At 36.6% G+C, this 61,038-nt stretch overlaps 2 protein-coding genes across 2 annotated transcripts; both read right to left on the bottom strand.

Annotated features, from left to right (window-relative positions):
* Positions 1–2,055: 2,055 nt before the first annotated feature.
* Positions 2,056–29,389, bottom strand: LOC140136404 (uncharacterized). Its single transcript, XM_072158129.1, has 8 exons — positions 28,228–29,389; positions 14,656–15,918; positions 12,178–12,228; positions 11,693–11,743; positions 8,031–8,216; positions 7,767–7,884; positions 6,651–6,821; positions 2,056–3,364 (listed from the first exon to the last, which is right to left on the bottom strand). The coding sequence occupies exons 1-8, from the start codon at positions 29,387–29,389 to the stop codon at positions 3,160–3,162; spliced, it is 3,207 nt and encodes a 1,068-aa protein (XP_072014230.1). The 3' UTR covers positions 2,056–3,159.
* A 15,989-nt stretch (positions 29,390–45,378) lies between these two features.
* Positions 45,379–57,653, bottom strand: LOC140135967 (IgGFc-binding protein-like). The gene is made up of 5 exons (XM_072157664.1): positions 57,557–57,653; positions 48,595–49,881; positions 47,022–47,219; positions 46,290–46,398; positions 45,379–45,912 (listed from the first exon to the last, which is right to left on the bottom strand). Exons 1-5 carry the CDS (start codon positions 57,603–57,605, stop codon positions 45,708–45,710), a joined length of 1,848 nt encoding a protein of 615 aa, XP_072013765.1. The 5' UTR covers positions 57,606–57,653; the 3' UTR covers positions 45,379–45,707.
* Positions 57,654–61,038: the final 3,385 nt, after the last annotated feature.

The raw sequence follows: 61,038 nt of genomic DNA, 5'->3' as shown, positions 1-61,038 counted from the left end.
TTCATGCTGTAGCCAAGATTTAACAGTATAATCATGAGTAATTTCAACTTCCTGAAACAGAGATATGATGGTGACGGTAGAACTTTTTAAATGACCCTCATATTTTCTATATCTTGGGTGTACCGCATCTTTTATCACGCCAACCCGGACACTTGCATCAGTCTATAAGATCAGACTTGCGTACAGTATATTTTATCACGTCTACCCAGACACCTTTATCAGTCTATAAAATCAGTCTTATGTAAAATGTGTTTTTTTATTAAATTTACCTCTACAATTACAATCAGACTTATGTACAACATATTTATGACTTCTACCCGGACACTTCTATCAGCCTATAAGATCAGACTTACGTACAATATATTTTATCACTTCTACCCAGACACTGCTATCAGTATAAGATCAGACTTATGTACAGTATCTTTTATCACTTCCACCCAGACCCTTATATCAGCCCATAAGATCAGACTTACGTACAGTATATTTTATCACTTCTACCCAGACACTGCTATCAGTATAAGATCAGACTTAAGTACAGTATCTTTTATCACTTCCACCCAGACCCTTCTATGAGCTTATAAAATATCTTTATCACTTCTACACAGACACTTCTATCAGGCTATATGATCAGATTTGTGTACACTTGTATCAGACCAGACTTACGTACAATATAATTTATCATTTCTACCAGGACACTTCTATCAACCTATAAGTTCAGTCTTACGTACAGTATCTTTTATTACTTTTATCCGGACAGTTGGACACTGCTATCAGGCTATAAGATCTGATTATGTAAAATATTTTTATCAATTTTACCTGGACACTGCTATCAGCCATATATACAATATTTGTTATCATTTCTACCAGGACACTTCTATAAGCCTAGAAGATCAGACTATGTACAATATTTTTATCAAAATTAACATAGCAGAGATTCCTTACAAAATGAGCACTTTTTGAGAAAAGTACGAAATTTAACCTTTCATACCTATTGCTGTTCGACCACCAAAACAACTTAAATAGCCTAAAATTCTAAATCAACAAAAACTGCATTATCTTTTATGCTATAAGTAATAAAGGATCAAAAATTTGATATTTTATTTTCAATTTGTATCACAATTGTGGATATTTTAAGGTAAAAAGTAGTACAAGGTCCTTATTAAAATTTGCGAAAGTAGTGAATAGTTTGTGTCTTTAGAACATAAACATACAGTTTTCATCTATTTGGAAAGTTAAGGTAAGTTGTTATGGCGGACGAAAAAAATGGCATTGAAAATCAAATTTGGCGCTTTTCTCCAAAACTGATCATTTTGTCAGAAATCTGTTGTGCTAGTTGGATTCCTTGCATTATTATTAGAAAATGTATGCTTTTATATGCTATGTATCTTTATTACTTTGACAGATACAATACAAAACAATGTCCAACATTCCCCAGTTAGAGTGACCCTTCCCGTCCTTAACAAGACAGATGTTTTGAGACCATTTTCATCAACATCAGATATGATTACGGTACATGTAATATTATTGGAATCGGTTCGGTAAAAAATCAGCAAATTTTTGAAAAAAACTGAAACCTGAGTAAATTTTGACGTTGGAATTCTCAGATTGCTAAAGATTACCAATGGGTAGTGGTCGCCAGCTAGATCCTTATTCTATACACCCTAGACGTTAACATAAAACCAAAGAACTAGTCATACCCAGCATAGGCGTAGATCCTGGGGGGATGGGGGATTTATCCCCCAATATTTTGCCAGGGGGATGCTCCATACAATCATCCCCAATGTTGACGCCTGAATATAGGTTTCTGACCAAATTTATCTCATATTTGCCCATTTTAGCCCAAAAAGTGCAAATTTTCGCGCGCTTCGCGCGCATTTATTCCATTTTGCACCATATTTCATCAGTTTAGCTTCAAAATAGCAAAATTTTTCGCGCGCTTCGCGACGCATTTGTAACATCAACTTATTCTGTCGCCAAAAGGTGCTGGATTCACTATTCTTCAAGAATTTTTTTCAACACCATCCCCCCAATGTCAAAAAGAAATCTACGCCACTGATACCCAACTTCACGGTCATGACCAAGTTCTCCTTTATATTTTGTTACAGACTACATTATCGAACAAATGCAGGCAATGCAGAGTCATTGACTTTGACTCTGTCAGGAAATAGTTTGATCGTCATGAATACCGCATACTGGTGAATCCATTATAACCATGAGCCATTGCCTTTGTATTAACGCGAGTAGCAGCCTTGGCAGAAACGCCTTGGCATCACAGAAAAGTCGCTCACGTCGCCCTCTATTGTTAGTAAAAACAAAAAGGACCGGTTTATTGTTATATGTGACTCGTCAGTATACGATGATCATGACGATACTTACGTTGGTTGTCCAGATTGAATGCGTAGTTTGGGAAACATTAGGAAAACAGACGATACGTTAGACCACGACTATTCGTTGACAATTGGCACCTCACGTCGCCAGTTCCGAATATAGAAGAGAGGATCAACTATAAACTAACCCGTGAAGTGCGTCACGCGATTGGCCGAGTACGTGTAACGATCATGGTAAACAGCTTTGCACTGCAAACAAAAATCGAATGATCGATTATCGAAAAAAAATCGTAATCGATGATCCCAGGGCGATGATCACGACGCAGGTTGTTTGCAGCGCATTGTCAACGTTGGAGGGGTTGCGAAGCAAATACATGAAACAATGTAGACCAAAAAAGGTCAACATTTAAACAAATATTAAAATTACTTGCGTGATCCTAGCATCCTCTTTATATTCACACGGAAAAATCTTATTCCTAAAATTTCAGTTGATTCCGATTTTGCGTTGGCGAGTTATGCATGATTATGTGTGTTACACTGCTCCATAGACAATGTGTTACTGAACGAATTAACCTGCAAGAAATTTTTGTAGCCAGAGGTTTCCAGTGAAAAGTGGGGGGATGATGCTGTGGATCACGAAATCCCCTTTTAAGATCTACATTTTGTGTGAAATGTTCAAAACAGGACTCAAAAGGTCCACTTTATGTATACAAACCAATTTTTCCGCAGCAAAAATGTTACCTTTTGGGGTGACTTTCTTCCCCCAGTCCTCCATCTGATACACTATAAATATATACGTTATTGTACCGCCCCTAATTCACCGAAACGGTATTCATTGTACAACAGCATATAACCCTTGATAATTGTGGGGTGATCTTTCTGTCTCATTATCAGGATTAATGCTTAGATATCCTGTATTTTCGTTTCCTTCTTCGTTGTTCGCAGTCGGAATATCCTCGTACGTTGAGTCTGATATTGATGGAACGCGTGTTATGTAATGTACTGGAAGATCTGCCTCTGTTTCGGGTGCATTGCTTCTGAGAGATGAACAAGAGAAATAAAGGTGCAATTGTTAATACGGTCCAATTTGGAGGGAATCATCATATCATATCAAACTTCAATCATCTTCCACCTTCAAGCATGTCCAGCAAATGCTGAAACTTCAATCATCTTACAACAAATGCTGAATCTGGTCTATTTGGTCTAATACCATTTGGTCTAATACCGTACCCATTTAGTCTATACGCAATTGGTCTATTACTATAAAGGTTAATTATTACTTAGTCTAATAATCATATTGTCTAATGTCCATTTAGTCTAATATTGTTTGGTCCAATAACCAATATGTCTACTAACCATACCAACTACCCTTGACAGTCACTTTTGTGGACTTCAAAAGAGCCTTCGACTCCATCAACAGGTCCGTCATGTTTCCGTGCTGCGGCATTATGGAATACCAAAGGTTGTGGTCAATGCCATCCAGGTGCTGGACTCCAATAGTGCCGTTATGGTGGATGGAAGTATCTCAGAGCCTATCAACTGGAGTGCTTCAGGGTGATGTGTTGTCACCATTCCTGTTCATTATCCTGGTAGACTACCTGGAATTGACGCTGGAATTGTTACATACCCACGTCGGTCAAGCAGTTATCCGGCTAGAATGCTGAATGACCTGGATTTTGCTGATGATATTGCCCTGTTGGAAATTTCCATAGCCCGGGCCCAGTCACAGCTTACTAGAAGTGCAACTGCAGCAGCAGATCTAGGCCTTGTCATCAGCGCACATAAAACAGAATATATCAGTTTCAGTTTCAGTTTCAGTTTATTTTCACCATACAATATTATACAAACCAAATAATGAAAGAAATCATTGGTGGGGAGACCAAAAAGAGCAGAGCTCGAAATGTATGGTCACCCTAGAAGTTACAAATGATGATAATTATAGATTACTACCTTAAATAACTACTAAAACATGACAACTACAAACAATGAACAGGACTGGGTAAGTGCAGAACAGGACCGGACAGGACATGTGCAACTAAACACTAAGGTGAAGGCAGTGATGATGGCATATAGCAAAATTCATATTAACTATAAGTTACAGGTATAAAATAAACAAACCAATTAAGTTACTGATAATATGACAACAGATATGACTTATATTTTCTTTTAAATACATACAGTGATTTGGCATTCTTTAACTCATGTAAAATTGTATTCCAAATCAGAGGACCTTGTCTTCTAATTGTATTTCTTGCTAAATCAGTGTTGAAATTATACGGACGATAAAATGCGGATATGCGGGTGGGGTAGCTGTGATAGGACCTGTTTTGAACGAAATAATCGGCAAAATTAACAGGAAGGTTATTGGAAGCATAATTGTGCATAAATGAACAAAGGGTCAATTTGTGTATGTCATAAATAGTCAGAGTATTAAATTTCTTAAATAAAGGTGGAGTATGCTCGAGCCAGTGAGAATTTGAGCAGATTCTCATAATTCTTTTTTGTTTTAGATGGATTGAGTGGAGATTGGTGTTATTTGAATCTGCCCAAATTAAATTACAATAAGATAAGTGGGGAAGCACAAGAGTATTGTATAATGAAAACAATGTTTTGGAAGGGAGAACTTCTTTAAGGCGATACAAGATACCACAATACTTAGATAAAATATTAACAACATTTGAAGTATGTTTTGACCAAGTTAAAGACTCGTCTAAGAGAACTCCAAGGAACTTTGTATGGGAAACTCTGGAGATGTTGACCCCGTCAATGAAAATATTTAAATCATTATACACACGATTGCTATACCTGTTTTTAAACATAATGTAATTTGTTTTGTCTACATTTAACGACAACTTATTAGATTTAAACCACACAGAAAGCTTATCTAATTCCTGGTTAACAATAGTTATTAAATCAGGGAGGTTAGCATGTGAAACAATAACATTTGTGTCATCTGCATAGGTTACAAAAGCAAGTTTATCACAAGAAAAAGCAATGTCATTTAGGAAAATGATAAAAAGTAAAGGGCCTAAGACTGAACCCTGGGGCACACCACATGTTATATTACGATATGATGAGTTGCATTCATCTAAACAAACATACTGAGTTCTATTGGTAAGGTAACTCTTGAACCACTCGAAGGCACTTCCTCTGATACCATAATGATGAAGTTTATCAAGAAGAATGTGATGATCAATCGTGTCGAAGGCCTTCGAGAGGTCCAAGAAGATGCCCATTGTATGTAATCTCTTATATTGTGGTACCATCAACCATGTCACAGACTTCAAGTACTTGGGTTCCATCCTTGCCAATTGAAACAAAAATCAAGCTGTTTGAGACAACTTGTGTTACTGTCCTTCTGTACGGGTGCGAGTCATGGGTAATCACCAATGACATGGAAAACAAGATCAATGCCTTTGCAACATCTTGCTACAGAGTCGTGTTAAACATCAAGCGTGTGGCTTGGATTCCAAATGAAAGCATCTACAATCTGACTACACCACTCCACTGGTTGCGAGAGTCAAGATTTATCAACTCAAATTTCTCGGCCACATACTGCGTCTTGAAGACGATGAGCATGTGAAAGAATATGCCCTTTATATTACACCACATGGGAAGAGGAAACCGAGACAGATCGCAATAGTTGGAGAAAGCTTGTAGTCGCCTGCTCCGCAGCCCCGACTGATGATGATGATGAATCAGTATAATTTGAGTTCAACTGAATGCGTTCATCATGATCAATAACATATATTAATTTATCAAAAACCGGCTATGGCATCTAACACTGTGCTCATCATGCATCACCGGGGGTGACACGGGTGTTGTATTCCAACATTAAAACAAAATATATTTTTGTCATTTGCATATGGAGTTTTGTGTAAATACTACATGTATTATAGGCCTTTTATTAATTATATACTGTTGATATCACCCGTGGCAGGAGAATCATCCTACTTGAAGACCACAACGACCCTGGACGTTATTGCGTCTATAAGCCTCACACGTGCTATTAGACTAATCGGTTAGTAGACAAATTGGTTAGTAGACTAAATTATTGTCAGACCACATGGTTTGTAGACCAAATGGGTATTAGACCTATTAGACTTAATGGTTATAGACCATATGGGTATTAGACCAAACGGTTATTGGTCTAAATGGTTTTAGACTTTTGGTTACTTAGTATTAGAATAAATGGTTATTGGACTAAATGATTATTGGACGTAGTGGATATAGACCTCGTCGCTTTAGACCAAATAGATATAAACGAAATGGGTATTAGACGAAATGGTATTAGACCAAATGGCAAATCCCCCTGAATCTTACCCTGGTGATCTTTCTGCCACATTATCAGGATCAATACTTAGATATCCTGTATTGTTGTTTCCTTCTTCGTTGTTCACATATGGTACATCTTGGTTAGTTAAGTCTGATATTGCTGGAATATGGGTTGCGTAATATACTGGAGGAGCTGCATCGGATTCGTGTGCATTGTTTCTAATAGATACATATAATGAATAGCCGCTTAATGATTATATGATCCACGTTTGTGGCATAATGCTAAAATATGACTAAAAAGGGTAATATAACAGTCCACCTTTTGAATTTGAATAATAATAAACCAGCAAAAATTGCAATATCATAACGAGATCCGTATAATTAATAATGACTTTTATTGCGATGGAATTAAAGAGATCATTTTGTTCTCCGGGACATACTGCACACCGACCTATTCTATTTAGATTCTTTATTTCAGTTGTTCATTGCTCAAAACCTATAACGTATACATCTTTAATGAAAAAAAAATGCCATTTTTATAATACTGTTAATGTTAAATATGTGCTAGGGTATTTATTGAGTGATGGGTGCAGGGCCGGATTTACCATTGGGCCAGATGGGCCCGGACCCAGGGCCCTCAAATTTTTGGGGTCCCAAAATTGCCCTGTGTATCTCCCTTTTAAGCCCCAAAACACCATGGTTTGGGCCTAAATACGGCAAATTTGAAAAATTTTGCGGGTTTCGCACGTATTGGCACATTGCATAGCAAAATTCACTTTCACCTTGGTTATAATAGTGCTAAATTGAGTTTTTTTCCCGCGCTTCGCGCGCAAATATCCTAGTAAAAGCTGTAGTCCTCCTCTAAATTGTAATGCTCCCGCGCCGCCACTGTCGATCTTATACCTAAACAAATACTACTTGAGTGCACATGCCTTCCGCATGGGGAGGTTGGGGCCCTCCAAAGTTTGGCCTGGCCCAGGGCCTCCAGAAAGGTAAATTCGGCCCTGAGTGGGTGTTCTTAGTTCTGATAGTGTAAATCAAAATTGACAAAATTGGCACAGAAGATAATGAATTAATGAATGAAAGAAAGAAAGAAAGAGTGAGTGAATGAATGAATGAATGAATGAATGAATAAATAAATAAATAAATAATGTGTAACTTTACCTTTTACAATAACGTATCAGTACTACAACAAGTATGATTACCAGTACAACACCTCCGACAGACGCTGCAGACGCGATGATTACGGTGTTCATAGAATCGTTTGTTATAGTTGTTGTTGCTATCATTTCGAAAATATAAAGATAAAGACAGCTTAATAAAAATGTATAATGTATATTTACAAAAATTTAGTACAAATAGTAAGTGAAACAAATCTGTCAGATCTTAACAGGAAATCAAATATGTATTAATTCTGATGAAGCTGACCTTCAGTTTTCAAAGAGCATCTAGGTATTTTTCCATGCCAATATCCGCTAGTTAAACAAACCAGTGTTTCATCTCCTAGAAGTTCAAATCCTTGACGACAGAACACAGTTACAGAATCTCCGAAGTTGTACAAATCTTTAATGGGAACAACTGTGCCGTTACTTATTTTGTCGAAAGAAAGACATCCTATAACAAAAAAATTAAAAAGTAAAAAGAAAAGACAAATAGACAATCGCACGATTTCCTGGTCATGTATTGTTATAGGTTAATTTGTTCTTTAAATATTTTAATTGTTTGGCAAAGCTCAAATTTCGCTTCTCTAAACGTTTATGTATCATACGAGTACTGTGATTTTCCGAAATAAATTCTATAGGCAATGTTCTCTCTTGAACATTTACATCTTAAAGAAGTAAACTTTGCCATTAAAAAAAAATACAACTTTTTAATGAAATTGTTTGATGCACCATAATCAAATCTCTAAATCTCTGTGTCTCTCTCTTGTCAGATAGCGCTCATAGGCTGATGTGGCGGTTACAAGAGTTTAGCATCAACCCCTGTCTCTTACCACATTATGTGGATACTGCCATATTTCTACCCGTTTATTTCTTAATATCATCAGTCCATGATGTCTCCCTCTGTACCCTTCTACTGCTCCTTGAATGATCTTCTTTTCAATACTGTCCTGTTGTCTCATTTCATAACGAAGATTTTTTATATCTAATGGTATCTAATCTAATCTATCCATACCCCTACCTGTCTATTTCTTAATATCGTCAGTCATGACGTCTCCCTTTACACCCTTCCACTGCTCCTTGAATGATCTTCTTTTCAATCCTGTCCTGTTGTCTCATTTCATAACGAAGATTTTTTATATCTAATGGTATCTAATCTAATCTATCCATACCCCTACCTGTCTATTTCTTAATATCGTCAGTCATGACGTCTCCCTTTACACCCTTCCACTGCTCCTTGAATGATCTTCTTTTCAATCCTGTCCTGTTGTCTCATTTCATAACGAAGATTTCTATATCTAATCTATCCATACCTCTACCGGTCTATTTCTTAATATCATCAGTCCATGATGTCTCCCTCTGTACCCTTCTACTGCTCCTTGAATGATCTTCTTTTCAATACTGTCCTGTTGTCTCATTTCATAACAAAGATTTCTATATCTAATGGTATCTAATCTAATCTATCCATACTCCTACCGGTTTATTTCTTAATATCATCAGTCCATGATGTCTCCCTTTACACCCTTCCACTGCTCCTTGAATGATCTTCTTTTCAATACTGTCCTGTTGTCTCATTTCATAACGAAGATTTTTTATATCTAATGGTATCTAATCTAATCTATCCATACCCCTACCTGTCTATTTCTTAATATCGTCAGTCATGACGTCTCCCTTTACACCCTTCCACTGCTCCTTGAATGATCTTCTTTTCAATCCTGTCCTGTTGTCTCATTTCATAACGAAGATTTCTATATCTAATCTATCCATACCTCTACCGGTCTATTTCTTAATATCATCAGTCCATGATGTCTCCCTCTGTACCCTTCTACTGCTCCTTGAATGATCTTCTTTTCAATACTGTCCTGTTGTCTCATTTCATAACAAAGATTTCTATATCTAATGGTATCTAATCTAATCTATCCATACTCCTACCTGTCTATTTCTTAATATCGTCAGTCATGACGTCTCCCTTTACACCCTTCCACTGCTCCTTGAATGATCTTCTTTTCAATCCTGTCCTGTTGTCTCATTTCATAACGAAGATTTCTATATCTAATCTATCCATACCTCTACCGGTCTATTTCTTAATATCATCAGTCCATGATGTCTCCCTCTGTACCCTTCTACTGCTCCTTGAATGATCTTCTTTTCAATACTGTCCTGTTGTCTCATTTCATAACAAAGATTTCTATATCTAATGGTATCTAATCTAATCTATCCATACCCCTACCTGTCTATTTCTTAATATCATCAGTCCATGATGTCTCCCTCTGTACCCTTCCACTGCTCCTTGAATGATCTTCTTATCAATGCTGTCCTGTTGTCTCATTTCATAACGAATTTTCTTTTGGTAGACCTATCTAATCTAATCTGTCCTCATTTAATGACTTCTTGTCCTCCCTAACACTCGCGATTACTTAAGTTAAGACTAATCACTTGTGTTGCCTATTTATCCTTTCATCAGCAAGATCGAGAATACTTTGTGAGATCCATTGTTATTTCCTTGTTATACTTTGTGAGATCCATTGATATAAGTTAAGACTAATCACTTGTGTTGCCTATTTATCCTTTCATCAGCAAGATCGAGAATACTTTGTGAGATCCATTGTTATTTCCTTTTCTTCCATATATTCCTATAGCTCAGTTATAGTTTGCTCTTCCTCTTCTGTTTGTAACAACTGTTGGAATTTGTTTTTCACCTCTAATTTTAATTTTAACTAATATCATATCTTGTTGGTGGTACCTGCCACTACTTACAGTGGTTTAATCATTATTATATACCTCATATATAGATTCCTCTCACCTGATTGGTTAAAAGTGGAGTCATTAAAATAGCTGTGCCCCCTTTTTCTATCAAGATGACGTCATAAGCAACAGCTGTGCCCCGGGCATAAATTCAACTGTGCCCGCTAAATAATTGGATATTCGCTACCCCGAATACACAGATCACTCGTATACATTACGCACCCACTATACGGCCGGCGTCGATTACAGTGTTGTAAAAGAGACTATAGCGGTCACAGTTCGCGATGAATTTGACCTCTCCTTGCAGGCGACGACCTTTCACTGCCGTAGTGAGTGCATGCAGTGATTTGTTTACAATCTGTTACATGTCAAGGATTTATACCGGCCAAATGTCACTTTTTAGACAAATTACTACGACCTGAAGACTTGGCATTGTGTGACGTTAGCACAGAAACGGTAGGGTTTTAGCCGGCGGGGGGGGGGGGTCACTCCCATTGTGGCCTGTACACCATCCCCGATAATAAAAACGCGTAAAAAGGGTAGTTTTTTGTGTGTAGGCACGATACGCGCGTATCGTGTTTAGGGTGTCAAAAACATGAAAAATTGGAAAAAAGGGTAGCAAAATTGCAATTGCTATAAATACGCGGAAATGAAATTTAGGGTATGAAATTTGATGCATGGAAGAAAATCCGTGTTTAGGGTATTGTTTTAGCCAAGGGTTAAATCCTTCTTTAGGGTACTTTTCAAAAGTTGATTTCGCGGATGGTGTACAGGCCACAATGGGAGTGACCCCGGGGGTTTTAGATATGTTATCGGTAGATATCGGTCCAAATTCTGCACCCTTGCCTTGCTCTTGCATGCACTGTGCATTTAAGGCCTATGCAGTTAAAAGCTTGTAGGCCTTGTCAGCTCATCTTTTAACCAATCAAATGAGAAGAATCTATATTATTCGGTATATAAAACAAATATTGACAAATATTGACTGCTTGAAAACCATGACTATGCCCTCAGCTTCGCTTCGGGCATAGTCATGGTTTTGACATCACCTCGGGCATATAATTTTAACTGTGCCCCTCATAGCAGTCAATATTTGTATACTAATAATACATTTTTCCTTTTCTGTCACTCAAATGAAGAGTGTTTTTCCTAACCATGTAAATAACCTTGTTTCATCAAATAACTCACCTGGTATAATGCTGGTTAATATCGTACTCGACGTTGTAGATGTGGTTGTTGCTGAAATGTAAGAAATCATAAAAGGTTCGTGTGAAATGACTTCTAGCAGATGTTATACTAACTATTTGAAGATAAATATTTGAATTTGCTGGTTGATCCGCCGCTCGAATAACATTGTAAATTAATATTTGCGTCTCGTAGCGTGTGGCTCCTAAGTTGAATGCTGTGAGATCCATAATTGTTTCTTTGTCTTTCATATATTCCTCTAGCTCAATTATAGTTTGCTCTACTTCTTCAGGTTGTAACAACTGTTGGAATTTGTTTTTCATCTCTAAATTTTCAAAGGATTATGTTCAATATCATATCTTGTTGGTGGTACCTCCCACTACTTACAACGGTTTAATCATTCCATTTGATACATTTTCTCTTTTCTGTCACTCAAATAAAGAGTGTTTTTCCTGACCATGTATACCCTGTTTCATCAAATAACTCACCTGGTATAACGCTTGTTAATAACGTACTCGACGTTGTAGATATGGGTGTCTCTGAAATGTAAAAAATTAATAAAAGGTTCGTGTGAATTGATTTCAAACAGATATATGAAGATAAATATTTGAATTTGCTGGTTGATCTGGTAGAATAACATTGTATATTAATATTTTTGTGTTCTGGCGTGTCACGCTCAAGTTACACGGTGCAACAGAACAACACAAAACACGACAGAATTAAAGAAAACAATTTTCCTGGTATGGTAAGGTATGTAGGTTTATTTTTGTTCTTTAGTAGCAAGCCCAAGTTCCAGTAATTGTATTACTCATCCGCGTAGAGAGACTTTCAGAGAATACTTCCTAGGTAATTACCCTCCTGTAAAATCACACCCTAGACAAGCAAAAGATCCATATTTTACTTGTATTACTATAATCAAATAAAATGGTGTAAATTCGCAATTTTATTTGTTTCGGATCTTGAAAGGATATATTTGTATAGTGTACTTTGCGTCTCGTAACTTGTGGTGTGTAACTCGCATGTCTAAAATAAAGGAATAAACCCAAAACTGACGTTTGTCTTACAATTGAGATATACATTTATATGTGTAATAATCCAATATTATTTATTTATTTATTTATTTATTTATTTATTTATTTATTTATTTATTTATTTATTTATTTATTTATTTATTTATTTAACAACATTTTACTCATAGTTAGACTATCTTTTGAATAAAGTGCTCAATCCCAAAAGGGAGAGCGTATAAAAATTCAAAGAACAGACCTTCCAGAATAGGTAGTCGTTACTCTGAGGCAATCGTCAGACGACACGATGAAATGCTCTTTCTTTCTTTCTTTGAGTTTAATGGCGCCTTCAGCTACTATGGCTATTTGCGCCGATGAAATGCTCTGGGTGGACAACCATCTCTTAGGAATGTGAAAGAATATACATTCCATGGTGTCAACACAGCCAAAGTCTATCCCAGAGTCAGTCTGTCTATCGGAGATAGTCAGAAAGTGCTCAACTGCAAAACAGGAGCGTAATAACAACATTTTACTCATAGTTAGACTATCTTTTGAATAAAGTGCTCAATCCCAAAAGGGAGAGCGTATAAAAATTCAAAGAACAGAATTCAAAGAATGTATATTCTTTCACATTCCTAAGAGATGGTTGTCCACCCAGAGCATTTCATCGTGTCGTCTGACGATTGCCTTTTAGGCATGAAACTCAGAGTAACGACTACCTATTCTGGAAGGTCTGTTCTTTGAAATTTTTTTATTTATTTATTTATTTATTTATTTATTTATTTATTTATTTATTTATTTATTTATTTATTTATTTATTTATTTATTTATTTATTTATTTATTTATTTATTTATTTATTTATTGTCTTCACCAGGTACGAACCCATCTACCAATGCTAATCTGAAGTCTTTCCCTATTGTCGTGTTTGTAGATTTAAAAAAAAACCAGCAACCAACCAGAGATTGAACCCGGGACCCAAGTACCAGAGATCAATATACTCTAACCACTCCACCACATTCTCTCCAAATGGGTATCTAAAGTAATAGTTGTAATAATTGCCACAAATTGCAATAACAACAAAAAGTTACTAAAAAATAATCAGGAAACGATGAGTCATGTAAGGCAATCATGTTTGAGGAGCACGATATTAAGGAACACAAACACATAACAATAATTCAGAATGCAGTTTGTGAGATAAATCTACCCTAAATTTCATTTACGCATTGTCTAAAGTCTCAATATTGTGTCTGTATTCTTATTAACATTAAGGGCTGGGGTATGAACGTTTGGACAGTATTTATTTTGGGGCATTAGAGCACATCAGACATATCGAATTGCATTCTGAATACGAAGAATGTCATTCTGATATCAAATAATTTTGATTTTTGAAATTCGCAATTTAATACACATTTTATGGCAAATCATTAAAATTCATATTTTTGATATTTAACAGTACTCTAAGTAAATTTTATAAATCTGATGATTTATACTTAAAGTGTATGTAGGTGGGATGAAAAGCCGACGATCAATTGAAAATTTTGACCTTTCGTATTGAAGATATGGATTTTTTCCCAAAACACCAAAAAAAATAGGTCTTTTTGGGAAAAAATTCCATATCTTCAATATGAAAGGTCAAAATTTTCAATTGACCGTCGGCTTTTCTTCGCTGCTACATACACTTTAAGAATATATCATTCGATTTATATAATTTACTTCGAGGATATTATATATCAAAATTTGAAAAATATCAAATTTTTATAATTTGTCATAAAAGTTGTATTATATTGTGATTTTCAAAAATGAAAATTATTTGATATCAGAAAGACATGCTTCGTATTCAGAATGCAATTCGATAGGTCTGAGGTGCTCTCATATCCCACAAAAATACTGTCGAAACGCAATAAACGCTCATTTTAGATCCCTTAATTGCCTAGAGATAAATAGTATAAGTGACTCACCTAAAGAAATGCCATTGGTAGTCGTACTAACCGCTACATCCACACCGTCAGTGTGAACTTGGTATCTTGCTACAAATCCATAAGACTCAAAGTTGGCAAACCCGTAGACGAGAACTATGAATGAAGCTGACGGATGAGTAACTGAGTGGAAACCTGTTCCAATTTGAGTACGAAGAACGCAGTACGCACCATCAGCTGATTGCAATGAGCTGAGGCTTTGAGTACTCAGTGGCAAACCATTAAGATTAAACGAGTTTACGCTATCGCATTCTGGTGTTATTATTGAAATATAGTGTTGTTGGTCGCTATACCATAAGGTTCCACTTGGGAATGTCACGTTGTTAGAGAACCTCTGCGTAGATGGAATTACAATCATAAACGGATCACCAAAACGATCAGAGGAAAACCCCTTTGCGTATTGTACAACCATGATAGGTTTATCTGCCATTACCGTTACTACTTCATCTGACGTTACAATGTCACCTTCATAAAACTCTCCACTTGATAAAGAAATGGTTTCTCCGGATAACGACACGTTTGTTGTATCAGGTGATGTACTTACTACGCGGTATACAAAACCTGAAGTACGTCCCAGGAATGGCGCGAGTATGTAGTGATGTCCCAATATGCTCACTGGAGGAAGATGTTCCATTACATAATCACAGCCGCCTTCATTGAGTAACCCGGCACATTGATGACCGGACATTACTGATACTGGCTTACCTGATTTAATTGACATACCAGTAATATCCGGTTGATTTACACGGTCAGAGACGAATTGGTAGGATTCATACTGCTGCAAGGTTACCGATAATTCTATTTGTCCAATAATGTACACTGATGTATTGTCTTCAATTGCTGTTACTACAAACTCCGAGAAGTAGCGATTGCTATTCGGATTATATCCTACTGCCACATAGTCGATACCCAGGGCTGTGGTTGGAAGAACAAACCACCCATCGTTACCTCCTTTACCTCCATACGATCCATAAACATGTACATCATCTGTTGCAATGACAATCACTGTGCTATTGGTTTCTTTTATGCTGGATGAATTTGCTATATCGGGAAGGTCAAGTGTAGCACCCTGATTTTGTGTTACGTTAGTAGACTTAATAAATCCAATACCAGGGACCGACACCGACACCATCACTGGACGATTCACTTCCGTTGTGATGAATACGAGGGGAATTTGACTTAATACATTGTGCGGGAAAGTGAAAACAAACCTCATCCAAAGAGAATCGTCACTCCCGTCAACTCCTGAAAATTCAAATTTAATAACAATAATAATAATAATAATAATAATAATAATAATAATAATAATATAATTATAATTATAATTATAATTAAATAATAATAATAATAATAATAATAATAATAATAATAATAATAATAATAATAATAATTATAATTATAATTATAATAAGAATAATAATAATAATAAGAATAAGAATAATAATAATAATAATAATAATAATAATACAATAAAATCTGCCTATAACTTACAAAATTAATACGAATATTTCTAGTTATATCTGTTTTTCCCCTGTACAGAAGTCAATTTCACAAAATGCCCAGGATCATTTTATAGGGCTTGTCAATAAAATCTTACACTTTATCGTGAGTTCTGCATACTGCTAAATACCAGATTTCATAAACCGTCTCTCTAAACCAGAGTTGGGCAACCTACGACCCTCATCATAAACCGTCCCTGCATACCCGGGAAGACAAGGTTGGTACGTCGGCACCACAGATCACAACGTAGGTGATAAAAGTGGTTTTCCAAGTAAAGTGTTGGATGCGTGCCGTTATACCAATAGGCCGGAGCAGACGAGCCACTTCTGCGGTTGATGATGTTGTTTACTGCAGAGCTGCCAGATGGCAGAGGCATTCCAAATAATAAGCGTACGGCGATCAAGCCGCGCGTGGTTAGAAAAACACGTGGTTTGCGTTAGAAAAACACGTTTTTGCTAATGTTTTCTAATCAGAAACGAGTCTCCAAGTATTTCTATTTCTATCGCTGGCTTTAGATGTTTGTGCTGACTTGAAACTTTTGCCATGTTTAAAGATTTTTGTTTGACACGGCATTTATTTTATAGGCATATTGGTCTAACGGCACGCATCCAACACTTTACTTGGAAAACCTGCATACCCGGGATGGGCAATCTACGACCATCCGGTGAATTTTGTGCCGATACCTTGAACCAAAGTTCATACTCAAAAGAAGCAACTTCTTGATAGAAAATGGCAGTAACATTTGCCTCAAAAATTTACCCCACGTACGTACACCGTATGTGGTATGAATGTTGATGAGAATAATAATGAAAATATGTTTATGAGGTGAAATAATATTGAATGTCGCAGACACCGAGGCTGCACCAATTTGAATGAAGCAGTTCATAAATGAAAGTATTCTTTCCTTTGTGCAATCAAAACATTCAATATTTGTGTATACAACTCGTGTGCAAATTCGTTGTCTTCAACTTAATTTCATAATCATGATTCACAAGGACATCGAAATAAATTTATAAATACTGGTATCTCAAATGTGTTTAGTGCGAAGCAATAGCCATGGTTACAGGTCATTAGTCCAAATGTTTTTAATCCGAAGGTCCTTTAGTCCGAAGTCATTAGTCTGAAAATGAAAATCAAGGTCATAGTCCGTAGGGTCCAAAACGAAATAGGACTTAAATACTACGAAAGTTAAATAATCAGAAGGGTCTTTAGCCCAACATAATAAGGGTCGCTATGAGTCGTAATCATTATCCTAACCCTAACCCAACCCTCACCCTAACCCGAAGCTATAACCAAAGCCCTAATCATAACCCTAACTCAATAACCTAATTCTAAACCTTACACTTACTCTAACCCTAACATAACCCTATCCTTAACAATAACTCTAGCCTTAACCCTAACCCTAACCCTAACCTAACACTTTTCAGACAAATGATCCTTCGGACAAAGGGACTGTTCCCCTTTTTCATCTTCTTATTCATTTGACTATTGACCTTCGGGCTAAAGAACCCGCGAATTATTGACCATTCGGGTTATCGAACCTTGGAATATTGAATCCTTACACTTTTTCAGCTTTGTTTTGGATTAATGACCCTGCAAACTATCTACCTTTTGGAATATTGATCAAGCATCTTCATCTTCATTAAAGCATCTTCAGAACATTCAGCCAACTTGCCTTGTTACCAAAAAGCAAAATGACCCCATCCACCGACCGCGTCGACTTGCATAATGCGTTGTTTGATGGTGAGCTATTTAAATGATAATGTTATCAAAGGTCATGTGACGTGAATTTAATGACAAGGATGATAAGTTATATATTATTATCAAACTCCCATAGTCCAAATTACCTGTTACTCCGCATATTACCAATGCAAGAAGCACCAGAAGAGACTTCATTTTGATATCATTAACAACACAACAGTTTGTAACCAATGCAATGCTACCATACAGCAGAGATCGTCACGAGTATCGCCATATAAACCGATTCCTTTGACACGGAGACAATAATGAGCCGTTTATAAAATGAATTGCAAACAACACTTCCTTATCCAATTGTATGCTGAAGGTACAAAGCCTGCTCACATTTAATGGTAATTCAGTTGAAGCTAATATATATAACGATTTTTTCAAAGTTCAAAGTTTTAAACAGTTATGGACTTATGAGAAGTTTTCAAAATGCGTATGTGAAAAGGAAGAAATAAAATCGAATTGTTTGTGTTCTTTATCAAACTTGGTTAAGTGGAGTTCAACGATTTGGAAAAATTGACCGCCATTGTCATGGTGATCGTTATTTTCAGATATTTACATGCTTGATTTCATTTCATGCTTCGTTGCTTGGATATATCGCAGCATAAAATAACGTGTTAGGAAAATGGCGTACTGCCACACAGTTTGTTGACAATAATGCAGTGTCGGAGCCAGATTTTCGGAACGGATGTGGGGGATGGGGAGTGGGGCTCAAACTTGTGAATGGACCAGCAAAAACATGTTTTTTGACAAGTGTTCTTGTCAAGCATGTCACATCAGTGAACCCCCCCCCCACCAACTGCAACCACCCCACACACACACCCCCACATCCACCACCACTTCATTACTCATTAGTATCACTAGCGGGACACCCGCGCTTCGCGCGGGTCCCCGCTAGATGAGTAAATGGAAGCGTTCACTCAAACAGGAGGAATTACTGTACAGGTAGACTCATTGAAAATTCCTCATTCCTTCCGAATCATCTTGGTAATCTAGTAACCCCATCCCGTACCCTAAACCACAACCCCGTACCCGTAGGACCTATAATCCATCCAAAGTAGGCCTACCATTTTGTGTCCTTCTTACTTTTCTTTTTCCCCTCCTGTACCCTTACGATATTTATGTCTTCGTAGCAGGGGCGTAGCCAGCTTTCTTGGTCAGGGGGGGCAAAATAAAATTTTGGGGGCACAGCCGAAAAAAATTGCAGTTGCATCATACAATACATAGAGACTGTATGTCTTCGAACTTCCCGAAAAAGGCCTTATTGGGACGATGTGCGCGCGCAGCGCGAAAAAAAATGGTATTTTACATTATTTTCGCCCATTATCCGGCTGAAAAGGGCTATATTGCTACAATGTGCGCGCGTAGCGCGGAAAAATTTTGTATTTTACACTATTTTGGCCCTGAATTTTGCTAGAAAAGGGCTCCTTGCCCTTTTTCTTTTCCTTTGCCCTCCTGATTTTCTCTTTAATTTTTTGTCAAAAGGGCACTTTTTTCTTTCATTTTTTTTTGTCAGGGGGCACTCTGCCCCCCCCTGCTGGCTACGCTACTGCTTCGTAGGCCTAATCCCGTTATCCCATTATCCCGTATCACCATAACCCCGTGCGAAAGTTGGCTATGCGCACGCCGCACCCGTGCGTGCAAGTCAAGCGGCGAGCGTCGTGTACGCCGACGCGCTAACGGCGCGGTTTATGCTAGACATGTGGACGCGTTGGTTGGCATTGGCCGTAAACAAACTACCGCTATAAATTTGCCCGAAAAACTCACTTTTTTACTGATTTTGAGGCCAATACTTGACCGTTTTCAACCAAATAAACTTTAAACACATTGTCGTCTATTCCTCGATTTCCCGTGTGAATTTAGCGACATCTGGATCGAAATTGACGGAGTTGGTTCGTTCACAAATATACACACCCACAAACACACAACATTCCCCTATTTATAGTAAGATGGGTCTTCATGATATCGGCGTACCAGACAAAATTTCAGAATTAGCTTAATTTCAGACTAAAACAGGCCAAATGGAATAGACACATTGCAAATTTAGGTCAATTTTGTTAATATAGACTCTCGGGACACACGGGACCGTCGTGCACCGACAACCAGTAATAACACCGACGTACCATGATGACCGAGGGCTGTGTCGGTACACATGGGACCATCGTGTACCGACAACTGGCGATGTACCGACGGACCATGATGAGCAGCAGGCTGCACGCCTCGCCGCCGGCTCCACCTAATTGGCTACGCCACTGTAATACTGTCTATATTGGTGTGTCAGAGGGGTCATTATTATTTTAATTTGTTTAAATTTGAATTAACTTTTGTTACTTTTAATCTCCCAGTGCTGCTACTAAATTATTATCAATGATTATTAGCGTCTCTTCATTCAGATCATTTGTGAATACGAGTTTTTTTTTTACTGTGAATCGGTTTTGCAATTTGACTGGAATGTTGTTCTTAATCATTTTCAATGTCATTCGTTTCTATTTTCTGACCAACTCCAACTCGACCTGTCGTTCGGAGTTTGAGCACTTGTTGTTTTGTTTTTCGTGACTGTTTGTACTTATATTAATTTCATCATGTTTCGACACAGAGTCCCGGTATTTTTAATAACGTTCGGCTCTGCTTTGGTAAAAGGGGATCTGTGTGTGTGTGTGGGGGGGGGGGGCGTTTTAACGATATGTTGACCAGACAAAGTTGCGAGTTTTGTTCCTGTTCAGTTGATGGTGATGATGGTGATGACGGTAGCCTCCTTCCTATCTGAGGTATGCTTATTGTTTGTACCGCGTAGCGACCGCACATTCTTATTCTGCCAATATTATGAATGACCCGCGAGCATTTCATTTACGACGTATTTCTGATAATCATTAGTCATCATTATTTTCAACTTTCTGTGCGACAAATCGACATGTACCCTGTTTATTTCGCGGAATCGACTCATTATTAAAAGGATGATGTTTTGTGTCCATTTCAGGTGTTTCTATTTGTTTAATGTTAAATCTTTCGACGGAGTTTGTCACATTTGGTGCGTCAAGGGCTTCAACGTTAAATTGTTCGAATTTGTATTCTCTCGGTGCTGCTCCTATACCATATGGCGTCTCATCATTCACATTACCCGTGTCTATATTTTAACCGTAAACTATAACTCCTCCTTTGACCTCTTGTTTGTTGTATTTCTTGACATGCTTGTATTTGTATTAAATCCATCATGTTTCAGCACACAAGATCGAGTCCCGGTATGAATTTCGGCTCCTTCCCTTCAAAGTTGTATCCGGTAAATTTCCCAACACGTGGTTTGGTAGGAAGGAATCTCTTTTCTTTGGTCATGTTGGTAGTGACATTTCAACGGTATGTTGATCAAATTGTGAAGTTTGCTCATTTTCAGTTGATGGTGATAACGGTTATGATTTGTCATCCTTGGGTTTTCATCTTTCGTCATTGCTAAACCTTCTGTGTGTAGATTGATGATGCCGACTGCAAAAGTAGCTGCAATAAACATAACAAATACATTTTACAGTTCTGCTTTAAAAATGACTTTACATAATTATTGTAACATGTTTTATACATGTGTTCTATTTCGTAAAAGAACATATACTCTAACCTGATGCATTGTGATATCTGTTCTATTTTGTATAAGAACACACACTCTTACCTTATGCATTGTGATATTTGTTTTATTTCGTATAAGAATATACACTCTTACCTTATGCATTGTGATATTTGTTCTATTTCGTATAAGAACACACACTCTTACCTTATGTATGATATGTGTTCTATTTCGTATAAGAACACACACTCTTACCTCATGCATTGTGATATGTGTTCTATTTCGTATAAGAACATACACTCTTACCTTATGCATTGTGATATGTGTTCTATTTCGTAAAAGAACATACACTCTTACCTTATGCATTGTGATATGTGTTCTATTTCGTATAAGAATATACACTCTTACCTTATGCATTGTGATATTTGTTTTATTTCGTATAAGAATATACACTCTTACCTTATGCATTGTGATATTTGTTCTATTTCGTATAAGAACACACACTCTTACCTTATGTATGATATGTGTTCTATTTCGTATAAGAACAAACACTCCTACCTTATGCATTGTGTTATGTGTTCTATTTCGTATAAGAACCAACACTCTTACCTTATGCATTGCGATATGTGTTCTATTTCGTATAAGAACATACACTCTTACCTTATGCATTGTTATATGTGTTTTATTTCGTATAAGAACACACACTCTTACCTTATGCATTGTGATATTTGTTCTATTTCGTATAAGAACACACACTCTAACCTTATGCATTGTGATGTGTTCTCTTTCGTACAACAACATACACTCTCACCTTATGCATTGTTATATGTGTTCTATTTCGTATAAGAACATACGCTCTTACCTTATGCATTGTGATATGTGTTCTATTTCGTATACGAACACACACTTTTACCTTATGCATTGTGATATGTGTTCTATTTCGTATAAGAACACACACTCTTACCTTATGCATTGTGATATGTGTTCTATTTCGTATAAGAACATACACTCTTAGCTTGTGCATTGTGATATATGTTCTATTTCGTATAAGAACACACACTCTTACCTTATGCATTGTGATATGTGTTCTATTTCGTATACGAACACACACTTTTACCTTATGCATTGTGATGTGTGTTCTATTTCATATAAGAACACACACTTTTACCTTATTCATTGTGATATGTGTTCTATTTCGTATAAGAAAACACTCTCTTACCTTATGCATTGTGATATGTGTTTTATTTCGTATAAGAACACACACTCTTACCTTACGCATTGTGATATGTGTTATATTTCGTATAAGAACATACGCTCTTACCTTATGCATTGTGATATATGTTCTATTTCGTATAAGAACACACACTCTTACCTCATGCATTGTGATATGTGTTCTATTTCGTAAAAGAACATACACTCTTACCTTATGCATTGTGATATGTGTTTTATTTCGTATAAGAATATACACTCTTACCTTATGCATTGTGATATTTGTTCTATTTCGTATAAGAACACACACTCTTACCTTATGTATGATATGTGTTCTATTTCGTATAAGAACAAACACTCCCACCTTATGCATTGTGTTATGTGTTCTATTTCGTATAAGAACCAACACTCTTACCTTATGCATTGCGATATGTGTTCTATTTCGTATAAGAACATACACTCTTACCTTATGCATTGTTATATGTGTTTTATTTCGTATAAGAACACACACTCTTACCTTATGCATTGTGATATTTGTTCTATTTCGTATAAGAACACACACTCTAACCTTATGCATTGTGATGTGTTCTCTTTCGTACAACAACATACACTCTCACCTTATGCATTGTTATATGTGTTCTATTTCGTATAAGAACACATGCTCTTACCTTATGCATTGTGATATGTGTTCTATTTCGTATACGAACACACACTTTTACCTTATGCATTGTGATATGTGTTCTATTTCGTATAAGAACATACACTCTTAGCTTGTGCATTGTGATATATGTTCTATTTCGTATAAGAACACACACTCTTACCTTATGCATTGTGATATGTGTTCTATTTCGTATACGAACACACACTTTTACCTTATGCATTGTGATGTGTGTTCTATTTCATATAAGAACACACACTTTTACCTTATTCATTGTGATATGTGTTCTATTTCGTATAAGAAAACACTCTCTTACCTTATGCATTGTGATATGTGTTTTATTTCGTATAAGAACACACACTCTTACCTTATGCATTGTGATATGTGTTCTATTTCGTTTAAGAACATACACTCTTACCTTATGCATTGTGATATGTGTTCTATTTCGTTTAAGAACATACACTCTTACCTTATGCCTTCTGATATGTGTTCTATTTCGTTTAAGATCATACACTCTTACCGTATGCCTTCTGATATGTGGTCTATTTCCTTTAATAACATACACTCTTACCTTATGCATAGTGATATGTGTTCTATTTCCTATAAGAACATACACTCTTACCTTATGCATTGTGATATATGTTCTAATTCGTATAAGAACATACACTCTTACCTTCTGCATTGTGATATGTGTTCTCTTTCGTATAAGAACATATGCCTTCTGATATGTGTTCTATTTCCTTTAAGAATATACACTGTTACCTCATGCCTTCTGAAATGTGTTCTATTTCATTAAGAACATACACTCTTACCTTATGCATTGTGATATGTGTTCTAATTCGTATAAGAACATACACTTTTACCTTATGCATTGTGTTATGTGTTCTATTTCGTTTAAGAACATACACTCTTACCTTATGCATTGTGATATGTGTTCTATTTCGTTTAAGAACATACACTCTTACCTTATGCCTTCTGATATGTGTTCTATTTCGTTTAAGATCATACACTCTTACCGTATGCCTTCTGATATGTGGTCTATTTCCTTTAATAACATACACTCTTACCTTATGCATAGTGATATGTGTTCTATTTCCTATAAGAACATACACTCTTACCTTATGCCTTCTAATATGTGTTCTATTTCGTTTAAGAACATACACTCTTACCTTATGCCTTCTGATATGTGTTCTATTTCGTTTAAGAACATACACTCTTGCCTTATGCCTTCTGATATGTGTTCTATTTCGTTTAAGAACATACACTCTTACCTTATGCATTGTGATATGTGTTCTATTTCGTTTTAGAACATACACTCTTACCTTATGCATTGTGATATATGTTCTAATTCGTATAAGAACATACACTCTTACCTTCTGCATTGTGATATGTGTTCTATTTCCTTTAAAAATATACACTGTTACCTTATGCCTTCTGATATGTGTTCTATTTCGTTTAAGAACATACTCTTACCTTATGCATTGTGATATGCATTCTAATTCGTATAAGAACATACACTCTTACCTTATGCATTATGATATGTGTTCTATTTCTTATAAGAACATACTCTTACCTTATGCCTTCTGATATGTGTTCTATTTCTTATAAAAACATACACTCTTACCTTATGCCTTCTGATATGTGTTCTATTTCGTTTAAGAACATACTCTTACCTTATGCATTATGATATGTTCTATTTCGTATAAGAACATACACTCTTACCTTATGCATTGTGATATATGTTATATTTAGTATAAGAACACACACTCTTACCTTTATTGTGAAAAAAATCGATCTCCAAATGCAGATGAAGCCCGTGGAACAAGTAATAATATTATTGTTAATCAGAAGATTAAGGAAGAAGAAGATTTGTTAAATACTCTGGTGCAGTACCATTCAAAGCGTTCCAAGTTAAAACGAGTCAATTCTCCGACGAATAGGTAGCTAGTGAAGGTCTTTTAAAATAGGAGTTATGTGATCAAATCTTCTTGATTTCTAACATTCTGTGCGAGTTGAAGTTTGCCAAGTAAGCGATCATTGATGCCAGAACATACACTCTTACATTATTCATTAGAAGTTGTGTTCTATTTCGTACAAGAACATACACGCTTACCTTATGCATTATGATATGTGTTCTATTTCGTTTAAGAACATACACTCTTACATTCTGCATTGTGATATGTGTTCTATTTCGTATAAGAACATACACTCTTACCTTATGCCTTCTGATATGTGTTCTATTTTGTTAAGAACATACACTCTTACCTTATGCTTTGTGATATGTGTTCTAAGTCGTATAAGAACATACACTCTTACCTTATGCCCTCTGATATGTGTTATGTGTACACTCTTACCCTATGCATTGTGATGTGTGTTCAATTTCGTATAAGAACATCCTAGTAAACACAAAAACGTTTTAAAAACGTTTTAAATAAGTTATATTTTGGCTTTTGGTTTAGGTAAAAACCTTTTAATAACATTAAAATGTCGGGTTATATAAAGGTCATGATAACGTTTTAAAACGTTTTGTATGAAAACACACTACTACAACAATATTTTTAAAGGTTTTCAAAAAATGTTATTGTAAACTATTTTTGCAAACATTTTTGCCAAATATTGTGTCAATACTTATATAACATTATGTTAAAATATTTGAACCCAGCAAACACAGAAATGTTATTTTTTCAAAACCTTTTAATAACATTTAAATGTCGGGTTATATAAAGGTCATGAAAACGTTTTTAAAACGTTATTGAAAATGATTTGGGCAAACATTTTTCGCAAAATAGTTTTTCAACCCCAAAATAACATTCTGTTTAGAATGTTTTGTATCAAGTTTTCAAGAATGTTTTTGGAATGTTATTAAAACGTTTTTATACCCTTTATGTAACCCGACATTTAAACGTTTTCTGTAAAACATTTTTGTTTGCTGAGCAGTAGATTATCAAAAATGTTTTTTAAGGTTCTGAAAACGTTTTATACTCTTAATATACCCTTTATATAACCCGACATTTAAACGTTTTCTGACAACCTTTTATAACCTTTTGCGAATGATGTCGAAAACGTTTTGTGTTTGCTGGGATTATACTCTTACATTAAGCCTTCTGGTATGTCTGCTATTTCGTTTAAGAACATACACTCTTACCTTATGCATTGTGATATGTGTTCTATTTCGTTTAAGAGCATGCACTCTTACCTTATGCATTGTGATATGTGTTCTCTTTCGTATAAGAACATACACTCTTACCATATGCCTTCTGATATGTGTTTTTTTTTTCGTTTAAGAACATACACTCTTGCCTTATGCATTATGATGTGTGTTCTAATTCGTATAAGAACATACACTCTTACTATTATGCATTGTGATTTGTGTTATATTTCGTATAAAAATATACACTCTTACCTTCTGCATTGTGATATATGTTCTATTTCGTATAAGAGCATACACTCTTACCTCATGCATTATGAAATGTGTTCTGTTTCGTTTAAGAACATACACTCTTACCTATTGCATTGTGAGATGTTCTATTTCGTATAAGAACACACACTCTTACCTTATGCATTGTGATATGTGTTCTATTTCATATAAGAACACACACTCTTACCTTATGCATTGTGATATGTGTTCTATTTCGTATAAGAACACACACTCTTACCTTATGCATTGTGATATGTGTTCTATTTCGTATAAGAACATACACTCTTACCTTATGCATTGTGTTATGTGTTCTATTTCGTATACGAACACACACTCTTACCTTATGCATTGTGATATGTGTTCTATTTCGTATAAGAACATCCACTCTTACCTTATGCACTCTTACATTATGCGACGTGACATGAGTTCTGTTTTGTTTAATAAAATACATTCTTAGGGACGGTATCAAAACTCTACCGCAAGTAGAACGCCGGTTGATACCGGCTCCAACTGGACGGAACCGGCCGCCATCGGCGATTGAGCTTTAAAGTCACCCCTTACCTCATGCATTGTGATAGGTGGTATTTGACCTTCTTTGCTTAAAAATAAGAATATAGCAAATATGCAATGGTAGAATGTTAATAAACATAATCAATAGACTTCTTACCAGCTCGCCTCAATCTGTTTTTATCATGTTATTGTTGTTTCAACAATTGCACTGTAAAAACAAAGGCGGTCTAAGATGTTTCGAACATTTTCCAACATGGATCAAAATAATGTGTCGGAAAACACGTCGACTTGTCCACATATCCATCCATATTCATATTCATGTATTATTCCATAATATACATAAAATAACATTGTTGTATCATAACCAGTTTAGAGACAATAGAAATACATGTATATAGTATGGAGAAATTGGGATCATTAGTATTATAAATAAAAAGAAGAAAGAAAGAAGAAAAAGAATCGGGAAGAGTTTATTAGATGAGCTTAGATGGTGTGGAGATAATGTGCGCTCAATTGCCGGCGGAGAGACGCGTATGCGCGGAGATGCTACTGGTATTAATTTCAGTCGTCTTATTTGCGTCCTGCAAACATCTGTCTTCCGACATTAAAGCGCCGCAGTGCTAGTGTAGTAACGTTATTTCAGCCCTTATATAAACAGTTGTTTTGGAAAAAGTCATCAAATCGGCTTTGTAACATATAATATGTGTTATTTGGGAAGAAAGAATATGATATTCAACATTTTAATAATATGCGTTATTTGGGACTGACCCAAAGATTGCGGTGAAGTATAAACGTACCATTTTCATATAAAAAACATTTGGGCATATTATTATTATAGGACTTCTCATGAACCACTGCACTCCCCCACCCCATAGGCTGTTTATTTGCCTCTTTCATATAAGTCTAAGATCTCCGGTGACATATTTATATCTATCAATATCAGAGAAATTAAATGTGGCTCACCTGAAGGCATGGTTGGTGGGACATTGATAACTTGATATCGTCCTACAAAGCAGTATGACTCCGTACGTGGGCTAAAACCGTAGACGAGAACTATGACTGAAGCTGACGGATGAGTGACTGAATGGAAACTAGTAGTCCTACTGACTGAAGTACGAAGAACGCAAAACGCACCATCTGATGTCTGTAATGAGCTGGTGCTTTGGGTACTCAGTGGCATGCCATCCAGGTTAAACGAGTTCTTGCTATCGCATTCTGGTGTTATTATTGAAATATAGTGTTGTTGCTCGTCATGTAACAAGTTTCCAATTGGGAATATTACGTTTTTTGAAAATGAATGCGTTGATGGAATCACGACCATAAACGGATCACCAACACCATCAGAGTTCCTTCCTTTTGCGTATTGAACAACCATGATAGGTTTATCTGCCATTACCGTTACTACTTCATCTGACGTTACAATATCATCTTCATGAAATTCTCCACTTGATAGAGAAATGGTTTCTCCGGATAGAGACACGTGCGTTGTACCAGGTGATGTACTTACTACGCGGTATATAAAGCCTGAAGTACGTCCAAGGAACGGAGCGAGTATGTAGTGATGTCCCAATATGCTCACTGGAGGGAGATGTTCCATTAGATAATCACAACTGGATACGTTAACTGGTACAAAGGCGCATTGATGACCGGACATTACGGATATTGGTTTGTCTGCCTTAATTGACATACCAGTAATGTCCCTAAGATTTACACTGTCAGAGACGAATTGATATGATTCATACTGCTGCAAGGTCATCGATAATTCTATCTGTCCTTTAATGTACACTGATGTATTGTCTTCAATTGCTGTTACTACAAACTCCGAGAAGAAGGTGAGATCATTGTCTAAAACTAAATGAACATATCCTACTGCCACATAGTCTTTACCCAAGGCTGTGGATGGGAGAACGAACCACCCATCATGAGTGGCATAATTATTTCCAAAATGATATCCATGTACCGACACATCGTGTGTTGCAATGACAATCACTGTCTTCTTTATTTCTTTGATGCTGGATACATCTGTTATGCCGGCTCTCTCAGGAAGATCAATTGTGGCACCCTGATTATGCGTTACATTGATAGAATTGATGAATCCAATACCAGGAACCGAAATTGTAACCATCACTAGGTCCTTCACTTCAGTTGTGATGAATATGCGGGGAATACCACCATAAACGGTATATTTGTTATATTTGAATGGGAAGGTGAATACGAATTTTGTCCAGAGAGAATCGTCATTCCCGTCAACGCCTGAATATTTCAAAATAAATACCACATTCGTCGACATGGTCAAACATATTAAAGGATGTACGTTATAGGTTAAAGTTATAGGTGGTAAAATAATTATGTGTACCACGTGGTGGTGAATTATAGGGGTGGAGAAGATTTGTTGGCAGGCCAAAAGGGGCATGCATATTTTGGCAAGTCGGAAGGGGCGCAAACGATTTTTAGCACAAATGCGTTGGGCACCGTTTCTATATTACGCCCGAAAAAGGTATAAAAACGTTACGAACATGTTCAAATATTCACAATTTCCTGATCTTTGCTCGCATTTTATGATAAGACAATTTAAGGTTTTCAATTTGGGTTCCCAAAAATCTTACATGTGTAAATGGGGGAAGAATTTTTTAAGGGGGGCCAAAGGGTTTTGCCACCTCGAAAGGAGGGGGGAGCAAATAATTTTTGGCAGACCATTTTGACAATTCACGACTTCGAGGGTACACATAACTATTGCACAGTACCTATTAAAGCTACCCTTTCTGAATAGACAATCAATACTGTCAAACACATGTCTCCGACTTGACATTAAATTACAATACCGGTACTTATCCCGGATTCAACCATCTTTACATTCCACTCACCGGTTACTCTTTCAACTCTTACTTTCCTCACAGTGGCGTAACCAATGAGGGGGGGGGGGGGCAAACTGCCCCCTCGGACACAAAACAACAGAGAAAAAAAGGGGAAAGAGGGGAAGGGGAGAAAAAAGAGGGAAGGGAGAAGAGAAAAAAGGGAAAGAAAGAGGGAAGAAGAGAAAGGGGAAGGGAGAAGAAAAAAGGAAAGAGGGAACGAAGAAGAGAAAAGGAAAGAAAAAGAGGAAAGAAGAGAAAGGGAAATTTGTACTCTGAAACAATGATTTTTAGCTTCTAATATGCTAAAAACTAGGAGCTTCACAAAGGTAATAAAAGTCCGCTCTTAAATGAGTATTTTGTGATAATTCAAGCATCATCGTGTTATGGTATGCTTTAGTAGATATCCTGCTCCCCAAAATGTCAGTTGTTTAATATTTTGCGTTTGACACATTGCAGGATTAGATCACTGTGCTGTAAATTCGTTCTGTTACGGCGAGATGGAGGGGTCATAAAGGAACAGCTGTTCCGGTTCGTTTTGTAAGAATATCTCGATGAACTACCGTAACAAACTATATACTTTGGCTGAGATTATGCTTTTTCTTATTCCATATGGTTTAATAATCCATTATGCCATGATAATTAAATGAGGGGAACAGACACACAAAACATTCAACTTTTTTATGACCAACACCTAAAGTTATATCAAAATGAATGAATAAAGTAAAACGTGGAGGGATGTATATGAGGCTCATCCCGTAAGTACATAGTACAGATTTGACATTAACTATGGAATATTTCATCACGACGTGACAAGAGTATCCTGGAAGGGGTTTACATTACGGTACTCATATTGTCATGTAGTGCATTTGCCTAAAATAGCGGATTTAAGGAGGGTGAATTTGAGCTTTGTGGGGACAACATTTCCCACTTCCCAAAATTGTTCTGTTATTACCAAATTTATTGGGGTTTGAGGTGATATTTCCTAAACTTCGTCAGCAATTGGTATTTGTCAGAGCTGAAATGCACTTGAAATGTTCCAATTGTTTGAAAATGGGAGGAGCTTAAAATATGGCTCTTATAGTGGTACGTACTCATAAAGTTCGAATGTTCCCCACTGGGGTCAAATGTTTTAACTTACGGTACAAAAACAGCTACGTGGATTCCTGATTTTCTATGAACTTATGCTGTTTATTTGTGTACAGTAAGTTTATAGCATTTCGCCCTAGGGGACCATTCAAACTTTCAGAGTACGTACCACTTGTAAGAGCCATTTTTTCAAAAGCCCCTTTCACATTCACAACTGGTACATCACAAGTGCATTTCAGTTCAGTACATACCACCTCAAAGCTCGATAATATCAGAACAATGTTCATAAATTCAGACATTGTATTTGCTTGTTTCCACTGTTTGGGAACTTTACCTTCTGAATAAGAACTATTTAATATATCAGTCAGGGACACACTCAGTTCATGGGCGAACTCTTTTACCAACCGCGGCTTTGGCCGATCTCAGTTTGCCAAGCTCAGCCAAAATCTCCACGGATACAACTGAGGAGGTTTTTCAGCAGATAAGTAAACAGGCAGATGACTAAAATCAAGACCTTCAGAGACCTAAGCAAACTTGGAATTGATCGCTTTAGCTTTACCTTTCAATACCCGGGATGTCCAAGCTGAGCTTAGATTTACTGGTGTTGGTAACAACTTGTATCTGATGGTGCCATTTTTAGGTTCCTGATCCTATTAGTATGGTATGACTCCATGGCGTTTTTATTTCACATTGAACCCGATTTATGAGTTAAGCCACAACTCATGGTTATCTGACGCAAAAGCATCTTGTCGCTGGGAAATTAAGTTTTAATACGGTCTGTAAGCTATGGCTTTCTTCGGTAACACTTAGTTAGGTGAAAAAGTTCGATGTGGTGACCACTCTCTGGCTAGTAAGGTTTGACGATTGATTCGACTTCTATGGACCATTTTGAAAAAATAGCCACCATGTCCCTCGCGAAAATCCCGGCATTTTTCGCTAGAGGCCACAATCCAAAATGGCCGCCGCCACCATTTTGAAAATTTAAGTTTTGAACCAGAGCACCTATAATCATGCACAAAGACACTTTTTCGGATATGTCGAGTACAAGGATTCCGATTCTGACATTAGTTTGACATTACGGCATCATTTTCACTCAGAAATCCAAGATGGTGGCCGGCACCATCTTGAAAAATTTAGTTTTGAACAAGAGGACCTAAAATCGTGTACAAAGACACTTTTTTGGATAAGTCGACCACAAGGATTTCAAATTTGACATTAATTTGACATTACAAACTCACATTTACCCAGAAATCCAAGATGGTGGCCGCCGGCGCCATCTTTAAAAAAATAAGTTTTGAACCAGATTACCTAAAATCGTGTACAAAGACACTTTTTCTGGTAAGTCGACCCCAAGAAATCCGAGTCTGACATTAATATTACGTTACAAGATAATTTTTGCCCAGAAATCCAAGATGGCCCCCATTTGGTAGAGCGTAAATGTGATTTTTGAATGAGAGCAGAAGCATAAGTGTGTCATTTCCGCCTTATCTGGGGTTCATGTCTCTTAAATGGGGTTTAAACTGCCTTATCTTGGGTTTACATCCCTTATCTAGGGATAAGGCGCCTTATCTGTGGATTAGACGGCCTTATCCTGGGTTTACGTTCCTTACCTGTGGCTAAGATGCCTTAACCTTAGCATATCGCAGTCTAAACCCAAATAAGGCATATAAAACCCCAGATAATGCGCCGTAACCCCAGATAAGGGACGTAGACCGCTGATAAAGCAGTCCAAACCCCAAATAAGGCGCTTTAACCCTAAATGAGGAGCATAAACCTAAGATAAGGCATCTAAACCCCACATAAGGTGCCTTAACTCTAGATAAGGGTCGTTAACCCCAGATAAGGGTCGTAAACCTCAGATAAGACATCTAAACCCAAGATAAGGCGCCTTGGATTTCTGGGTAAATATGAGTTCGTAATGTCAAATTAATGTCAAATTTGAGATCCTTGTGGTCGACTTATCCAAAAAAGTGTCTTTGTACACGATTTTAGGTCCTCTTGTTCAAAACAAGGCCACCATCTTGGATTTCTGGGTGAAAATGATGCCGTAATGTCAAACTAATGTCAGAATCGGAATCATTGTACTCGACATATCCGAAAAAGTGTCTTTGTGCATGATTATAGGTGCTCTGGTTCAAAACTTAAATTTTCAAAATGATGGTGGCGGCCATTTTGGATTTTGACCTCTAGCGAAAAATGCCGGGATTTTCGCGAGGGACATGGTGGCTATTTTTTTTCTAAATGGTCCATAGAAGTCGAATCAATCGTCAAACCTTACTAGCCAGAGAGTGGTCACCACATTGAACTTTTTCACCTAACTAACTAGACTAAGATTTCATGCCAATCCTGATATTGAGCCCACACCCCAAAAGCTCGTAATCCAGACTCACGTAATGATCAAGAAACACGAATCTCTTTTTTGTTTCAACCTGTTATGAACACTCGGTGTCCACAAGACACACAGATGGTCACTCTTGCCAATAATGGTGACAACGGAAATCTGATATAAGTCATTGCCATTAACAATTTGCTGTATATTAATTCGGTCAAAGTCACCTAAGATAACTATACCAATATCAGGATAGAAAACCTAAGGATACTTTGTTCTTATAGATAGTCAACAGTCTGTAACAAATGTTTCTTAAGTAAATCATGATAGGGGGAGTCAGTTACGAAATAATCCGCGCAAATTGCTAAATGCCGTAGTCACTGAGGCTGTACCGATTTCATGGTAGGCCATGAAAACAAAATTAATTGAAATATCTGAAATATATGACCCAATAATTATCATGATTATGGAATATATAGGTAAATACTCGCGCGAGACAGTTAACGCTGAGCGCTTTTTAAACTAGGAACTAACCATTGAGTAAATATGACCCAATACATACAACATAACTTTGAATTTGTTTCTGTAGCTCACCTGTAATGGGTTTGAGCACTCTAAATTCCAAAGTTAGTCACTAGTAAAGTAAACTTGGAATAAATATACATGTAGTGTTACTTGAGAAACTGAGGTAAAAATAATAATTTTCTCAAATGTCATTTGGTGTAAAGTGAATGACAAGGATCATAATAAAAGTTACATACTCCCATAATATAGTCTTAGTTACCTGTCAATCCGTATATTACGAAGGCAAAAACCAGCAGAAACTTCATTTTATTCAATATCAATTACAGCACAACAGTATGTAAGCAACAGCAGAGATCGTCAGGGGTGTTGACATACAACATGTACAATACCGATTCGATTAAACTGGCACATTAAGCCCTAATATGGCCAGTAAAGACTTCTTTATCCTATTACCTGCTGAAGGTACCGAGACGGCTCACATTCAGTGGTAATTCAGTGGAAGCTAATATACGAATACCGTATACAATATGCATTTATATCAACATCACTCAGAGACTACATTAATGAAATTAAATAGAATTCCACAGCGGCTTGCGTTCTTGATCATACAGTTGGTGAAGTGGAGTTCAGCGATTTGGAACAATTGACCTGCCATTGTTATATTCATTGTTATATATATTCGTAAGTCTATGTTTACTTTATGGTCTCATATGCCATGCTTTATTGTGTATATCACGCACGTTGTACAAGGAGGGTAGAAGTTCACAAGGTAAATATCAAACGACAGGTCATGATGATTACAGCACGATCGAAATGAACCAGCTGATCCAAACTTCCGGCCAGCATTTCAAAGCGTCATTCTAACGAGGCATATTATCAGTATTTTATGTACAAGTACAGTAACATTCAAGAATGTTAAAAGACTAGTGTTTAACAGATGTATTATGTATTAAAATATAAAAAATACTGAATAAGCAGTTTGGTTTTCGAAACAACCATTCTACATACATGACCATAACACAACTAGTTTATAAAATTAATTATGCCGTTGCAAGGAATGAAACCACAATCGGAATATTTTTAGACCTTTCCAAAGCCTTTGACATTATTTGATCATAACATATTAATTCATAAATTGGAACACCGTGGTTTTCGTGGTATCGTACTTGAGTGGTTCACTAATTATTTAAGTAACAGAAAACAATATGTACATTACAACTTAAAGATATTATTTGCGGTGTACCTCAAGGTTCATTACTGGGTCCCTTATTATTCAGTCTCTATGTAAACAATATTATCAACACATCTGATGTATTAGACTTTATATTATTCGCAGATGATACTACTATACTGTACTTACATAAAGATGTTGGAAGTAAATATGAATTAATTAATAATGAATTGAAAGAAATAAGTAATTGGTTCAAGTCAAACAAATTATCGGTAAATACCAGAAAAACAAACTACATGCTTTTGGGTAAACCACATATGACATCAAAACTTTGGAAAAAACTTAAAAACTTAAACTCAACTGTATGTGATGTACATGTATCTCCTGAGATAATATTAGACGAGACAGTTCTGGAACAGGTTACAAATACAACATTCCTGTGTGTAATTATTGATGAATGTTTGACGTGAAAATACCATATAAACTGCATAACAAAAACCATATCGCGAAATATTGGAGTTATGAACAAACTCAAATTTTATGTACCTGATCGTATTCTCTATTTTGTACAATAAAATTATGAAATTACAGAAATGGGCTGTGAGGACAATAGCAAATAGTCATTATAGAAGCCATACTGCTCCATTATTTACCAAATACAATATTTTAACTCTTGTCGACACCTACAAACTTGAAGTGGGGGTATATATGTATAAGTACAGTAATAATGAATTACGCAGTATGCAAAATCATGACGATATATCAGTGCTTATTTGGGTATGAAATGTAATCAAGAGAGTAAATACCCTGATACTATATATATATATGAGTATAGATTTGATACATATTTTGTAATTTTGTACAAATAGAACACAAAAGAGAGTGGCAGCCACCCTTCCTGGGTAAACCCAAAGAGAGTGACTGCCACTCTTCCGGAGTTAAAATCTAAGATAGTGGCAGCCACCCTTCCTGGGTAAAACCAAATAGAGTGATTGCCACTCTTCCGGAGTTAAAATCAACGATAGTGGCAGCCACCCTTCCTGGGTAAAACCAAATAGAGTGACTGCCACTCTTCCGGAGTTAAAATCAAAAATAGTGGCAGCCACCCTTCCTGGGTAAAATCAAGAGTGGTAACCACTATTATTTGGTAAAATCAAAGAGAGTAGCAGTCACTCTTCCTGGGGTGATGAAAATGAAAGCATCTTCGGTAAGACGACAAAGCACCTTAATTGCAATATTCGTTCTCAAAAACGATACGAAGATTTTAGATTTTTTTAAAGATACGAAGGTTTTATATATAATATGATACATACAATTGGTATAGTGTATATGGTATTATACATAGTTTGTCTCGATATAATTGTTTCTTTTAAAAGAATATGACATATATATCTCAGGTGTTCATCTTGTCGTTTATTCACAAAAGTCATAAAGAGCACAATAAGTTTGAGGAGGCTGCCTTTTACTGTGTATCATAAATTTTGCTTTATATTTCAAACTATTTTATATAAGGACTTAATATATACAAATCTTAATTCATCTCCTTTGATGTTTTAGCTCCAGTTTCACACCCGGAGCGTGTCAAACTCAAGCTTTCCGACAATAGCTTTTAAAACCTTTTCACTGTTGACATTTTTTTATATTTGAAAATATATGTTTTTATTAGCCTGGATAGAACCATTTTCTATTGTGATTAAAATAAATTTCTAAGTTTCATTTATTTAAATTATGATTATTTAGATATATCCTGTAAATGGCAAATAAGAGTTAGTAGAATGACAATTGTTACCTTTTTGTTTATAGCTCAAAGAAAGTTCATATTGCTAAATTGCTTAATTTTTGAGAACCTATATAACAAATTATTATGTTTTGATGAATCTAATTTGATGAAAATATTGGATCCTAAACATAATAATGATAAAATTGGATTCTTTACGCCCAATATTTATTGGTCTCGTGAGTCGATATGAATTGGAATCGACTACGTCTCAAATATTTTAAAACTCATAGCTCGACCAATAAATATGGGCTCAATCGATCCAATTTTATATCAGTATTGGTCATACGGATTACAGAAATATACCGTTATTAGCAAAAAGGTCGAAGAACAATATTTGGTTTTCACGTGGTTCAAAATTTGATGAAAATAATTTCAAACTTTAGCACACAAACGTTATCGATCTATTTACCTATGCACCCCATAACGTTATTGTCCTAGGTAACAAAACGTTATTGACCTAATTTTGTTGTGTGAGCGCAATAGAAATTGGAACGGGGGTATATTACACAAAAAGACTTTGGCCCCAGATGGGATCGAACCTATATCCTTCGCTGTCGAACCGAGGCTCAAGCGACTGTGCTTATTGAATAATGATCAAGCAAAATGAGTCGGATATCGGGAATAATAATTATCCCCAGACACTGAAATGACGAAAACACATACGCCAAAATTTGGGCCTCTGGTCAGCCATTCAGAAAGAACGCATAATTTATTCAAGCAATGTTTTTAGAAAATTCCTGGAATCAGCCAAATAATAATGATTTCTGGACAACTTTTTCGAACGGAGTAAATACCCGACCGAGCCTCCCAACAATTACTGGGAAGCTTGTTGCGCCTATAACCCAAGAGTTCCCCTTAACACACTGGGAACTATTTTGCTAGGCACTCATCTAGCGATCAACTCCTTATCGAGGAGGAAAAGCTCCATATACCAATGGACAAATATTTCGCTAGGCAATCCTCTACACGATATCTCCTCGGAGGAGGAAATAAAAAGCTCCATAATACCAATGGAGAGAATATAAAATGCCGCGGACTTACATGAATTCGCTAGGCAGTCATCTAGCGCGTCAAAAGAAATTAAATGGCTGATACCTTTCTCATTTTCCTATTATATTCATATTCAGATTACATAGTGGACATCGGTAAATATACCCATGCCAAATACCCAGTAGGTAGATACCTCCGGATATTGGAACTACTAAATCGAATTTATTAATGTAGTACATGTATAATTCTGTACATTAAATCGATCATTTTAGAAAAATGATCCAAAAACTGCCACAAGGACTACTTGTTAACATCCGTACCCTGTACCATGGAATAAGCTATTTCTGATCCCCTCATTTCCTTTGCTAGTAAATTCATTCATTCATATTTCATTTTCATCAATCATCAACATCAATATACAAGTGATACTAATAGCTCAACAAAGTAATAAAATTAAATGTAAACAAGAGTGATTGGTATATAAATAAATCTCAATACATTTAGGCAGTAACAATTAAATCAATATAATTAAATTAGAATAACATTACTATGTATGATTGACCAAAATGCACTTTAAATGCATAATGATATTACGAGCGTGCTTGTAGTGGTTTATCACGGAAATACCACACTGCACTGGCAAATGATCTTGAAGTACTTCTACGGTGATAAGCGCCTAACTGATAAGCTGGCTCTCTACAAACACGCTCAGTGAATAATACATACATACATAATAAATACCGCAAGATCCACGTTTGCGATTATTTGAAGAGCCTCTGAATTTTACGGTCGAGGCCTCTTCACCACAGTGGACCATTAACCCGATTTTTTTTTGTTTGAACATGTTGAAGGAGTTAATTGCAAAACCCATTATTTTTCGCTGCCAACGCCAAGCAAACACAGTGCCATGCTCTGCACATTTATGAATTCGAATACATAACTAGGATATCATGTCTAATACAAAAGGCAGCCTTTAACAGAAATTAACGCGATAACCAGCCGGCTGCGCAACCTCATAAAAACTTGAACCCAATATTTCATTTTTATTTATACTTTGATGAACAAGAAAAATCTGAGGGCATAGTACTTGGCCCCTGTCTAGCTATCCCATGCCAACCTGGTGTTAATTCCTTCCTTCCTGCTATAAATAAAATTACTCGACCTAAGACTGAAGGGCATTACCACCTAAGACTGAAAGTGGTACCAATTGTATCGATTTTGTTAATGCTTCTGAAGACACACTAGAGTGAACACACCTATACAAATAGAATTTCAGAAAATACAACTGCGCAACAGAATAGAATGTGTTGCTGAGATAGAAATTGAACCTAAAGTGATCTACCCACGCACACTCTCACACCCGTATACAATAGTCATACTCCTATGTAACTCAAAAACCTCAATGTAATTAGAATATTATTCAAATTCAAAGAACTCTCAATCGAATATATTTTCCTTTCTCTTTCGTATTTCATCTCATTCCTCATTACCTTTTAATTTGAAGACCGACACTTTATATGTACTTGTCTCACTACTGCGAGACTCAAATTTTATGACACACTATCAAACTCTTGAAATCAATTTTAAACAGATATCAATTATGACATATGGGGAGTGGTGGGTGGGATAAAAAATTTCTGCATCCGTTCTTGCTGAAAAACTGACAGAGAATGGCCTTAGCTAACAAAATGGCCACCGACGGCTCCAAGCAAGGCTGCCTGTGATTGGCCCGCCTGATACCAAACAAGGCACCCAATTGGCTTCCCATGGAAACATCGCGTGACATCACGAGGGCGATTCCATTTCAGCAGCAGGGATACTTTTTTGTTTCATTTGATATGTACAAATTAAACTGCATTATCCCCAGACACTGAAATGACGAAAACACATACGCCAAAATTTGGGCCTCTGGTCAGCCATTCAGAAAGAACGCATAATTTATTCAAGCAATGTTTTTAGAAAATTCCCTGGAATCAGCCAAATAATAATGATTTCTGGACAACTTTTTCGAACGGAGTAAATACCCGACCGAGCCTCCCAACAATTACTGGGAAGCTTGTTGCGCCTATAACCCAAGAGTTCCCCTTAACACACTGGGAACTATTTTGCTAGGCACTCATCTAGCGATCAACTCCTTATCGAGGAGGAAAAGCTCCATATACCAATGGACAAATATTTCGCTAGGCAATCCTCTACACGATATCTCCTCGGAGGAGGAAATAAAAAGCTCCATAATACCAATGGAGAGAATATAAAATGCCGCGGACTTACATGAATTCGCTAGGCAGTCATCTAGCGCGTCAAAAGAAATTAAATGGCTGATACCTTTCTCATTTTCCTATTATATTCATATTCAGATTACATAGTGGACATCGGTAAATATACCCATGCCAAATACCCAGTAGGTAGATACCTCCGGATATTGGAACTACTAAATCGAATTTATTAATGTAGTACATGTATAATTCTGTACATTAAATCGATCATTTTAGAAAAATGATCCAAAACTGCCACCCAAGTTCCTTGTCATCACATGCAAGGAAATTGCCAAACCACCCCCCCCCCCCTCGAGATTTTTATGCTTTACAAATAAGGCGAGCTCTTGGCTGTCGTTCCTTCCTTGTTTATGATCTCCATTATAGTGTTCTTAAAATAGTTTGTCCCAACTTATAAACCTGCCATTGTTGGTGGTGACGAATGTTGGTGCTAAAAAGTTTAGGATTTAACTTGACTGATTGGATCAACAGTCCTACCTAGTGAGCATTCTTATGCATTACTAGTGGAAAAGAATGCCTGCCAATGCTTTGTTTTGGCCATCTGGTACATTCACGTACGAGAAAACCCCGAAAAGAAAACAACAAAACCCACTGACTATTATAACTTCAAAAGGATTGTTTTGAATTATTTGAATTTCCTTCCTTCTGAACATGTGAGATGAGATAATTATGCTACTGTCGAGTGAGTGTCTACTTCTCATATTTTGACCACTGTCAATTATCCTGAATGAGTGTTTTAGTAGCTTAATAGGCCTACTATTACTTATTAACGAGTTACCATTGTAAAAATTGTGAATTTCCTTCTGCTTCAGGAGTAACAACTAGGTGATAACCTATTTAAAACACTGACATACCGAAAAACATTACTATACATGTAATCTATGAATTTCCGTCTGTTTCGGACTACACATAGCCTATTTGTACATACCAACTAGGACAAATGTTTTAGTGACCAATTTACCGATAAATGAAACTATATAAGGTCAATTTGCCATACATGGTGAACGAATCTGTCCTACAGTACGTTTAAATTCATAACTTTGATTTACCAAACTTAATACTAATGAAGAATTGTTCTTTGTTTGATAGGTACAAAAAAAAATAATTTGTTTTACCAAACTTGATAACACTCTTATAGCAATGTACATTAATTATGTTATATGAAATTCTTTTTGCTTCTTTAAATGACTCCCCTGGTCTATCAGTGAATATCTACTGGGACAAAATGTGCTTAATTTAACTGCAATTTTAAAGGTTAATTTGCCGTAATTAGAACGAAGACATAATAATAATAATAATAATACATGGGATTTATAAAGCGCCCCACGATGTAAAAACATCCTCAAGGCGCGCTGCCCAGAATCTTAAATTTACACCCACTAAAATAAAAAAAATTAAAAATTAAAAATAGGGCCTACATGCTGAACAAAATAGTATACATAAAAAATACGCATGATAGAACTCATATACACACCTTAATATACTAAAACCATGAAAACATAATAATAATGTACAAGAGTTCTGGACTTCGTTTGATAGATACGAATAAGAAATCATTTACCATGAATTTGTTTTGATAATTTCATAATAATCACTCTACTCAATGTAGCCATTAACTATATGTAATATGTTATATGCATATCCTTATGCCTCTGTTAGTAACTACCTACAGTCTATAAGCGAAACTTACGAGGCGGTGAAATTATAAGTATGCCATAATAGATGATACTGTATTTCAATTAATGACAAATTATTCTCTTTGTTTGATAGATACAATTATTACAACATTTAATCACACACACATGTTTAACTTGATGATAATGAAGATCCAGTCTTTGTTTGATAGATACAGAAAAAAATATTTGCCTTATACAATGCAGGTTTGTTTTACCAAATTTGGTAATAACCGCTCGACTAGCCATTAACAATAGGTAATATATTATATGTATTTCCTTCTGCCTATATTTACTACCCCCAACCTGTGTCGGAGAATAGTTAGGTGACAAAACGTATAGTGTAAAAGGTAATTTGATTGAAAACATTGCCAATTTGCAATAATTTAATTGATGAATAATTTTTTCCCCAGTAAATAAATTTTATTCGGACTCTGGACCTGCGCACCCCTATCTGCAAATACACAAATTTCCCTTGATTTATTAATAATGAACATCTATAAAAGTTTGATATGATGACCGATATTTCACTTCACTTTGAATTCTACCCCATAGAATTTGGGGTTATTTCTCCAACTAGCAAAAGTTTGCCGTTATTTCTCCAACTAGCAAAAGTCAAGTTGTCGGATGTGCTATGACACCTAAAAGATAATTCATGCAGCAACGAGTTTGGTTAATTAGCTACTCCGAGATAAATCCACTCACTTCAATTGCCTTCAGATCGCTTCAGCATTTTAAAATGTATGACATTTTATCACTAAAATGATCCATTGATGACACCAAGATAATTCTGCAGTTTCCTGCAACCGCTTCCTTCATCTGTTTCTTGTATTATTTGACATGGACATATTGCCCAAGAATAATATAAGCCCAATCAGTGGTACAAAATAAATTTTGACATTTCCATCAAGCTATGGAATGATCTTCCTCTTTATTGCAGCTCCATTCGTAGAAGCATTTTGACATTTTATCACTAAAATGATCCATTGATGACACCAAGATAATTCTGCAGTTTCCTGCAACCGCTTCCTTCATCTGTTTCTTGTATTATTTGACATGGACATATTGCCCAAGAATAATATAAGCCCAATCAGTGGTACAAAATAAATTTGACATTTCCATCAAGCTATGGAATGATCTTCCTCTTTATTGCAGCTCCATTCGTAGAAGCATTTTTGACATGGACTTGTTAGCATACAGCTTCCATAATTGCTTATGCTGTTTTTACTCGCATGAAGAACTGTATAATATATAATCTTCCCGTTCACCACTAGCATTTTGTTTCGCCTCCTCGCCATATCAAGGTGCAACAATACTCCATTTGAAGGATACACTGTATCTAATGTAAGTGAAGATTCTTCGTTATCTGTACAATGCTCTCAATATAGTTAGCTGTTATACACAATAAAAATTTTCACCATTAGAGAAGTTACCGTTTCCATCATGCTTGTGCTCTAACAACGATAGTTCCTCCCCATAGAGCCAGGTTACGATTCAAAATATACTCCATCCACTGTCATAGGCATGGTAATTACGAGCTTTCTGTTGCAGATCCCGCAAGATGTACTCCCTTCTACCACCTGTCTCGAAGTAACCACATGACCTGCAGTGAATTAAAAGACAGAAAAAAGAGAAGCAAATTCTGCAAGCAAAGCCCTTTTACTTTGTGTATAATTCATGCCTGTCTATAAATGACATCCAATATATTCGACAATTCAACTCCTTTATTAATCTATTTGAACTCCGACAACCTTGGATTGAACTTGTAATAAATATCAAAAAACACATAATTAAACCCATTTTTTATTCATTTTTTAACATTTATTTATTTATCTATTTATTTTTAAAGGCCGTTTTGTTGTTCATAAATGACATAGACGACAGCGTTGTTACTCTTTTTTGTTGTGATTCGTTTTATCTAAATAGAGTTGACAATTAAATTCACTCACATGGCTTTTATATACCAAGAGAGAGAATCACGCGTCTACGGCCATGATGATGATTGTGATAAATTGACCATGAAATTCACTCATATTATGACTATTATTATAATTTTACCCAGAGAGAGCATCACGTGTCTACGCCCATCATGATTGCGCTAAACGTATTGAAATTAAAATCACTCATATGGTTATTATGTACAAAGACAGATTTTCCAATTCAGAACAAATGTTTGAACCATGTTGCCAAAAGATTGAAATTGACAATTAAATTCACTCATATGGCTTTTATATACCAAGAGTGAGCATCACGTGTCCAATGCCATGATGATTGCGATACAAATTTTGAAAATGACGATTAAATTCACTCAGATGACAAGACCTATTATAATTTTACCAAGACAAAGCATCACGTGTCCACCCCATGATGATAACATGTGCTAAATTCACTCATATGGCTATTAAATACCAAGAGAGTTTGTCAAATTCAGAACAAAAAATTTTGAACCGTTTTGTTATACAACTTTCAATTTCAAACCAGAACAGAAACATAATGTGTTCCTTCAGACTGCCCAATATAATTATGATGAACATAGAAATGGTTCAAAACTTTGCTTTCCCTTAATTTCAAGCGTTTTCCATTCTCCTACCTGCATGATTTATAAATATTTATGAGGTCAAAAACCCTGATAACCCAGTGACCCCCGGGTTATATACTACCGTGATTCAGTGGTCTATGTTACCATTAATAATGTACATACAGTATGTATACATGTAGACGACCACGTTTGACAATTTTGAAAGCAAATTTCTCACCGTGTTATTCACTGTTGACGCAAAATACAAATACTCTATTTGGCCATCGGCTGTCATTGCTGTTGTCACCGCTTACAAGCATAGGATAAATGTAGTCTCTCTTACAATATTTCAACACATTAGAATTATTCCATACCACCAGTCCGGCAATCCCAATCAATAGTACTCGTACATGCATAACTTCCTCAAATCACTGTTTAGACAATCGACCACGAAAGTTTTATCGAGTTATACAAACAACTCCGGACTGTTCATTGTACCGTCACAATTCATTTCATGTGATGTGATGTGCTGTAAACTGTAAGCTTACTTGCTTTTTTTCTTTCCAGTTGTTCATATTCGAGGTATCCTTGATGTGTTTTGTATCCACATCCGTTGGATTCACCACTACCCATTTTTTGTAAGCTGTGACGGCCTATTCATTGTCTTATAGTTGAATAAAAAATTTCTGCATCCGTTCTTGCTGAAAAACTGACAGAGAATGGCCTTAGCTAACAAAATGGCCACCGACGGCTCCAAGCAAGGCTGCCTGTGATTGGCCCGCCTGATACCAAACAAGGCACCCAATTGGCTTCCCATGGAAACATCGCGTGACATCACGAGGGCGATTCCATTTCAGCAGCAGGGATAATTTTTTGTTTCATTTGATATGTACAAATTAAACTGCATTTTGAGATAATAGTATTCAACATTGTATTCTATTGTTTTGAGCAATATCAAATACGTCGTATGACTAGAACCGTAAATCTAATTTTGATAGATAAGGGTTTTCAACAAAACAAAACTCTGGCTCGTGTAATGAAATTGAAACTGGAGTTTGATTTTGATCGACGCCAGACTCATTTAATAGCATGATTGTATAAAGATTGGCCAGGAACGGTCGAGTTACGGGCCAAACATTATCCGACGTTGTTTTGCGTGCGTTTGTCCGTAACGACAAACGTCACGCTTCTACGCTGCGATTGTCGGTTCTTTGCAGCTCAATGCCCCCCAAAACGGTATTCATTCTACAACTGCATATAACCCTTGATAATCATCTGGTGATCCTTTTGCCGTAGTGGCAGGATCAATACTTAGATACGCTGCATTGTCGTTTCCTTCTTCGTTGTTCGCATCCGGAATACCCTGATTACGTAAGCCTGATATTGCTTGAATGTTCGATGCGTAATATACTGGAGGAGCTGCATCTGATGTGGATGCATGGCTTCTGAAAGATCAGAAAGATGAACATGATCATCGGACAATATTTATTAAAACAACGTCCACTATTTGTGAAATCATGTTAAAATATGCCAAAAGGAAACTTTCTTTGCAAAAAAATCACATATAAATAGGTCCTTTTTATAGGACATTGCATTTGTCATAACGAAATTAGTATTATTAGGAACATAATACTGCATATTGACCTGTTGTAGGCTATTATATTTCTTATTTCAGTTTTTCACTTGTCGTATCTTCAAGCTGTGCTATGATATTTTTTGGAGTGATATGATGTTCTCTGTTCTTTGTATCTAAGTTCGCTGATCTAGGCCTGATAATGTACATCAAAACTGATTAGGCACAGAAGTTAATGTGTAACTTTACCTTTTACAATAACACATCAATATCACCACAAGTATGATTAGCAGCACAACACCTCCGACAGACGAGGCAGACACGATGATTAGGGTGTTCGTAGAACCGTTTGTTGAATCTATGATACAAATGTAAAACCACATAAAATGTATAGAATTGCAGATTCATACGTAGTGGTAATAAACTGAACTGAAAGTAAATTAAATTAAACTTCAACACTATTTCAGCCCATGTTGTTGGCTCTGATCATCCTGATGTATTTCTTTGAAAAGTCCTGCCCCAGGTGCCTCTGGGTTTGATCAGGATGTCCTACACAGGATCTAATTCCAATCCGGTGGCTTGGTTAAGTGAAGGTCCTTGCTTCTTGATCTGGATGGCTTCCAGGACCCTTCTGGGAAAGTCATTTGTTTCTTTCTCCAGTACTTTCACGTTGTCCTAGTCTATTTGTTGAGTGTTCTTACTCGCTTTTACGAGTAGGGCTTTTCCGACTTCGGTGACGCCATCGAGTGTGATATCACCTGGTCAGGTTGGTCCCTAGTCGTTTCCAAGAAATACATCAGAGCCAACAACATCGGCTGATGACGAGGAAGTTCTCGAAAGCGCAACCGGTAAGCGAGAATAAACAAGATAAACGCGGCTTTGAAAAATGTATAACGCATTTGACCAAGTTTGATATAAAACGGTTCAAACATTCTTTCAGAAATCAAATGCACATAATATATTTATTCTGATAAAGCTGACCTTGAGTTGTTTTCAACATGTTCAAAGAGCATCTAGGTATTTCTCCATGCCAATATCCGCTACTTAAACAAACAAGTGTTTCGTCTCCAAGAAGATCAAATCCTTGACGACAGTACACAGTTACAGAATCTCCGAAGTTGTACAAATCTTTACTGGGAACAAGTGTACCCATACTTGATTTTTCGAAAGAAAGACATCCTATAACGAAAAATAAACAATAATGGAAAATCGAAATTATATATCTTAATTTGTTCTTAATTATTTGTTTAAGCTAAGGTTTATATAGCACACGCGTACAGAGATTTTCCTATAGGTAATGCTAGCTCTCTCTTGTATATAAATTCACATCCTAAGAACTTAAGGGTATACGAGGTATTGTTGGTCGAAGCAGCCAAAAAAATCAATTTTCAATATCTGAATCAATATATTATTGAAAAATAACACTTTGGTGTTTTGCAAAAGCTGCTTAATTTATTGTTGTTTAATAATAAGTTATGTACGTTTTACAACAGTGTTGTTGTTTCAGCCCTCTTTACAATATAATTCAAGAACCACATGACCTACAAAAGTATATCTGTGATATTTGAATTCTTCTACACGCTCGCTATGAATTGAGCAATGCAATTTTTGCTAAAGCTCACTACCATTCGCAAGATGCTGTGAAGTACATTTTTTGTTGCTGCTTCGACCAACAATACATCGTATACCCTTAATCATTGTTTAATAAACTTTAATCACTTTAATCTATATGTCTCTCTCTTGTCAGGTGGCACCCAAGAGTTTGTCATCCACCAGTCTTTTGCTATGTATGTGGCAACTGCCATACTTCTACCCTTCTGTCACGTATGTGAGTTTATTTGTGATCTTTAATAGCAAGTCCAAGTTCCAGTTATTATTAAACTCATCTACTTTAATTCTCTAGGTAATTACCCTCCTATAGAATCACATCCTAAACAATTATAACTTGCCATATTTTAATTGTATCACCATAAGCAAATAAAGAGGTGTGAATTTGTTCCATTTTATTTGATTCTGTTCTTAAAGGAATATATTTGATCTCGTAAATAGCCTTATTTCACCATACTATCAAATCCATTTTTGGTGACATACATCATGTACAATGTACATTGGTACAGTTTTATGCTCTACGCGGTACGCGCTGCTACCGCGGCATTTCATCAGACTGACAACATTGCTTCTTCTTATTCTTTCCTGAAGTTGCTGCCTTTAGGGAAGAAGAAGAAGAAGCAAGGTTGACATTGTAATAAGGTATGTCACCAAAATAGATTTGATGGTATGAATTCCTTATTTCATATTGATTTAAGTAACTGATAACATGCGAGTTGAAGATATACTTGACGTTGTGATTGTTGCTTCAATAAATTCAAAACCGTTGAAGGAAAACAACATGCAACTTGTGATGTGTAACTTCCACGTTACATGTCTAAAACAAAGTAATAAACCCAAAAGTGTCATTTAACTTTACAAATTTCTTTATTTCTCAGGTGTAGAGATAATTGATTTATCAGGTGTAGAGATAATTGTGTCGAGATAAATAGTATGAGTGACTCACCTAAAGAAATAGCATTGGTAGGCGTACTAACCGCTACATCCATGCTGTCAGTGTGAACTCGGTATTTTGCTACAAATGCATATGACTCAAATTTGCCAAACCCGTAGACGAGAACTAGGAATGAAGCTGACGGATGAGTAACTGAGTGGAAACCTCCATTGATTAGAGTACGAAGAACGCAGTACGCACCATTAGCTGATTGTAACGAGCTGATGTTTTGTGTACTCAGTGGCAAACCATCAAGATTAAAAGAGTTTATGCTATCGCATCCTGCTGTTATTATAGAAATATAGTGTTGTTCATTGCCATTCACTAAGGTTCCACTTGGGAATGTCACGTTGTTAGAGAACCTCTGCGTAGATGGAATTACAACCATAAACGCATCACCGGCAACACCATCAGTACGACCTCCCTTTGCGTATTGAACAACCATGATAGGTTTATCTGCAATTACCATTAATACTTCATCTGACGTTACAAAGTCACCTTCATAAAACTCTCCACTTGATAAAGAAATGGTTTCTCCGGATAAGGACACGTTTGTTGTACCAGGTGATGTACTTACCACGCGGTATACAAAACCTGAAGTACGTCCCAGGAAAGGAGCGAGTATGTACTGATGTCCCAATGTGCTCACTGGAGGGATATGTTCCATTAGATAATCACAACCGCTTACATTGGCTGGTACATAGGCACATTGGTGACCGGACATTACTGATATTAGTTTGTCTGCCTTGATTGACATACCAGTAATGTCCGGTTGATTTACATGGTCAGAGACGAATTGATAGGATTCATACTGCTGCAAGGTCACCGATAATTCTATCTGTCCTTTAATGTACACCTTTGTATTGTCTTCAATTGCTGTTACTACAAACTCCGAGAATATTAAGCTAATGCCTCTTTGATCATATCCTACTGCCACATAGTCATTGCCCAAGGCTGTGGTTGGAAGAACAAACCACCCATCGTGACTGGCGGGAAAATATCCAACATAATATCCATGAACAGATACATTATCTGTTGAGGTGACGATCACTGTCTTATTGGGTTCTTTTATGCTAGATGAATCTGTTATACCGGCATCATTAGTAAGGTTAAATGCAGCACCCTGGTTTTGTGTTACGTAAGTAGAAGTAATAAATCCAATACCAGGGACCGACACCGATACCATTACTGGATGATTCACTTCCGTTGTGATGTATACGCGGGGAATTTGACCCGTATAACTGTAGGGGAAGGTAAAAACAAACCTCATCCAGAGAGAATCGTCATTCCCAAGAACACCTGAGGAATTCAAATTAAATATTCATTTATTTAATAACATTATTCGGCTGAAGCAAGCCAAAGCCCAGTAGTGCTCAAAGGCTACTTAAGGAATGCCAATCGAATATGACGGGACAGGGATATGGGAAGAGGTCAGATTTTTCAAGCAGGAGGAAAACCGGAGCACCCGGAGAAAAACCCTACGAGGACGAACATGGATCGGCAACCAAACTCACATGTGGCAATGCGGGGAATTGAACCCGGGGGACAGTGATGAGAAACGAGTGTGAAGATCACTAATAACACCGACTCGTCCTCCGCTTCATGAATGATAATAATAATATTAATTATGATAATAATATAATAACAGAGAAGATGTAAGAAAGAGGAGGTTGATCCAGCTATCTTCAAATAAAATATGTGTGAGACCGCCCATTCAAAGTAAATGATGAATCACCCTATTTAGCCGATTAACAATAGAATACTGCAATGGGGTTTGAACCCGGGATGTGTGATACACAAGTTACTACTTTTAGGGATAGGTCAGTGCTTGCATTTGATTATGCCATGCATACCATATATGCAGGCCCTGTCATCCAGTAAGGTTTCAGATAAAATATGACTGAAGTTCCATGACAAATTACAATTTTTGCCACTTGTTGACACTTTCAACCTATATTATTTATGATAGAGAAGATTATCAATTAGCAGAATATCTTTATTAGGTTGACAGGAAATGACAGGAAAATGCATAAAAAATGAAACAGAAATGATCAACAATCATCACTTCTCTTTAAAAAATCCTAAACATTTCTTCTTTAGATTAGACATTTATTTATATACCAAAAAGTGCTTACACATTGCTTTTTAACCGAGAGGATGGGAAGACTGGGAAATAATAAGTTTATTTGGCTTCACAACGCTAAATTATTCATGACTTGCCCAACCTGGTGGTGTAAAGTGCTCCACATAACATAATATTATAAACAATAACACAATGGCTAATTTAAATAAGAATGCGGCACATGAAATGAGGAATTGCCCTCTCCAGGAATTGCTCCATGATCAAACCCTGACTTTCCCAATATGAAATAAAACGCGGTACGAAAAACAGCCAAGAAATTAGCCAAGAGATCTACTCTTTCGTGTATAGATAGACGAAGTTGAACAAATTATGTAACCCATTAAATTGACCAGTGTTCTCTCATTTTATGCAATTATTGCTCAATTGAAGGAACGCACGCGTATCCTCTAAATCTGATAGGTATCGACAGTGCCAGATAAATTCTACCACTTTTGCAACACAGTCGGCTTCATTCGCCATTATGGTAGTTTTCTATGGAATGAGTTGCCTTTATTATCTAGCAAGAATAGGTTAAAACAATGGCACGCATGAAGTTGAATGTGTCTTCAACTTAATTCCATGATTCCCGAGGACAACGAAATTATTTGAAATATCTCAAATGTGTTTAGTTCAGAAGCAGTAGCCATAGTTACAGGTCATTACAATACAGTTTTTAATCCTAAGTTTCTTTGTTCGGAATGGTCAATAATGCGTAGGATATTTAGTCCAACGGGTCATTAGTCTGAAAATGAAAAACAAGGTCATAGTCCGAAGAAAGGTAGATAGTCCGAAGGTTCTTTAGTCCGAAATCCCAATAAGGGTCGCTATAAACCCTAATCACTTCCTAAACCTAACCCAACCCTCACCCTAACCCGAACATATAAACTAAGCCCTAACACTTATCATTATTAGTTCGAAGTAACAGTAGTCGGAAATGTCAGTAGTCTAGAATGGCAGTAGCCCGATGGGACATTAGTTCAATAACGCGAAAAAAAAAAAAAAAAAGTGCAGTGATTTATAGTGCGCTACGCACAGGCACAACGTTTAGACGTTAATCCACAAGCCTCAGCACACTTAACAGGTTGTCGCTGACCACTACGGCCCCACATCATTCCATAAACCATTTAACAACCAATCAGGGAAAGGTAGATAGTCTGAAAGATGCGCATGCGCACAGTATCCTGTCCGGTTGACTCGCCTCACAATGGGTGTTGGACAGTACCAAGACAAGAAAAGAAAGGTCATTAGTCCAAAAAAACAATAATGGTCGTTACAAACCCTAATCATTACAAACCCAACCCTAACCCGATCCTATAATATAAGCCCTAATTCTAACCGAACTAACTCTAATCCTAACACTTACCCTAACCCTGTCCTTAACAATAACCCTAGCCTTAATCCTAACCTAAAATGCCCGAAACCCTAAATTAAACACTTTTCAGAAAAAAAGACATTTCGGACAAATGGGCCTTTCTCTCTTTTTCTTCTTCTTTATAGCATAGTCATTTTCGATTGATGACTATCGACCTTTTGAAATATTGAACCCCTGTTGGACACTCCTAAAGCGTCTTTTGAACATTCAACGTATCATGAAAAGAAAACGTATTGACTTTAAAGTCCTCATTCCGCTTTTGAAATTCATTTGCCAGCAAACCCTGAATACATGTCTCCCATGCTTGAAGTTAATACTCAACATTTTCAGACGGGTCATTTATATATATATCATGCTCCTCGCATTTGGAACCAACCATCAGATCGCATCGAACTTGATGGGTCTTCGGACACATTTCAAAAACTGTTGAAACAGCGTGCTTCAAATGGTTGTAGTAGTATATCTTTCATGTGTATTTTTTATTGCATAATTATGAGTAGTAAGAGGGCCTTATGAGGTCACCGTGTTACACCAATGGGACAAAGCGTCAACACCAGGTAAATAATTATTTTTGTACAGGCAGAAACCTAACCAATAGAAATACGCCCAGCGAATCACGTGGCTCCATGACGTCGTCGTAATCGACTCTGCTTTTTACACCAAAATGCGTCATGTATTCTATAGGGGTTTCTATTATAACCTTTTGATGATTTAGTGTACTGGCTAGCGACGTTTGGTTACATTTCCGAAAAGAGTCGAGTGGTAGGTTTCAAAGAAATATTTTTTGTGTAAAAACTGTAGGATCCGATGTATGTGAATATTATTATTAAATGTACATCATATATATAACGATTCTTGATCCCTACAATTCGTCAACTTCATTTCATAGTTGCACCGCGAATCGAGACAATCGAGTTTGAAGAAATGCCAATATAAAACTGATTTTGTGTAAATCAGACATTCATTATATTTTGTACTTGATGTGAAATTTTTGTAGTAAAATAAATAAATTTTATCCTTATATAATCATTCATCAACTCAAATTTCTCGGCCATATACTGCGACTTGAAGATGGCGAGCCTGTGAAAGAATATGCGCTTTATATTCCACCACATGGGAAGAGGAAACCGGGACGGCCGCGCACACTGTACTTACAGTATGTCCAGCACCTCCTGGGAGATACTGAAGGGATGCTGCAGCCAAACACAATTGTTTCGCTTGCCCAAGATCGCATTAGTTGGAGAAAGCTTGTAGTCGCCTGCTGCGCAGCCGAATGATGATGTTGATAATATTAATAATTGAACATTCACGTCTTCATCTGGCGTTAAGGATTGGACGTGAAATTTTCCCACTCAAAAATAGTTGATTAGATTATAGTTAAAATATTATTATTGTTTACTCCCTGGATGAATGATGATCTTTACAAACGTATCCTTATATAACTTTCAAAAGAAACAAATACATATTATTACAGACAATACGTCAGTATGGAAACACGCAAAACACATGTACCTAACCTTACCACCTCGGTCGCCGTGTATTCACTATGGCGTTACTCTACATCGGCTTCATTCCATGGAATGAAGTGAAGATGATACGCCAGTATACCGTGCAATGTTTTTAAGTTAGGCGTCCAATCGCGTAACTTATTTCTTTCTTGCCATTTCTTTCTTTCTTTTCTTTCTTTCTTTCTTTCTTTCTTTCTTTCTTTCTTTCTTTCTTTCTTTCTTTCTTTCTTTCTTTCTTTCTTTCTTTCTTTCTTTCTTTCTTTCTTTCTTTCTTTCTTTCTTTCTTTCTTTCTTTCTTTCTTTCTTTCTTTCTTTCTATGATTTACCTCGTGCCCTTTCAAAGGGCACAGGTGTCCTAGCTTTCATGTTGCCGATATTTCTTAGTTTGTTTACTATTATAAAATGTGTATAAAATTGGCCTACGAATATGCCACTATGGTAAAGACAAAATTTCAGTTTGTAACTCTACGCCAAATTTAATTAATAGAGATTATCCGTGTTTTCTAAGCTGCATATCTTATCAGCGACTGCTATACCTTGTTTAGGATTTTCAAAACAAGTACCACAAGTACCGCAACCATGACTGTTTCAAAATAGCCCACCAACGTCATGCAGGTCGTGCATTGAATTGGTTTGAATGAGGAATACTACGGAAACCAGTGCCTTTTGTTAGAAGTCACACATGAGTAACGTGGATAACCTCTATTAATTAATTGGTGTAACACGGTGAGTTTTTTTTTAAATTTAAATTTCATATACGCCATTTTTGTTTTGATTTGAGTGAAAATGAAGACTGAAAAGATAATAAAATATCTATTTAAAAATTCCACCACACCCCGCTAAATCTTACTGTTTCGTTTTTATGGTAATCTGACCAATTCGCTGTAGAAGAAGTGATGTAACAGGATTAATTACCGATGGTCAAAACGATTTTTTAATGTATTGCCACGCACTATAAGCAGGTTGCAATCATCACATGTCATGCATGTGTATGTGTGCAATCATTGATTGAATACAATACCGCTCTTACCGCTGTAATCATACAGGTGCGAGGCATTCATGTAAAATTTCTTTAGAATTACGATCCAGGTCTTTATGACTATTCTTTGATAATCTATTATATCTACATTATACTCTTTTGTCAGTGACGACCAAACTAAGGGTCTTTTTATCTTTTTGGTTTCGGTTTCTGTTTCAGTTTTCGGTTTCAGATCTCATTGTTATTTTAAAGTGTTAGCAATGTACGTGTGAACAATCCTTTTATAGTCTTTTGTTGCTCACTAAAAAGTTAAATGAAGAGAATTATTGTTTCCGGTTTGTTGAGTTATGTTAATTTCTGACATGAAACCTAGACAAAAGATGTGTTTTTGATCTATAAATCGAGGTTGATTGAATTCATATGTGAATTAGAGTTATCTATTGCCTCTCCATGGTATAATAGCTCCATGTCAGTAACCATTAGAGAACATTCCTAAACCATGGATAAGTTGACCTCAATGTTTATCAACAAAGGTAAGGGACTGGTATATCGACATGCTTGAGTGAACCCCATGCAACCACTATACTGTTCAATAGTATTGTGATGTGGCGGGAGTTTTAAAAATACGAGCCCTGAACAAAATATGATGCCCGCATACTGCCAGGTAAAACAACAATGGAAGTTGTGATGATTGTGATGATGCGCGCGCATACTGCCACGTACGGGCATTGACGTCAGAAGTCAACTCATCTATAAAACCATGTGACTTGCAATGGGATGATTTGAGGTGACTGCCAATTGAGATCATTCTAGTATTTATTCCTAGCTATAGACGAATCCAATTCCTCCCATTCCTACACCTCCCCCCTGGTCTATCCCACCTAAAATGTGAAATGATGCGGCCTTGGCAGGGATATTAAACTGCATTCCATCACCCGTGTTACACGTAGACAAAAAAATGATGAAAGTTTACAACACAATACAATTTAACATCGATTTTAAGCGGATTTAATCCACCCAATTGAGGAGTCACAACACCGGTTTGGTGCGGAGCACACCGACATCGCCTGGCTAATAATTACTTTGTCAGCAGAGATACTAAAATAAATACCCGGGATCGATACACGTGAATTTGCTATGCACGAGTTTGATATGAGAAGAAAATCTTAGGATACCAGGTTAGAAAATAATGAATATCTCCCGTTAATGATTTCGTATAAAGAAACCAGATGTGGTCCTTTGCACATGAATATATATTTTGAACAGATATGATAGGTCGATACAAAAGGGCCATGCGTGGCGGTGGATTCAAGCTACCATGGCGATTTCTGCCATGAAGATATCGGGGCGATGACACTGTGCGGAGGGGACCCATTAATGGGCGAATGAATTCTGACCATCACTTGGCTTGTTGGATTCGTCTATATAAAGAAGAACATGTTGCAGCCGACAAGTGCATCATCGAAGTAATATCTACACTAGTTATAGGAGATATGATAGTTGTATATCATGTAGGCTTATTGTTCCTTTGTATTGATTGATCGACAAATTTTCATTTGGGGGGAATCTAGTGCATCGAGAACGTCCCCCACGGGTACGCTAGAACGACCATACACGCCGTCAGATATTGTTGTGCTATCTAGGGAATTGAATCAGAAGGATGACACTAAATTCACGTTTTTATTTTAGCAACGCACACGAATGCGAATTCAGTTCGTCAGCAGAGTGCTATACTATCGTAAGTGACATTTTTGGCCAATTTGAGATATTGACAAATTATGGAAGGTCATATCAAAACACACATTTTAAACCAAGTTTTAAGTTTCAAAATTTGAATCATTTTTTAATTAATAAAATAAAATATCGTAAATGCAATGCAATTTTATTAATGCCTGCAACACTATCGTAGTTGCCACTTACGATAGTCTTGCACGCTAATTTTGAGTTTTTCCATCTGCTGCAAGACCATCGTATGAAAAAAAAAAAAAAAAAAGACCATCGTATGTGTCACATACGCCACTTTCTTGGACCTAAACAACAAAATCACGGAATGCTACACCATCGTAAGTGCAAAACAGTCTCTAACTGCTGTAGGCGTTGTCACCAAGCTGGCTAAGTTCATAGCTCCCATGACTGGTAATAGAGACGACAAATCCGGTGTTTTTATTCTTAGATTATATAAGTAATAAATCTTGAGAGACAACATTAGGGCAAAAGGTGTCTTGCTATTGTAAATAATTGCTCACCAATCAGTAAAGCCTTTTATAATCTTGTGATGGCCAGAATCCAATAGTAAACATGATTAGAAAAAGGCTCAAATTTTCATACACTGTACAGTCTCATTGCCAGATTAAATTGTCCTTGACATGTGAGGCAGGATTAGAAAAAGGCATACAAGCGAGGATATGAGATGTTAGGAAATATTTCCTAGCCTCTTAACTACAGGGTCGGTGGGCTACAATAGCTATTCAAGACACATCGTATGTAAGGGATAAACTGGGCATATGAGATGTGGGTGGAAGTGGAATTAGAAATTCACTCCGTGAAATAAAACCTGAACTCAACAGACCCTTTAAACACATATGAATTCAATTAAACTGAACTCAACAGGACCTTCCATATGTTTAACACGGTGTACATAAGGCCCTCTTACTACTACATGTATCATAGTTTATCCTTTGCTTTTTGTTTTTAACGCCTTAGCCAAGTACAAATTCTTGTGGTTTTTAGCGATCTATCATTGATTGATTGATTGGTTAGTTGGTTGATTGATTGATTGATTGATTGATTGATTGATTGATTGACTTATTGATTGATTGATTGATTGATTGATTAACGGGCAATCGGGCAAACGGGCTGTTCCCATAGCCACCGTGCGGGAAAGTCAACGCTACGAGCGCATTTATTCTCCAACGGCATGTGACGAGAACTTAATTACAAGAATCATAGTAAAGGTTATAATATTATTATCAAACTCCCATAGTCCAATTTACCTGTTACTCCGTATATTACGAAGGCAAGAGGCACCAGAAGGGACTTCATTTTGGTATCATTAACAGCACAACACTATGTAAGCAATGTAAATGCTATCATACAGATACAGCAGAGATCGTCACGAGTATCGACATTCAAACTATAACCAATTCCTTTTACACGGAGACAACAATGAGCACTATATGAAATGAATTACAAACAACGCTTCCTTATCCAATTATATGCTGAAGGTACCCAGCCTGCTCACATTTACTGGTAATTAAGTGGAAGCTAAGATAACGATATTTTTTCAATTCAAAGTTTTTAACAGTTATGGACTTACTATCAGTTTCAGTGACGAGTCTACATGAACTATTTCTGGGAGGTTTTCAAAAGGAAAAAATCAAATCGAATTGTTTGTGTTCTTGATCATAGTTGGTTAAGCGGAGTAAATGATTTGGAAAAATTGACCCGCCATTGTCATGGTACTTTCAGTTGTTAACATGCTTAATATAATTTTCTGCTTCGTTGCTTAGCTATATCGCAGCATAATAACGTATTAGGAAAATGGCGTGCTGTCACACAGATTTAGATAATAATGCAATGGTGTAGCTAGGTTTTCCGAAGGGGAGGGGGCTCAAATGTGTGAATACAGGATCGACGAGTGTCAGACCGACTGACACAAACTGGCTGTGTAGGAGACTATCGTAGAGGCAGTCTAAAGCAGATAACAATGGCGTATGTATGCTCGCTGACCGTACAGAGGTCAGTCACAAGCTAATGTCATTAGCCTTAGTCGCATGTTCTTCAGCCTATTATGCGTTTAAAAACTATTAAACAGGTGGGAACACAATGGCCATTCGTGGCTGTGGATTCAACCTACCATGGCATTTTCTGCCATGAAGATATCGGGGCGATGACACTGTGCGATGGACAATGATAACCGCAGGCTGTGTCGGTACATATGGGACCGTCGTGTGCCGACAACCAGTGATGTACAGAAGGACCATGATTACCGGGGCTGTGTCGATACACACGGGACTGTCGTTTACCGACAACTGTGATGTACCAAAAGAACATGATGACCGGGAGGCTGCACCCCGCACCCCCAAAATTGCTACGCCACTGTAATAATGTCTATATTGCACCGAGCCCATTGCCATGTATCTCTAACAGCGTCATCATCCCGATATATTCGTGTTAGAAATTGTCATGATAATAGGCCGAATCCACTAGTTCCTCAACAGCCACGCATGGCGAGTTTGTTCCGCTGAATAATAATAATAAAAAGGTATAAAAAGATACGATAGACACCTGGATAGATTGGTTTCTTTCCCACTACGCATACGCACTATGTAATTACGCATCTTCCACTATAATATTCGATTTTATTGTCAGTTTTAGCGATCAACATGATCAAGGCACAGACTGGGAGTTCAAAGGTCAGACAGAAGCTTACCACATTCTTTCAACTGCAAGTCTTATAATACGTTTTTACAGATACCAAAATAACGGGACATTTATTCAGGGATTTCTAACCAGGTCGTGATGTAGTCGTACATTGAATATCAATAGTAAATACACCACCATACATGTTATTCTTTTTTCATTATAGCTAAGAATAAATACCAGAAATGATTTCAAGGGGCGGTCACTCAATTCATCTCAATGCAACTATATGGTTTATGAATGTGCTCTTCAATTCTATACAGACAGTGAGACACTATTATAAATACAAGCTTTTTGTCCGACGTTCAAAAGTAGGATTTTGCCGTGGGTTTTGAAAGACAGCTTCTAGCTGAATTTATACTACATCACTGAGCAATAGCGATTGGTTTTTAGCCAATGAACTCCGGGAAACCTTACTGGTTATTACCAATCACTCACCGCGTAGAGTATAAATTCAGCTTATTTTGTAACACAGCAGTAACTTTCAGCAGCCGGCAGTGCATCGCATAGATCCACGTGCTGCGTTGCAGGGCGTATTAAGGTTAGCAACTATTTTATACTGTTGCAATTTGGTAGTTTATGCCATCTTTCGAATGGTAGTGAGCTTTGGCAAAAATTGCATCAATATTTCATAGCGAGTGTATAGAAGAATTCAAATATCACATATATACTTTTGTAGGTGGTGTGGTTCTTGAGGTATATTGTAAAGAGGGCTAAAACAACAACACTTTTGTAAAACGTACATAACTCATTAACAACAATAAATCAAGCAATTTTGCAAAGTGTATGATTTGTAGAATGAACTTTTGCAAAACATCAAAGAGTTATTTTTCAATAATATATTGATTTAGTTAATGCAAATCGATTTTTTGGCTGCTTCGACCAACAATAACTCGTCTACCCTTAATGGGGTTCAACATTAATTTGTGTTATCTTTAATAACTTAGAATTTCTCTGTGCTGCTCCTATACCATTTGGAGTCTCGTCATTCAGATCAAAACGTTGTGTTTTTGCTGGATAGCACCCTAAAATAATCCTTAAAACTTGTTCATACATACACGCTATGTAACGGCGCGCGTGATTGGTCGAGAGCCGGGCATAAACAGCGTTTATGCCCGGTGTCCCGGATGTGCGATCGCTGGGTAGGAAAAATGAAGGAAACTCATGACTTTTAATAATGTTACTTGTAATTTTTATTATTATTTTGATGTAATAAAAATTACAAAATGTTCTTGTATGTATGAACGGGGTTCATTCATATATTTTCTTGACTAAACGGTTGTTTATGCCCTCGGGCCGCAAGCGGCCCCTCGGGCATAAACAACTGTTTAGTCATGAAAATATATGAATGAACCCCTAATTTACCCACTTTTAACATACAAATGCATATTAGCATTCCTTACATATTGATCCCATCTGAACTACGGTTTGCTTTTGGCCCATTTAAAACAAGTTTCTGAATGTATAAGGTAAGGTACCTCTCTACTTGTATGCAAAGAAATTCCTCTACAGTGTTATTAGCCCAGTTGAAGTCTGTCGCGGGCAGAGTATGAAACAGATAACGAAATTTTAATTTTCATGATGCCCAGATTAGAACAAAGTTACCGAATAATAGTTTTAAAGCTGTGTATATACATGTATGCTAAAATTATGGAATATCGTTGAATTACTTACTCTAAATATTCAAACAGTAGGCTAATCAATAATCATGACTTCTGCCCGGACACTCAAATGCATTCAACAAAAGCATGATTGTAATCTACCGCGACAGTTCGTCGCACACACATAGCAAATGCATTACGATCAAATAGGTTGATGACAACATTTGACTGAATGAACTGCACTGCGTCATGATTACGGTGAAAGACTCCTTTGTTTGGAGCCAATCAATAATTTCACGCACAAACTCTATTTATACATTCTACCCGGACACTTGTATCAGCATATAAGATCAGACTTAAGTACAGTATGTTTTATCACTTCTACCCGGGGACTTCTATCAGCCTATAAGATCAGACTTACGTACAGTATATTTTATCACTTCTACACAGAC

The sequence above is a fragment of the Amphiura filiformis genome, chromosome 16 (assembly GCF_039555335.1).
Source record: "Amphiura filiformis chromosome 16, Afil_fr2py, whole genome shotgun sequence".
Taxonomy (NCBI): Eukaryota; Metazoa; Echinodermata; class Ophiuroidea; order Amphilepidida; family Amphiuridae; genus Amphiura; species Amphiura filiformis.
This window is presented reverse-complemented; position numbering and strand designations above follow the sequence as displayed.

Coding starts and splice junctions, on each gene's coding strand:
- LOC140136404 (XM_072158129.1), bottom strand. CDS start 29,389: ATGGTTACAATTTCGGTTCCTGGTATTGGATTCATCAATTCTATCAAT. Junction 15,919..28,227: donor CCCACCAACCATGCCTTCAG/GTGAGCCACATT, acceptor TTGAATTTTCAG/GAGTTGACGGGAGTGACGAT. Junction 6,822..7,766: donor CTGATACGTTATTGTAAAAG/GTAAAGTTACAC, acceptor TGTATCTATTAG/AAACAATGCACACGAATCCG.
- LOC140135967 (XM_072157664.1), bottom strand. CDS start 57,605: ATGAAGTCCCTTCTGGTGCCTCTTGCCTTCGTAATATACGGAGTAACA. Junction 46,399..47,021: donor CATGTTGAAAACAACTCAAG/GTCAGCTTTATC, acceptor TTTGTATCATAG/ATTCAACAAACGGTTCTACG. Junction 45,913..46,289: donor TTGATGTGTTATTGTAAAAG/GTAAAGTTACAC, acceptor CTGATCTTTCAG/AAGCCATGCATCCACATCAG.